Source organism: Rhinopithecus roxellana, chromosome 7 (assembly GCF_007565055.1).
Source record: "Rhinopithecus roxellana isolate Shanxi Qingling chromosome 7, ASM756505v1, whole genome shotgun sequence".
Lineage (NCBI taxonomy): Eukaryota > Metazoa > Chordata > Mammalia > Primates > Cercopithecidae > Rhinopithecus > Rhinopithecus roxellana.
In genome coordinates this window covers 16,255,871-16,327,959 of record NC_044555.1, presented here as the reverse complement: position 1 = coordinate 16,327,959, position 72,089 = coordinate 16,255,871, and the positions used below count along the sequence as shown (strand labels likewise).

Genomic DNA, 72,089 nt, shown 5'->3' with positions numbered 1-72,089 from the left:
GAGTTGACCTAGACTCAAACAACAACTTGGAGCCAAGCCCAGCTCACTCACAGATGGGTAAGGAATAAGTGATTGTGGTTTTAAGTCACTGAGTTTGTTGCAGTTTGTTACCTGGCAAGAGTTAACTGATAAAGAGCCTAAGTGGTCTAAATCTAAGAACCTGTACTATTAATCACTACCAAGGCATCACAATCAGAATTATTCCTAAATCATCATTTTTAAAACAATGGGCTGAGCATGGTAGCTTATGCCTGTAATCCCAGCACTTTGGGAGGTCAAGGCTGGCAGATCATTTGAAGTCAGGAGTTCAAGACAGTCCTGACCAACATGGCAAAACCTGTCTCTACTACAAATACAAAAATTAGCTGGGCATGGTGGCACACGCCTATAATCGTAGCTACTCAGGAGGCCAAGACAGGAGAATTGCTTGAACCTGGGAGGTGGAGGTTGCAGTGAGCTGAGATCGCGTTGCTGCACTCCAGCTTGGACAACGGAGCAAGACTCCATCTCAAACAAAAACAGAAACAAAAACAAAAGCAATGATATCGAGAAATGCCAGTCATCTTAAATAATTAATTCTGTAACAGTATGTGATAGATACAATTATAAAAGTATTTTCCTTGGAGTACACCTATTTTCACACCCTTTTCTTTCATATCTTTAAAAAATTAAGAACACACATACTTAGTTTTGTTTAATGTCCAGTTTGCACAGCTTAAATGTACATGTCTTAGCCTTCAGCTTCCAGATGTAATCCACTTATGAGTTAGGGAACATGTCTGCCACTCTGAAACAATATCTGAGATGGGTAAGTGAACACATTTTGAATGACACAAATGGTTCCCATCCACAGAAAAGCAATGACAGGGAGGGAAATGGAAAACTGGATATTTACAATAAAAATAACAACGCGAAGAGGTTTGTTCTGCACCGATGGGCTAGAGATGTAAAATTTAGATAGAGATGTGGACAATAGCTACCTGAGCAATGACAGACTTTGTTTTTCACCTTTTGAGGTGTGTTGATCTTCTGCATTTAAAACAGGGCTGAGAAACTTGGAAAGCAGGTCAAGGTCTTGGTTTGAGCTTGCCTATGTTCGATCCTTGAAGCTTTAGGGCATAAAATAGCATGGGAGATTATATAGTTTAGAAACACAGAGTGCTTGTTTAGCCTCCTCCTGTGGACTCTACATTTATTTCACATGGTTATAAATATATATATTCTGAGGGTTTGGGATTTTGTGGGTATATACGTTTTGCAAATGTGCGGTACCTCAAAAAATTAATGTTTCTTTATTGCAAGAATTTTCATGGACTTTAATGTACTAAGAAGCATTATTAAATCTTCCAGACAGTGATGGAACATGCACCACTTGTTAGGCTATTTGTCCAGGAACGCTGTTCAAAGAGGAACTCCTGGGGCTAAAGTGATATAGAACATATGTTCAGGATTTTGCTCTAATATGTTTCTCTAATGAAATTGCATTGCTTTAGGGACCCTGGTCTGTTATATTCTCACAGCTTCCAGTGAGGTAAGTAGAAAATAAGCTTTATTGACCAGGTTCTTCTTGGTGCAGAAAGGGAGGCTGCCTGCGTGACAGTAAGTAAGATGTGAGTTCTGGCATCTGACTGTATGGCATCACTTACTAATGGTGTAAGCTTGGGTGTGTATACCTCATCTTTTTCATCTATAAATAGGAATAATAGTTAAAATACCTTATCTTATAAGTTTGTTGTGAGAATTTAATGAGATACTAACTGGAAAACACTTCGCATAGTGCCTGACACATGGTAGGTTCTCAATAAATATTGTCTTAAATGACAATTATCATATATTCAATAAGAGATTTATAGCCAGAATATATAATGAAACATTACGACTTAATAATAAAAAGACAAATAGCCCAATTCCCCAGTTAATAAAAGGGCAAAGGATCTGAACAGACATTTCTCAAAGAACGTATCCGAATGGCCAATAAGCACATAAAAGGATGCTCAGCACCATTAGTCATCAGAGAAAGGCAAATAAAAACCACAATGAGATACCACTTCACCCTCACTAGGATGGCTACAATAAAACGACAGAAAATCCCAAGTACTGGAGAGGATGAAGAGACATTAGAACCTTCACACATTGCTGGTAGGAATGTAAAAAATGACAAAGCTGCTTTGAAAACAGTTTGGCAGCTGCTAAGAAGGTTAAACATAGACTTAAGAGTCAGCAATTCTACTCCTAGGCATATACCCAAGAGAAATAAGAACAAGCATTCACCCAAAAACTTGCACATGAATGGTCATAGCAGCATTATTCATAATTGCCAAAAAGTGAAAACAACCTAAATTTCCATCAACTGATGAATGGATAAAGAAAATGTGGTCTATCCATACAATGGAATTTTATTCAGCAGTGAAAAGAAACGTGGTACTGATACCTGCTACAACATGAACCTTGAAAACGTTATCCTAAGTGAAAGAAGCTAGCTACAGTAGTCCATATGTGATATGATTTCATTTATGTTAAATATCCAGAATAGGAAAATCTATAGAGACAGAAATACATTGATGGTTGCCTAGGGCTGGGGGAAGAAGGAAAGATCTGGGAAGGACTAGGGAGTGACTGCTAATGTATACAGTGTTTTGTTTTGGGGAGGCAAAATTTTCTAATGTTAAATTGTAGTGATCGTTGTATAACCCTATGAATATACTAAAAAACACTGAATTATACACATTTTTTTTTTTTTTTTGAGACAGGGTCTTGCTTTGTCACCCAGGCTGGAGTACAGATGCGTGATCATGGCTTACTGCAGCCTCGACCTCCCTGGCTTAAGCAGTTCTCCCACCTCAGCCTCCCGAGTAGTTGGGACCACAGGCATGTACCATCACACCCAGCTGGTTTTTAAATTTTTGTTTTTTTGTTGGTAGAGATGGAGTCTCCCTATGTTGCCTAGGCTGGTCTCAAACTCCTGGGCTCAAGTCATCCTCTTGCCTTGGCCTCCTAAAGTGTTGGGATTACAGGCATGAGCCACTGTGGCTGGTTGAATTATACACTTTGAGTGAGTGAATTGTATGGTATATGAATTCTATCTCAATAAAGCTGTTAAAAAGTATAATTATTATTACTGAGCAGAATGGCCAGCATTAAGTTTTGGGAATTCTTCCCAATTTATAGAAATGTCTGGTATCAGTTGGACTGTTCCCGCAGCTGCTAATTGTGTTGTGAAACTAAAACATTTCCAGTGGGGTCTGAAAAATGAGTCACAATGGCTGAGAAATTGCTCCCCCTCTCTATGATTATAGTAGAGCTTTGTGCTGAGGCCTCTGTCTGATTACAGTCTTGATGCCTGGTTGCTAAAAGGATGAGGCAAGATGTGAATGAAGCCAAAGTCATAGCCCACCAAGATGATCTTGACTGGGTATCTCTATTTCCCACTCCCTGGCCAGAGAATTCCTTCATGTGCAGACTGGCCTTTGGGGAATTTCTTTTATAGAGTCCACAGCTGGGATGTGATTCTCTCCTTTAGTTTGGTTATAAGGTCCTCTCCCTTTCATGTTTCTGGAAGTGAGCTCATTGTTTCTGTTTTGTAAGACCGAATGTAAAATCACTTCTTTTCAGCCAACTAGCAGGATAGCTGGGCAAAGTGTAGTTTTAAATTTCACATTCAAGATTAAATTGGGAACTTTATCTTTTTTATGTTTCTCTCTCTCTTTCTCCCCCATCCCTTCCTTACCAAATACATTATTATATACAGAACTATTTGAGAGATTGTTGCAGACATCATGAAATTTTAATCCCTGAGTACATTATCCCAAGAACAAGGACAATGTCCTACATAACCACAATATAACTATTACCCCCAGAGATCTAACATTCATAAAACACTATTATCTGATATACAGCACATATTCAAATTTCCCCAGTTATCTTTCTATTTATTCATTTTTGTTTCAACAGCCTTTCTGGAACCTCTTAGTCTTAGTGCTGCCTTTGTGCTTATCATGCAATATTATTATTTTCTATTTGCTTGCAGTCACTCTCCTGGTCTCAGTTTATAGCTTTGCTCACAGTTGAATCCTCAGCACAGACTTGGGTACTACCCACACCTCTGTTCACAGTGCTTGCTAGTGTGCTGCCCCTAGTAGATGCTCAATAAATACTTGAGGAATTGGATTGAACTGAATATGCCAGTTGGGGTCCATGTTGCAGACACACTCCTTGGTACTTCTGAGTGTCTACACTTAAAGCCAACTGTGAGTCATCAGTGACTACCCTTTTCTCCTTTAGATTTCTTGGCATTGCTGTTGGTCTTTTGCACTTGGCATCTCCCTACTACACTCATATTTTCTTTGGTGTAATTTTTGACAGCTCATGAAGTAGTGGGAGTTGAACGGGAATAAGTGTAATGATGTAAGCTGAAGACAATGAAATGCTAGTTTCATTCAGAGGAGGTTGGTACTTATAAGTTGGTATGAACTGTCTTGGCAAAACCACAAAGGCACCAGTGCTTTTGAGCAGTTCAGGTTGTAATTCTTGACCCTGTTTTCGTGTTCTCCTTTCACTGATGTAATGTTATGATGCCAGAATGGTTCCCGGATCAGTTCATAGTGGAAGCAAACGATCCTAAAAGCTTTAAACTTTAGTCTTGTGGGTGGCAAGCAGATTTGTCATGGGTAATTGGCGTGGTTGTCAACTCATCTGTTTTGTCTTGTTAGGAAGTCTGCAGGACTGTGACATTTTAAGGGCTTATCAAGTTTACTAGATCCATGAGCCATAGTTGTGTCGTTTAAATTATGTTTTAAGGACAAAGGTGATGAAGGAGTTCAAGACAAAGAGAAACTTTTCTCAGCACACATTTGGGAGCGCATAGATATCTCATGGAACTTGCTTTGACAGGGCACTCAAGAATAAAATTACAGAAGGGAATGGATGTTAAGTCCAGAAGCTCTGAGGTACCTTAGTCCAGATCAGTAGAAACTACAATCCAGTGTTTTCAAGATACTGGCAACTACTTGGAATAGAGTGAGACCTATTTTATTTACTTCAATGTTTATAAGTGGATACAAAGACTGTGCTGGACACAACTTATTTGCCTTTATCAAGCGATTATGATGTGATAGATTTGTTTCCTATTCATAAACGGAGAACTTGAAGTGTATAGGACGCTAAAGTATGAGAACTGAAATGACCTTTCAGTGTACTGTGGACGCTTATCAGTACTTCCTTAACTCTTTAAAATCTTAAAGCAAGAAACATAGTGAATATAGGGTAAACATTTCTGGTCTTTAGGCATCTGTAGCAGAGAAATCTCCATTGAGTTATGCTAAGTGTTAGTCATTAAAGTAAATCCTGATATTATTGAATGAGTGTGAGGTTCTGCTTTTTCATCTCAGTGACTTCTCTAAAGCCATTGTCTGAATAAAATTCATTCTGAACAGCAAACTAAATTTCCTTCAACAATTGGATCAACTTTTGGATTTTCTGTTTGATTGCATTGGTTGTGCTATTTTTGCATCATAAGCAAACTTTTTAAATTGTAGAAGCCGTGTTGCATGTTTTAATACCTGGTTAGCTGGCATGTCGTCCACCTATTGTTCTATTTTAGAGATTTTCTGGCTTGTTTGTTCTTCCAAATGAATTTTATAATCAATTTGTCAAGTTTCAGAAAAGATCCTGGTGATATTTTTAATGGAGTTGCATGACATTTATAAATTAACTCAGTGAGAACTGACATCTTTATCATGTTGATGTTTCCTAACCTGACATGTTTTTCCATTAATTTTTTCCATTATGTATTTTCACTGTTTTTTATTTGTATATATGAAGGCTATTGATTTTTATATTAATTTTATAACTTTCTACTTTATTACATTGTCCCATTTGTTTATAGTAGTTTTTCCACTGGTTCTTTTGGATTTTCTAAATATATTATCATATCATCTGCAAATAAAAATAGTACTACCTCTTTCTTTCAACATTTCTAATTGATTTCTCTTTTATTCTTGGATTGGTTATTAGCTACAACACAATATTAAATAGTATTGGGAATAATGGGCATTTTTGTCTTATATCTGACTTTAGCAGGAAAGCCTCTAGTGTGTTTTCATTAAATCACATGCTGACTTTTGTACTGGGGTAAATGTATTTTTATAATGTTGGAAAAGTATTCATCAATTCCTATGTTATTGAATAATTTTACATGGGAGAGTATTGAATTTTGTCGAATGCCGTTAACATTAATGGAAATGAGTGTATGATTTTTTTCTAATTAGTTTTATTAACATTTTAGAAAACTTCTCAAAATTTAAGCACCTTGGTACTCTTGGCAAAAGGCTCAACTGGTTGTGATGTATTTTTTTAAGGTACCATTTGATTCTACCTACTAATAATTAATTTATAATTTTTGTATTGAGACTCATAGTGAGGTTTATCTATGTTTTTCTCATACAATATTTGTTAAGTTATAAAAATTTTTGGAATTTTCTTTCCTTTTCTGAAATAATTTAAACAGCATTGGGATTATTTGAGTTTTAAAGTTTTGGAAGAATTAAGCTGAGAATCCACTGGGGCCTGGTGCTTTTTTGTGGGAAAGCTTTTTAACTACTTTCCCTATTTCTCTTATGGTAATTCTTATTTAGATAAGTTGTGCCTTTCTAGGAAATCATCAGATTCAAATATATATGTAGAGATCTGTGCAAGATAGTCTATGAGTTTTAAAATTTTATTTTATTTGATGGTTATTTTCCCTTTGTTGTTTTAAATTCTTTATATTTGTACTTTCTTGTTCTTTTTCTAGCTTTTTGAATCGGTTGTTTATTTTGTTTTCACTTTAATGGATATAGGTATTTAATGACATACATTTTGTCTTTGTAACAGTTTTAATCAATCTGAAAATTTCTTGTTTTCCAGTAGGCAAGTTGATTTACATTTATCGATCCTATATTTGGCTTCAGTTCTCTCATTGTTTTACACACACACACACACACACACACGTTAGTATTTTTAGTATTTGTTCTGTTCTATTGCTTTGGTTTTCTTCTCTGGGAGCTCCTATTTTGACTCATGGTTTACATATGTTTAAATATGCTAGTCTTTTTTTTTTTTGAGATGGAGTCTCGCTATGTTGCCCAGGCTGGAGTGCACTGGCGTGATCTCAGCTCACTGCAAACTCTGCCTCCCAGCTTCAAGCGAATCTCCTGCCTCAGCCTCCCGAGTAGCTGGGATTATAGGCATGTACCACTATGCCCAGCTAATTTTTGTATTACAAGTAGAAATGGGGTTTCACCATGTTGGCCAGGCTGGCCTCGAACTCCTGCCCTCAAGTGATCTGCCTGCCTTGGCTTCCCAAAGTACTGGGATTACAGGTGTGAGCCACTGTGCTTGGCCTAATTCCTGAATCCTTTTAACAATCATTTTATACTTTTTTTTAATCTTTAAATTTTCCTCTTTTCTTTGACTTCTGTTTCTCATGAGGCTTTATTTGCTCTATTCATTCATTCTTGGACTTACTGTAGTTTTGCCATCATCTCTGAAATGATTTTATTTCTAATTTTTTCCTGATTCTGTCACCTCTCTTTCCAAATTTTCCTTTCCTCCAATCTCCTTATTTCTGAATTTTTCCAATTTTGATTTATGCTATCCTTTCATAGCTTCTATTATTTTTTATTTATTTATTTATTTTTTATTTTTTATTTTTTATTTTTTTTTTTGAGGCGGAGTCTTGCTCTGTCACCCAGGCTGGAGTGCAGTGGCCGGATCTCAGCTCACTGCAAGCTCCGCCTCCCGGGTTCCCGCCATTCTCCTGCCTCAGCCTCCCAAGTAGCTGGGACTACAGGCGCCCGCCTCGTCACCCGGCTAGTTTTTTGTATTTTTAGTAGAGACGGGGTTTCACTGTGTTCGCCAGGATGGTCTCGATCTCCTGACCTTGTGATCCGCCCGTCTCGGCCTCCCAAAGTGCTGGGATTACAGGCTTGAGCCACCGCGCCCGGCGCTTCTATTATTTTTTAAAGCTTTTTATTAACCTTGTGTTGAATTATCAGATTACAGTTTTAATCAGTTTTTTGGGCATGACTTTCTGGACTGCCTTCATTGTAGAAACATTATTTATTTCTTATACTCATTTTTGTCACAATAACTCTGTAGAGAGTGAGTCAACGTTGAATGAGTTTTTCTGTAACCTTATAAGGGAGAGAACCAGATATTTTTTCTGGCTTTATAGATTTATCATTTTTTCTTCTGACACTGTTTCAAAACTATAAAGGACATGATCTCATACTTTCTGGTATCTGCTTCCTCTTCTGCCTTCCTCCACTTTTATTTGAACTCATCAACAAAAGCATCCATGTTGTCCCAATCTTGCTCAATTTGAATTTTCCTCTCAGCATTTTATCCTCATTGTGGGGTTTTGTCTTGGGAAGGAGATTTGATTTGTTAGTTTTGAAATCTGTAGGGCACACATTGCTCCAGTCCCATCATACTTTTTTGCATCAAGATTTCCTTGAGAAGGCACTCACCCACAAATTAAGTCAAGCAGAATCCCTTTCCCATTTTGACAGACATTTCTAGTCTGGACTTTTAGGAGTACTTGCTGATTTGAGCGTTCCCTGTTCTCAGAGACATCAGAAGCCCAGTAGCCTTTCTTCTTCTGCTGCTGCTGCTTCTTCTTCTTCTTCTTCTTCTTCTTCTTCTTCTTCTTCTTCTTCTTCTTCTTCTTCTTCTTCGTCTTCGTCTTCTTCTTCTCCTTCTTCTTTCTTCTTCTTCTTCCTTCTTCCTTCTTTCTTCTTCTTTTTTTTTTTTTTTTTTCCTGAGATGGGGGTCACTGTTACCACGCCCAGCTAACTTTTGTATTTTTAGTAGAGACAGGGTTTTGCCATGTTGGCCAGGCTGGTCTCGAACCCCTGACCTCAGGTGATCTGCCTGCCTTGGCCTCCTAAAGCGCTGGGTTTATAGGTATGAGCCACCCTGCCCGGCCAGTTGCCTTCCTTCTGCATCCTCCTACTCAGATGCTGAAGCCACATGGTTTGTGCAGCTCTTGGAGTTGCAACATTCTCTTATTGGTTTTCCTGCCTTCAGTGCTGTCACCCTCTAACACCTGCCAGAAAGTCTATCTAAAATGCAAATTGCTTTATTGTTTTCCCTTGTCTGTAAGACAGAGATATGTTCCCTTGGCTCCTCTGCCTTATCTCTTGCCATTTTCTTTTCTTTTTTTTTTTTTTTTTTTTGAGACGGAGTCTCGCTCTGTCCCCCAGGCTGGAGTGCAGTGGCCGGATCTCAGCTCACTGCAAGCTCCGCCTCCCGGGTTTACGCCATTCTCTCGCCTCAGCCTCCCAAGTAACTGGGACTACAGGCGCCCGCCATCTCGCCCGACTAATTTTTTGTATTTTTTTAGTAGAGACGGGGTTTCACCGTGTTAGCCAGGATGGTCTCGATCTCCTGACCTCGTGATCCACCCGTCTCGGCCTCCCAAAGTGCTGGGATTACAGGCTTGAGCCACCGTGCCCGGCCTCTCTTGCCATTTTCTATGGAGCGCCACTGCTGCCTAGCTAAAATTCTTACTCATGTCATGTTGTTGCCTGCTTCTGGGGCTCCGCTCATGCTGTGGCTTCTGACTAGAATACCTTTCCCACGGCTTTGCTCAACTTATGCCTTTAGCTCAGTCATGGTTTTCTTTTTTCCAAGAGAAAACTCCCAGAACCACCCTCCAGTCAACCTGAGTTAGTTACTCCTCCTTTATGCTTCCATGATGCCCTGTACACCTAGCTTTCATTGTACTTATCACAGCATCTTTAGCTATTTAAGGCCCCTCTTCTCCCCATCATTTAGCTTAGCTCATGACTTGCCTAAATCAGATTTTGTCTTACATTTGTTTCCCTTGTAATTTCCAAAGAATGGTTCCCCATCAATGATTGTAGAATAGATGAATGGATAAGCAAATAAATGAATTATTAGTTGGATATTTTAGCTGAAGTATGAGAGGTAGATACGTACATGAAAAGGATGGGTTTCCAACATATCCCTGGTCATGGTGGGTAGAGGAGTATCTATTCAGTCTACATGTGAGGTTGGCCCTCCTCTGTGAAATGTTGCTTCTCCATAAGAGATTTTGGCAAAGTTCAAACTTTAATTTTATCCAAGTTAACAGGCTCCCAGGAGTGAGATCACATGGCCCTCTTCTGGGTTTATATGGCAAGTGTGTGCATGTTGCAAGGTTGTCTGTTACTTGCCAGTACCAAGGTAAATATAACACATAGAATACAAATGCCCACAGGAAGCCCCCATGTGTATGCCTATGAGTGAGTACATGCATGTCTGTGTGTGTGTATGTGTGTGTGTGTGTATGTGTGTATGTGTGTGTGTGTTATCACAAATGGCTGGTACTGGATAAAGCAATGGTCTAAAACTGGCAAAACTGAGCAGTTCGCAGACAAACATCCACCAATTGTTTGGATGACTGAATTTCTGTTTGTGGAAGTAACACAAGCATGACGCAGACAAGGAAGGAAGAGAGAGACAGGGAAGAACAGGTCCCCTGCTTAACCAACTTTTCCTTCTAAAGAAATGAGAGTAGCTAACACCTGCTCTGGGGGATGAGAGACAGACTGTTGGCACATGGCCTAGTGATATATATGCCAAAGAAGGTAGATCTTCTCTAAAGATCAGACTTCAAGTATAAATGAGCCTGTTGGAAGTTCAGGTCCTTTCTTCCTCACACCATGGATGGGATAGAGCCTCTGAAAGGTAATATCAAACAGGACAAGGAACATCTGAAAGAAGGTGCATAGACTTTGTTGGAATCAGTAAGTGGGCAAATTAATATGCTAGCTACATTCACAACAAATGGAGCTATTATTGTTTTCCCTAGCAAATATTTAGGTAATTATTTGGGAAATACCTTAAGTGTGGAAGGAGAATCCTTGAAAGTGAAGACCCTACTTCTTTTATCTATTATCTACATATCTTTTATCTATACATATCTTTTATCTATTATCTACATCTATTATTTATCTACAAACATATGTCTATAAATGTTAAGAAACAAGAGAGTACAGGACACTAGGGGAATGGCAATTTGTAAGCTGAGACCAGGCTATACTTAAGAAATCATTTATGTAGTTGTCCATCCATCCAACAAGTTATTTATGCATTTAGTGATTACACATTATAAGGAGAAATGTTATAAATGTAACAAATGTGGTCAACTCTATGCAGATTAGGTCTTAGCTACAGCTTGAGCTAGGACCCAATCTGCATGGCTCTCTGCTCCTTTATCCTTTTAACTTTTTCAGCTGATGACTTTTCACCCTAGCCTGTGTGTTCAGCTTTTTACGCTGTGGGACCAAAGGTAACTCTAGGCAGAGAAATTTTTGAGGAATGCTAGTTCAATAGCCATGACCAAGCCTCAGTCTTTCTAGCATAAGCTCTCCTGGATCACTGCTTAATGGAGACCACTGGACTCAAGTTGCCGCATTATACTACTCCAGACTGTGTGAATAACAGCCCTTGGAATTCTGCATGCACAACCCGTGCAGCCTAACATGGCAGCTCTGCATAGGAAGCAATTCTCCTCATTTCCCTTTTTCCTCCCAGGAAATCCACGCTAAAGTATCCTTATTATAAGAGGATAAAAATACAAAGGGATTTAGGCTGATTTCTGGTTTGTTATATCCCAGAGAATTCACAGTTCTATGAGAGACTCTTTGTCTATTAGCTTCTAGAGAACAAGCACTATATCTTGGATAACTTCGAATCTCACTGAAGATGTTGATGGAATTGATCTGGGATCACAACTGAATCATTTAACTTCTGTTCATGCTGTTGCAAACTGGAATTCAAATCTGTCTTTAGAACAGAAATTTCAATGCAATGTTCTGCCTTCTGGGGCAAAACTCAAGTGCCTTAATGGTGGTGGAGAATGTGAATTGAATTTCAGATTATGTACCAAGTGGTGGTGGAAATTGCCATTTTGATTTATTTGGATCCATAGCTTTGGCTCTGTCCACCATGAGTACCAGTGTAGACTCTGCTGGGGACAAAATCTTAAAGGAAAAAGATGTGTATGTGTCACTCTAGCTATCCAAGTTTTCAGTGGCAGTAAAGGGTCAGGTTTAATTTGAGCTGTGGTGCTTCTGAAAGTGTTTCAGCCCAGTGGTAAGATTGCATATTTGGCTAGGCCCTGTGTGTTATTTGCAACAGTAATAAAAACATCACATAAAAGTCATTTAGTCCATGGAAGCTTCCCACAGCTGAGAAGAGCTTAATTTTGATGCTCTGCTGGGGTTGTATGGGGTTGTCAGGCATTGGTATGTATTTTTCCAGTGACCCAGGCCTTTTGCTATGTATTAAAGAGGGCACTAAATCTTCGTGTGTAAACCCACCTGTTTGTACTATCTTTCCATTTAGGTGTCAGCCTATTGGAACTTAGGAACTTCATCTTCTTGCTTAGTTGTACTAGAGAAATATTACATACATATGAGGTGCCCAAGAAATAATATTTCTAAAGATACTAAAAAAAATTGTCCAGGCCAATTTGTATCTTAAAAACAGCATTTCACTTGCCTTAAAGGGGTAAAATAAAATCGCTGAGCTGGTAAAATTGCTTGGACCTGATGCGTTGTGTTTGATGGCCAGAGCAGTAGCAAATCTGCTGACAGGCTTGGACAGAAAACAACAACAACAACAACAACAACAACAACAACAACCACCACGTTGAAATGTCTGTGTAATGCTGCTTCGGGGAAATGCTATTTTTAAAGAAATGAAACACATTATTTAGGGTTTGTGGATGTAATCCAGGCCTTTGAAGTTGGTAAGAAGATCTTAATTAGAAAGAAATGGGAAGATTGAATGCTTTTATGGAGAACCCAACGTTAAGGGGTACGTTTATCATAGATGCAGATGATATATATTGTGCACTGGCTGCATCTCTTCTTTGACAAAACCAAAGCCTTTAAAGTTACTGGAGTGCATCCGTCCCCAGGTTTGTTCGACATCTAATGAGCAGGCATTAATCACATAAAACTTGGAGGCAGTTCATAAAAGGACAATGAAGATGATTTAAAGCTTGGAAAATAAAGCCTGTAAGGAAAGGTTAAAACAATTCACATTATTAGCTTGGTAAAAACGATTTGAGGAGTGAGGATTTCCAGACAATGCAAGGTTATTGTTGGCAAGATGGCATGCTTAATGAGAAACTTTTCCCCAGGAATCCTAACATTTCTCTTTTATTGGTCTTATTACAAAAATATATTCATAAGAAAAGTTAGGAAGCACACATGAGGAAGGAGAAGGAGAATATGTACTAAAACTTTATCACCCAGAAGGGCTCACAAAATTCACTTGAAGAGGATGAGCAGAATGTCTGGGGCGAGGGCTTTCTTATAGGGAAACTGCAACATTCTGTTTTTTGTTTTTTTGTTTTGTTTCGTTTGTTTGTTTGTTTGTTTTGCAGCATTTCTCATGGTTGAAATTAACTAATGGCTTGTATACTTATTTATGTAATATATCTTCCTGGCTAGACTGTAAGCTTCACAAGGGTGGGAATTGTGTTTGTCTTTTCACCATTGTGTTCTCAGAGCCTAACACAGTGTCTAGCATATAAAAGGTGCTTAATATTTTGTGCACACATGAAGAATATATATGCATATAATATTTATACAAAATGGATCACCCTGTATATGCTGTTTTGTAACTCCCCTAATTTTAACAAAACATTATGACAATCTTTTCATGTTATTAATATTCTACACTATCACTTGAGTGGCAGCAAGGTGTTCTGCTGTATGCATGGGACCTCAGGTATTTAACCATTTCTCTACTTGGGGACATTTAAGTTGCTTCTAGTTTTTCCTTTTTCCAATAGTGTAGCAATAGTCATGATCATAACTAAATCCTTCTTCCCAGGAACTTTTTAAGAAGGAGACTGCTACAAGAGATGGCAAGATGTCACTCACTGAAGGTCTTGCCAACATTGCAGATACTGATTTAGCCAGTGTTGCTGCAGTCCTGTGTGGACTTGATGACCTCAGGATCAAATTGGGCTTGAAACCTTGTATGTATATATATGACTTTAAGCTACTTGCACCCTCAAGTTACTCATTGGAGTGATGAGTTTGTAAAAGTTATGGAGGAGGGAAGAAAATTCTTTTGAGATAGGAGAGAAATAATGTGTTTTAAAACAGGGCTCACAATGTCAATCTGCTTTTGTCGTTTATAATTTTTCAGGATCAGTGTGGCTGGCAAATTGAATCATGATACACAAGAAAAGTATCGACTATTTTCTCAAACTTAGCTGAGTTCACTCTTTTTTTTTTTTTTTTGCACCGAAAGACTAAAGCCAAGTTCATATTTTGCTTAAAAACAAAAGTAGGAATTTTTAGAAGTGTTGCTCCTCCTGGGTGCTGACCTGTTTAATTTTCAGGAAACGAGTGATTCACAATGCAAATGTCTGTGTATAGAATTCTGTTTTTCCAGTGACTTTCATGATCATTTTGGAGATGTGTTCTGAAAAAAATCTTATGAATGAATTAAATATGGCTCTCAGAATTCATATGCCAGATGCTGTTTTCTTCAATCCTTACGCTTTTTATATGTCAGGTTGTCCTGTTTTATTTTTTTGCCATTGTGATCTTGGCTAGCTTTGCTGTGATTTGTTATGGACTTACTCACAGAAGTTCTGAGGCTGAGCCCTTCCTATTTGAGGACCATGACTGTACTTTTCAGTTTTTCTCTCATCGGTCTCTAGGTTTTTGGCGGCTGCTTTGGGATGTTGCTCATTGCTCCCCTTATTTGTCTGTTCTGGGTCCTACAAAAGTCATTCTAGGTCGCTTTTCTCAACCTACAAATTAAATAAATGTCATGTGTCCCTGTATGTGATATGACCCCCTTTGAGACTGGGAGTCCAGGTGGGGCATAGGAGATGCTCCCCCTTTCCTTCTGTATTGGCGCTCACTGATCTCGCTGCAAGAAATGATGGAATTCCAAAAGTTAGAGTTTGGCAGAATGAGTTGAATAAGACCGAGTCAACTTAGACAGCTATCAAGGGCCAAGGCAAGCCACAGCGTTGAAGGACACTATCATCCTTCTCAAAGTGTTTGCACTTGTTTCCCCTGACTGGAACACCCTTCGATCAGTTATTTTCATGGCTGTCATGAACTCTAAAGAACCTGAGATTTGACCCTGCTTTCAAGCTAACAAGCTAGCCTGCCACAGTGTCATGGATGCTGGCAGAAGATCTGTGACTCCTGGGTCAGAGATGAGTGACTTTATTATTCACAGCAATAGTAGTATTTGGAATATCAGAATCTTCTTTGGCTGGTTCCCTGAGTCCTTGTTCCCACAAGGAGATACAAAGAGGGCCAGGTGACACCAAAACGTGCAGTGGGTTGTCTTATAGGAGAGGAACCCTGAGATTAGGAAATGTGAGTCACCTAAAATGGGCAGTAAGCATGGCTGTCCTTTCCTCCAGATGGGAGGTACTGTTTTTATTATACTGGACAGTAAGTAAATCTGCTGTTTACTTTGGAGAGAGACATCTCTACTTTCCATGGATGTGTGCTAGATAAACATCCTTGAAAAGCCATTCAGAACAAAGGCAGCTAGTGCCCCCACTCCTAAATTGCACAAAAATGCAAGGGACCTGTAGAGAATTGTATCCTAACAATGACTTTCTCTCTCTCCTTTTGGGTCTTTGTTCAAATGTCACCTTGTTAATGAAGCTTACTTTGAGCTTCTTATATCAAATAGCCACTTATGATCACTTATATAAAATAACTCCTAATCATCACTGGAATACTAAACTGTGTGTACTTAGTTTTTTGTTGCTCTTGTCTGTAAGCTGTAAGCTCTGTGGTAGAGACTTTCTCTGTTGTATTCACTGCTGTATCATGAGAGCCTAAGCACAGTGCCTGGTACACAGTAGACATTAAACATTCGATGAGTAAATGAATGAATCAGTGCCTCACCCCCAGTCAAGAAGATTATTAAAAAGGTCTATTTTCACTTTCCAAAAATAAAATGATATATATTAAGCATGCTTTGCCTCAGTCTGTAATCTGCCTGCCCCAGCTCTGGCTGGGGAGCACTGTTTTAAGCATCCAATTCTGTCTTGACTACTGGCTTTCTGGCCTTCCCCTGGGACTGGGCTGCTCCTCTGTGCATACTCTCTCCTGCGCTCTTGTTAAGCTCCAAATCCTGGCTTCTTCCCTTGCGATCTTTTATCTGTCATTTCCTTATGTCCCAACACAGACCGTAGCAACCCTTTTGAAAATCAGCCAGTGGTGTGCTGGTAAATTAGTTTCCTGAATAAGAGCTCTGATTTGTAGTGTTTGCTGATTTCCATGGTGTAAATTTCCATGGTGTAAAAAGCTTCTCACTGTGGCTGATTTCAAGATACCAATGGTTTAACAACTGGCTTACAAAATTCCTGAGTATTGGCCCTCACAAGCCGGTAGGAGCCGGCTCCAGCACGCCATCATTGTAAGAAAGTAACATAGATGTAGTATCAGGGTTATTTCTTACTTGGCACAATAACATAAAGGTTTAAAGAAAAAACAAAGTTCATGGATCAAGAGAATCTCTTACTCTGAACTGGGTTTCTCATAACTTACTCCTTATTCTCATATCCTCTATTCCAGTGTTTCTCACACTGCAGCAGGCATCAGAATCCCCTGAAGGACTTTTAAAAACAGGTAACTGCCTCCTCCGATCCCAGAATTTCTGGGTAGGTCTAGATGGGTGGGGCCTGAGAATTTGCATCTCCAACAAGTTCCCTGGTGATGCTGCTGCTGTGGATTCTGGGACCACACTTTGAGAGCTACTACCCTCACCTGCAAAACACTTGGCTCGAAGTCTGTTTCCAAGTGCTATGTGGAAGAGGCAAATTTTGTAAACAAACAATATATCTGGACCAAAGAGAGAAAAAGCCACAAATCAAAGAAAAAAAAAAAAAGAAATTAAAAATGTAGTTATAAAAGAACTAACAGATGGGAGTGCTAAGTGACTAAAGCTGATTGCCATAGGTCTTAGAGAGAAAAGTGAGTTTCCGGGTGTGCGTGAAGAAATCATCTTTCGGTTTATAACTCTGCTATACCTAATTTTATAGGATTGGATTTCTGAAAGATGAGGTTGAGCTGGAAATCGTTCTGATGAGGGCACAAATCTTGAGGCTTGCTGGGTATCCTCTCTTTAGATGAAACCGAGCACTAGATCACTTATTTAAGGGCCTGCATCTCAAACAACCTTGAAAAAAAATTATTTACCCATTACCATGTGGTACTCGTGCAAATAAGAGGGCTTGGGCAAAGAGAGAACACTTAACCTTGATTAGATGGGACATATTAGCTTCCTGAAATTTTCTCACCTGTTTAAGCAGCTCTCAATCACAAATCCTGACAGGATAGACACTCATTGTAGGAAGGATTAACAGGGCTCAGCTAAACCCAAGGGGTGTCACACTTATCCTAGATCTCCAAGGCAATGTGTGGTTCTCTGTATTTCTCCAAGATCCACTTGCAAAGGCCCTGTATGGTGGCCTCTCCCTTTGCAATTCTCCAGGCGGATGATACTGTAAGACATACTATTCAGAGCCTGGCATCTTTGCAACCAGTTTAACACCAGGACTGGTTAATTCGTGGACGACAGGGCAAAACAAGATAGGAATGTGATTTGACAGGGGATTCTCATGGAACAGGATGGCAGGAAAAGTCAATTTTTCCAGAGTTCAGCTGTTTCGTTGTTTGTTAGGGACCAAACATATCTTTGGCACTCAAACACACTTTGTTTTGACAAGCTTTATTTGAAAGAGGCAGGGAGGAAAGATAGTTCTTTATCAGACATCTCCTAGGCACAATAGCCTAGAGGAAGAAGAGAGGCCAAACCTCCTCTGGGGTTTCTATGCTCTACTTAGGAAAATCATATAGATTACTCTAGGGATTTCTCCGTATCTGCAATTCAATGAGGCCTCTTTCCTCCTGTTTGCTTAGTGTAATCACCAGCCTTTATCTAGCCCAAAAGGTTTCTTTTCTTTTTTTTTTTTTTTTTTATACTTTAAGTTCTAGGGTACATGTGCATAACGTGCAGGTTTCTTTACTTTTTCTGGAGGAACTGAATACCAGGGGATTGGAGGATGTTGGGCCTCCTGGAGGAAGGCACTTAACTTTCATCTGAGGGATCTGTAGCCTCCATTATGATCTGGACATGTCTCTTTAGGTCAGAGGATGCTCTGGTGCAGGATAGTTTCAGTCACCTTTTAGATTGAACTGTTAGCAATGCAAATGGGGTGTACTTAATGCCGGCCCTAGTAGTCCTCAATGTGTGGTCCTGGGATCACCGGTATCAGCAGCAGCAGCAGCAGCAGCATCCTTGGGAACTTGTTAGAAGTACAAGTTTTTGAGCCCCACCCCAGATCTGCTGGATCAGAAACTCTGGGGCTGTGGCCCAGCAACATGCACTTAAGTCCTCCAGGGGATCCTGATGCATGCCAAAGTTTTTTGAGAACCATAGGCCTTTGTGAACTTTATCTCCTACAGGTTTTCTGTAGCAGCAGACAGCAGTAGCTTGAGGCATCTGGATGAGCTGTTTGTTGGCAGCCATCCTTTACACTCTTTTTGCATTTTAAATAATGCTCATTTCTTCCTTGGCATCTCTGTGTAATGATAAAGTGGCATTCTGGCTGTTTAAAAGGTAAGCGAAACTGTTTCTTGGTAAGTGTAGATGTAAAGGCATGTACAAAAAGGGAGACAAGCTCTTTAGTATCCATCTTTTAGCTATTCTGATTGTGTGGCTGGAGCATTCACTCTGATTAACTCTCCCCTCCTCTCCAAATCAGAACATTTCATGTCTATTATTATACACCCTTTAAATTGGTTTGGAATCCCAGCCTGTGCTTTGCAGAATGTTTTGTGACTGCAACATGGTGGCAGGGCCTTGTTTCTGCTGTGTCCTTTGGATTTGGATTGTCCTATGAACATACGACAAGGAGCATAGGCAGTTACAGTCAAGGGCTCACCAAGCCCCATGTAAAGTTGTTTACTTAAAGGTCAGACCACTGTCCATTTTGTGAACGTTAATACACACTGGAGAAATGCTGGCCTTGGCTGCAGGCCAAGCCATCCTGGCATTTAGGATACATTTGAGGGTATTCATAACTTTTCTTTTTCTTATGAGAATCTAACAGGCCAGACATATACAGATGGTCCCCGACTTAAGATGGTTCCACTTATGGTTTTTCAACTTTATGATGGTGTGAGAATGAGATGCATTCAGCACACTCCTTGACTCATGATGGGGCTACATCTGGATAAACCTGTGGTTAAGTTGAAAATACCATTAAGTCAAAGATGCACTTTCTGCTTGCAATGGGTTTATCAGGACACAACCCCATCATAAAATGAGGAACATTTGTAATTAATGACAATGTTGAAGTACAATTTTCGTGGGCTGGAAAGTGGGCCAGGCTACTAAGGAAAAGAAATGCTTTTTGAAAGAGATGGATGTTGAGACGAAATTTACTTAACCACTATGTGATTGTGAGCAAGTTACTGAACCTCTTTAAGCCTTAGTTTCCTTATCTGAAAAGTGGGTATAATATAGGGATCTACATGTTAGGGTTATTGTGAAAACCAAGTGAAATTATGCATGTAAAGTACTTAGCAGAGTGTCAGCAATCATGAATGTGCTCAGCAATTGGGAGCCACTTAAAATTTATACATGTGGATGTGACTTTACACACACACATGCACACGCATATACATTTGTAAACACTCACATGTATATGCTCTTGCATGTATACATACACACATATATACATGCATATACGTACATATAAAATGGACACATGAACAGACATATATATTAATATATGGCCAAATAACTGGCTATTCCATGTATTGGAATGATCAGGTCAAGGTATACCTCAAACCATTCCTTTCTTTCTCTCATTGCATACACCTTTCCCTATCGTTGTCACATTTGCCTTAAGGCAATCATCCTCATTAAAACACTAATGTCCTTGGGATTGGTCACTCTCTATCCATCTGAGCTTCACTGTGATGTGGGATAGGGGAGTGGGATGGGACATTCAGAGCACCAGGCTCTGAGGGCACAGTGGCTGGAGGAAAGCATTTGAGAACAGGAGTGGGATATGGAAGCAGATTCCAGTTGGTGCTTGCCTCCCTCAAAGTGTGCTCAGGACTGTCACAGAGTGGAGGGGAGGCCACTTTGTCCTGGTGGTACATGTTGACTCTCAGCATGATTATTTCTCTGTCTCTTAGAATCTTGTCCTTCACCACATCTTTGGACATGAGTCTTCAGTTGTCCAAGCAGGGAATTGTACATGGAGTTGGCAGAGACCTCTGATCTAGCCCCTGCTTGCCTCACCAGCTTTGGCCAGTTTCATGCTCCCCTTTGCTCTCTGTGCTCCTACATCATGGGTCTCGTTTCAAGATGGTACATTCTCTGTAAACTCAGAGCCCTTGCACATGCTGTTTTTTTTTTTCTGCTTAGAATACTCTTCTCACACTCCTGGCCTACCTATGTTTTACCCTTCAGGCATTAGCTCAAATATCACTTCCTTAAGGAGACTTCACTGGCCTCTTCCAGATTAGGCTTGTGTCTCTACCATGTGCCCTCTGGTAGTTTGTCCTACATTTTTACCCTTATATCCTCAGAACTTAACACAGTGCTTAGCACACAGGATGTGTTACTATTTGCTGTTGAATAAGGAAGTGTGACGTGGATAGCGAGAGTTGAGAGGAGGGAGAAAGAAACTAACAATGGATTCATTTATTCACCTCTTCTCCATCCTGGTTAAAATTTATTCCTGGACCCCTAGGATAGAAGCCATTTACAGAAAGGAAACTGCTACGGTTAGAAAAAGAAATAAAAATGTATCTTCACAGTTTATGTGAATTTCTTTACTTTCTTTCAAATTCTATGGCATGATAAGAATCTCTTATCCCATCAGCCTCAGGGGCTTAAATTGTTAGTTTGTGGCTCTGTGAAATGTATCTTCCCCATAAGCTCAGTTGCAAAATGGGTACTTTATAAATCTTAGAAATAAACACCCACTTTACCTTTTCTATCTTAGTAGGTGGGAGCACCAAGAGTTTCTGGGAATTTGAACATTTCTTTCACAATACTGTGCAGGAAGTGGTTTATCATTTTACTTTGCATTGATGTTCCTGGTAATAACATTCGCATACTTCAGATGGGTGTAATTGTTTAGCTGTCACCCTCAAACTTAGTCATACCATTGATCTGACATCAGAAAGTACTTATCCTATTGATCTAGTGTCAGATGGGTGGGATAATATTAATAATGGGCTTTGATTGACATCCTGAGTTGACAGATTATCAAGTCACATTTTCCCACAGCCAAACTGCTGACAGGCTTGGAACTTTTCCTTGCCTACACAGATCCCCTTGACCTTTAACTTCTTGTTACATGTGCTAAATCCAGTACTCATTTAATGGCACTGGGAGTTCTCCCAGTTCAGCTTATTTCCAATGCACAGATGGAGAATCTAGATGATCTAAACTTAGCTGAGAGCATCACACATAACAGGTAAACAACAAATATTTGTTGAATGGATGAATAAGTGAATTCAAATTTATGGCTTGTGTACTAAGAAAGGTAGTCAGGGTTGGTCAGGTGACACTGATCATGGGATCTCAGGCATTCAGACGTAGATTGTCACAGCAACTGGGACCAGCCTGCAACAGCCATGACAAATATTCCAGGTCAGCTGGGGCACTCACCAGAATAAGAAGGGTAGACAGGCCCTTATGTGGCTTGAAATCAGAGGTGTCTGGGAGGAATCCATGCTTGAGACTCCACCTTAGCCCTTTAATTCTGTGATTTAAGGACTTGTTCAATGCTGTGTTCCTGGACCAGTAGCATCAGCATTTCCAGGGAGCCTGTGGGAAATGTAAATTTTCTGCCTCCACCCTAGTTCTACTGAATTAGAATCTGCATGTCTAACAAGATCACCAGGTGATTCCCATTAAAGTTCGAGATGCTCTGGTTTAAGAGTTTCATCCCTCCTCTGATGCAAATGGTTTGAAGCAAAATCCTTCCTAGGACTGCAGGAGTTTAGATTCTAGGTCTTCGGTTCTTACCCTCCACATCCGACCTTTAGAAGGTAAGAGTTCTTAGCTGTAAGCAACAGAAACATTCTAATAAGTGATTTATTAGAAAGGCTATTGCATAGTTTCAGAATGACTGAGAAGGATGGGGAACCAGGCTGAGAAACTGAAACAAGGCTGCTAGTTAGCTAGGACCTCAGCCCAAACAACACGATAGAACCGGTTTGGTGGGGACATTGCTGCCACTGTCACTGAGGCCACTGATGTTACCGGGAGGCAGTAGGATGTTGTATTCTGAAGACAGCTTGTGAAGGCCAGTTGCCTGCCTCTCTTCCCATTCTGCATTCACTGATGTGTAGTCCGTTTGGAAGCTTGAAATCAGCTGTGGTGGGAGTTTTTACACCCCGGAAATCAGCAAATGCTACAAATCAGGCTTTGTTTTTGAGAGTTGGTTTATCAGTACACCATTGCACTGAGTCCATTGCTGGTACCGCTGGCCTTGCTTGCCCTGGAAACCGGATGTTGCTGCTATAACTGATGTTAAGATGGATATTTACCTGTCTCCCGCAACCTCTTTGTTTTTGGTATTACTAGCCTGAGGAAACTGTCATGTGATCTGGGTCTAGATCAGTGTTTCCTATCTTTGGCTGCACAATGGAATTACCTGGAGAATTTAAAAAATTACTAATGTTTGGCTTCCAATCCCAGAAATTCAGACTTAATTTGTTTGGTGAAGGATTACTAAAATGCGGTTCCTGGACCAGCAGCATTACTTGGGAACTTGTTAGAAATGTAAATTCTTGGGCCCCACTGCAGGCCTGCTGCATCAGAAACTCAAGAGGTGAGGTCCAGCGATTTGTGGTGTAGTAAGTGCCCCAGCTGGTTCTGATGGAGCTAAAGTCTGAGAACCACCAGTCTGGGGGTGAGGTTTGGGCATTTGGACTTTAAAAAATTCACAGGTCATTGAAAAGTGCAGCCAGCATTGAAAACCAGATGGTTAATACTTTATGAAGGGGCTCTATGTGTCTGCCCTCACTTACAGGGATTGTGGCTGGTTTAAGCCAGTGGGCAGAGGCGTACCCATAGGATGGTAGGCTGGGATTCAACAGGATCTGAGATCTGCATTTGTGGTGAAGATCAGTACATTCCAGTTTGGATTCTCAGAAGTCAAACATGGGCCATCTAATGGAACTCTTGTAGGATTGTCAGTAGAGAACTGCTATTGGCAAGTGTTTCACCTAGTAGTTTCCAAACACTGCGACCCTCAGTTCAGAACCACCTGGGGTACTGGTTAGAATGTAGATTCTCAGGCCCCATTTCATACTGAATCAGATTCTGGGGGATGGGATGGGTAGAGTCTGGACATCTATTAAACAAGTTCCCTACACCACACTTGGCAACACATTTTGAACCACTGAATTAGTCTGGGGAGGAGGAGGGATTGACAATTAATGATTTCAGTAAACCCAAGTGGGGCCTTTTTTGTCAGGGGCTGATTCTGTGGACTGCTCATAAAGTCCTGACAAAAATAAAAGCTGACTAGGTTCTAACTACTGAAAAGAAAGTAGAAAAGTTGGAAATTCTAGATGGATCTTCAACATGTCCCTGGGTTTGAAAACAGTGAAAAGCTATACAAATGGGGAATCTTTTGGATCTCTTTCCTAAGTGCATTTGACCTTGTGTGAAGATAAGAGGGGAGAGAAATGTAAAGAAGCGACCTCATTTTTATTTCAAGTTTTCTTGGGTTCAGTATAATGTGTCATTAATATTTAAATTCTGGCAACTTTTGGATAATAGTTAGAAACTGGTTGCAAGACTCATTGGAGAAGGTTGTATTGGGTAGATCTTATCATTGTTTTAAAATTAGCAATAATACAACTCTAATTTCAAAAGAATTGTGTGCTCTCTGAGAGTTTTGGGAGACAGGTATATTTATCCCCATTTCACAGCTAAGGAAGTCGAGAAATTGAGTAAATTGTCTGTACTTTTAAGTGGTGAACCTGGGATATGAACGTAGGGTTTGTTTGTTTCAAATAAATTTTAAGCTCGGAATTTCCTCTCTATGGGTTTTTGTGGTTGAGAAAAAAATAACATTGGAAGTTTTTTTGTAGCGAGTTGGTGAAAAGCCACTATAGGAAGGAACAAAGGCAGAAGGTAGACAGTAAAGGCAAGCTAGGTGATCAGAAGGCCAAATGAGGTTATTTTGTTCTTAAGTGGTTTAAGCAGAATCAATAAACCATCAGTGGCTGTGAAAGAGACAAGCTGACAGCTGAGGAAATAATCCTGGATGTAGTTTTAATGCTAACTGGCTCCTGGTCCCTGGAGGTGTAAAGTCCAAGAAAGTTTCAGGGTGAGTTAGATTGACTAAGGCCTGGGGAAGGGGATTATGTCTAGATTAAGCAGTGATTGGTCACGCTTGAAAGGTATGAAAAAATGAAGAAATTTAAAAAGCGAGGCTTTAAAGTTTGAAAAGTTTTATTTGACATATTGCTTTCTCTGTGAGGGAAGTAAGACAAGTATGATTTTATTTTATAGAGAGGAAACTGAGGCTTAAGAAAGTTCTGGAATTTACCCAAGATCCTGGAGATGATAGAATAGCAGAGCTGACTAGAATCTTCTGACTCTTTCTCTTATACCACAGTACCTAAATATATGCGGGGATTTGTAAATCATAAAATCTTATTATGAATTATGTATTTCTTTTATATTAATTGGTACTAATAATGGTTGATACTTAGGCTTAGTGATTTAAAGAACTGCTTATTGATGCCTGGGTCCTAGCTAAGAAATCCTGATTTAGTTGATCTGAGATGTGGCCTGGGACTTGGGACTTTTAAAAGGTGATCCTGATGTGCAATAAAGTAAGAACTACTGGACTGGAAAACTCTCCCTCTCTTGCTTTATTATCTTGCCCTTGCTCTCTTTTGGGAACATTTTTGGGAACAGGAGGCCATACACAAAGCACCCTCATTAATCCGTTAGCATAACAGCAGGCCAGGGAGTAGCCTGGCAAACACATGTAAATGGAAAACATAAATTCCACACTCAGTCAAGTTTGGAGGTTAGCATCATCTTTCATCATCCAGAGACCTTCTCGAGCCCGTCCTAGCTAAAGACCTAATGCTGGCTAATTCCCACCATCCTCAAAGGGGCTTTTATTTGTTCTTCTAATGTCGTGACAATTGAGACCTTGTCATGATGAGAGTCCTTAGTGGATAGAATAAGAAATTGTTCTTGAATTTTTATAAATATGTTTGTGCTTCATTCTCAGCACCTGCCAAACGGGATAACAACAACCTCTTAATGCTAGCGGGAAAGTTAGATGGGATAAGTTTTTATATAGCACCTAGAACGCTTCCTGGCACAAAAAGTAGCTCTTTTCTAAGTGCTGGGTATTACAGCTAGTCCCCTTGCTTTATGTTCCTCATTAGACTTGAGGCTCAACTAAGGCATTCAGAAACCGAAACAGCCAGTCAAAACATGAGCTCTTACTCAGACGAGTGGTTAGTGTGCAAAATATAAAGAAATCTCTGGTTTAGCATATATAACATAAATATATATATTAACATATATACTAATTGCTTTTCTTTCCAGGAGAGATATCCAGATATTTGTTGAAATGACATTAGCCAGAGTTTAAGCTTACCTTCACATCCTCAATATGAATTCCACTTGCAGTCCAGATTTATAATAAAAAATATTGGTAGGTAAAATTTTTTATTAATTTAGATTAGAATCAGTCAGGTATTTGAGCTACATAGACATAAATTTAGAAGTGTAATGTTTGTGTTAACTTCTAATCCTTTCCCTTCCAGGATTTTTACTCCTTACTGGAATACCTGCTTACAGATGTCAAGGGATGTTTAGTTTCATTCTACTTTAGGTGCATTATTGTTAATTTTTTGGGGTTTGGGGTGTTCTTTTTTTCTTGGTGAAAGAGGGCTGTTTTAAATGTGTGCTTTGAGTATTAAAATAAAACAGTTTTTATCTCCCAAAAGTAAGGGTAAAGAGAAAGCAAGAAATATTTCTTTTTTGACTTGCATGCTTTTCTCCTGAAACTCCATGCAGTAAATAAAGAACATTGGAACGAAAAAAAAAAAAAAAAAAAAAAAAGGCACCACTGCATCATGTCTTGTCACGTTCTGCTCACCCCTACACCTGATTTCAAATGTAAATTGCACGGCATTTAGCGCTAATGAAAATACTCTAGTGAAGGAAATTGTTAAGATTTTCTGGTGCTCCCCTAGGGGTAATATTAAAAACCCCGTTACTAACATCTCACTCTGAGAAGACAAAAATGTGCACTGAGAATACAAAAGCCCTGTTGGCATCTAAATGTGGGCCAATTAATTTGCTGTTATTGACGTGTGGATTTATGAGGAGATGTAAAAGTAGGACCCAGGAAAGCTATTGAGATTCCCGTATTGCGGGACTTCTTGACCCTGGATTTTCAATGCTTGCCTAATCATGGCATTCTGCTTTCTATTTATTTATACAGTTGCTTCAATGAACAAATTAATAATTATACAGCACATTGACAAACATGCCGGGTAATATTTGCCAGATTTTAAATTAATTTAATTCAAGGGCCACTTCATTTACAGGATTCATCTGCACATCAGGCATCAGCCTTACCTCGTTGCTATTCATGCTATACCAAGATTTTTCATCATTTTCCCCCTTCTTTTCTTCTCGGCAGACAAAGACAGCACAACTTGCCATGCCAAATAAATAGACACTAACAGGCAGGTGGAAGACAGATAGATGACAGACAAATAGGAATATAGATAAATGCACAGATGACATAAATTTAGAAGGAAGGATAATAGCTGTTACTATGATATGTGGAAAACAATTAGATTCCACTAAAATCTTGTATTTGTTTTCTCTTTAGCTCCAATTTGCAATTTATCTTCTCTTGTTTTGCACCCACTAGCCTTCTTCACAATTTACAGACTGGAAATTCAAATGGATAGCTTATAGTTTCAGAAATGATCACTCTTCTTGGAAACAGAAAAACAACATGTACAAATGGAACTTCATGGGCTTGGGAAGCCAGGCAAAATTCTGGGTTGCTTTATATATCAGTGAGGTTTGAGTGAAAGTGAATGACAAGATTGGATTGCATAGAAGGGGTCAGTTACTTTCAGGAAAATCGCAATTGAAACATCGGACATGATTGTACTTGGGTTTGTAAGAAAGAAAAAGAGTTTTAATTTACTTGTATTTTATCATATATACAGTGATGACTAAAGATGAAACTTTGGCCAATTGGAAGGAATAACACGAAGAAAATTAATGAATTAGTTTTCATGTATATATCTTTTTTTTTTCTTTTTTTCTTTTTTTTGAGATGGAGTCTCGCTCTGTCGCCCAGGGTGGAGTGCAGTGGCATGATCTTGGCTCACTGCAACCTCCACCTCCTGGGTTCAAGCAATTCTCATGCCTCAGCCTCCCAAGTAGCTGGGATTACTAGTGCACACCACCATGCCGGCTAATTTTTGTATTTTTAGTAGAGACGAGGTTTCACTACGTTGACCAGGTTGGTCTTGAACTCCTGACCTTAAAGTGATCCACCCGCCTTGGCCTCCCAAAGTGCTGGGATTACAGGCATGAGCCACCGTGCCTGGCCATATATGTGTTCATTACATATGTTGTTACTGATTGAGACAGGGTTTCTGCCATTTAAAGCCTAGACCTCAAATATGTTATCTTATGTTCATGGACAGTAATGAAATCTAATGGAGTATTAAGTTAACTCAAACAAGAGAACCACAAACCAGACTCCAATGAGGAAGTCTGCAAATTATTTTTCATGCTGCTGGCATTGGGCATTAACTGGTCATAGTTGGCCCACAGGCTTTATAAATCAGTTGCCTATTCATTGTTAGGGGGAAACAAACGTTTTCCTACATATTCTTCACAAATTGTTAAATATCCTGGGTATGGATCAATATCTATCACAAGAGTATGCTATGATTGGTAACCGTTTTGAGTAAAACCATCACAGGATATGCTGTTTAATAATCTGCCACTGAAAATACAGACATAGATTAGTGTTGTGTGCATATGTGTGTGTGTACCACAATATCAAGAGATACTTACTTTTTCTCATGAATATGTTTATTCATTACAATTGATTTAGGTTATGTGTGTGAGCAGGGGATGGGAAATCCACGGGGTGATATTGATAATGATACATCTTTTCTCTTGGGGGAGAGAAGTATGAAAGCTAGCATTATATTACAGAATCAGAGAACACTCTGCATATGTGCATAGTGTTTGTCTATCTTGAGTAAATTATTCTTAGAATACCGTATTTCCATTTTCTAAACAGAGAAGGGTATTTAGGCACAATGCTATAAGGTGGCTCTTTTTTTTTTTTTTTAATGGAGCAACCATTTAGAGAAAATCAGGCAAAGACTAGGCAGATATTTTTAGTGCAAGCAGGCTTTTGCTTCAGTACCCGAGATAATTGTCTCAATCTCCTTTTTACTCTGCAGGGTCACAGATGTCAAAAGGCATTCCCATATGCAAGTGGAAATTGTGCAATACATAGTTTAGAAATTATGTGTCTTGTACTAAAAGAAAATCAGGTAGACCTATATGCCATAATAATTATAAAAATTATACTAGCATTTATTTGGTTATATTAATATGTGATTTGTATTAACTAGTTTTACTAATTACCTAATTACTGCCTGCTAGGGTAATTACTTATCTTGATTAGATGAATGTTGAAAGGTGAACTTATAGTTATACATTTGGTAATCATTTTTCTATCAAGAATAATAATACTGAGGGCAGATGCTCAATCCATTTAATACTCTGACTGATTGTCGAGCCAGAAGGACATTACAAGGTGTAGTTCATAAAACTAGTGGAACTAAATAGAAGATTGAAGCAAATAGGTATGCATCAGAAGCACTTAGTGATGTTCCCTTGATAAAAAGGAGCATTAAAATGGATGGCTTGAAAGTCACTTTTAAAAAGGTATAGTGGAAAAGCCAAGATTTTGGCACCAGACGGAGTTGAGTTTGAATCTTAGCTTCCTATAGCTTGAGGAAAGCAACCTGACCTCTTTAAGCCTCATGTTCCTATTCTGTATAGTGCAGATATCGTATTTAATGTCAACTTCTAGTATTGTTGTGAGGAGTGAATTAAACAATGTGTGTAAAGTGTCTGGAACTGAGGAAGCCTCTTTTAAATCTACTGTGTTCTACTCTAAGTAAGATTTGGGTTTCATCATCTTGATATATTGTTTGACTATTGATAATAAATCAAGTTTTGAAATAGAAGTTATTAGAATGACTGGTAATGTGAAGAAGAGAGGATTCTCATTAGAAGTGTGCCTTAACTGCTTACCTCTACTATCACCAACCCTAAAATGTCCTGGTTATAGAAGACAGGCATACACTTCCACATAAGCATCACTTGTGTGAATATAAACATCCTGAAAGTCGAAACTTGGTCCCTTTTAACTCTATATCTTCAGAACTTACACACCCAGTACAGTCTGCTTAAAGAATATTTGTTCATTGGATAAAGGAATTAACAGATGAGTATCTGTCTAGATGTTTATGTAGCAAATGCATCATATCCTTTGTGTTTTCCGTGGCTCTGAAGTTCATTTTGCATTCACAGAGTTCATCTGTGTTCCTGGGATAATAAGGCATTATCTCTGTGGGCATTATCTCTCTGACATTTTGCATGTCAGTGACTGCATGAATTGGTGTGATTTACAGTGAACCATTCTTATCAATGTAACGTTCAATAATGAAATACATCTTGTCTCCCTCCTGTCACCACAGGTATGCAATTTATTTTGCATTCTGGTTCCTTACTGTTCCCAGTCTGCTGCTGCAGGCCGGCATGGCTGATCCTGAGACCAGTCCAGAAACAGGGACCCACTCATCCCAGAGGGGAGGTTGGGTGCATCTTTCTTAGTTTGTGCAAGGGCTCTCTCTTCCCACATTGAAGTGCTAGCTGTGGGGATTCAAAGGAGAGTAAGACAAAATCACTCCTTAAAAGAGTCCAATGGACAAGACAAACAACCAAATGAGTGATTGCAACAATGCAGTAAATGTTCATGAGAACTATTCCAGCACAGAAGAGGACCTTGCCCAACACTTCCTGAGATAACCTATTAGGAGGCATGCAGGCAACCTTTGAATGTCTTGTAAAGTGAAGAGCTTACTGGGTGGACAAGAGGGAAGGGCTAGTCCAACAAGTATCCTTGAGAGAGTCTGTACCATTTAGTACACTCCCTGCCAGCCCTCTCAAACGTGTAGATCACAAGAAAAAGGTAGAGAGTGTGAGCATCAATAACTGCAAGTAACACACGCATGGAGATGGTGTGAAGTTGAGTGTGAATACTACCACCAGTGGTCATGGTGCACTGACAATTGCAGATACCACCATTCACCCTGATGGATGGAAATTGGAATAAAACACAAAGGGCGAGGGGTGATTACTTGGACAATTTGTTTTATGAATGAATTTTTTCTTTTATGAAGCAATTGTTTTATATAGCAAGATGTTCCTTAGTGCATTTGGTGGGAATAGGGTTGCATGTGACATTTCGGTGATGCACTGAGATTCTATAGAGAGGTATGCCTACACAGTTCCTGAATTCTTGTTTCACAAAAGGTCACAGAGGTCCCTCAGTCCATAGGTCAGAAACACTGCTGGCTATTAGTTTCTCACTTAACCTACTGAACTGTACTCAGTCTTTGCTTCCAGCTCTCACACAGACAAACAAATAAATAAACAGAATGGGATCTTGCATTTTATGCAACACAAGCAGAGGGTGAAGAATTATTTTGTTCTTTTTTTTTTTTCAAGAGCTTTTAGGTAAGATTCCAATCATTTCTAATACCATTTAAAAGCCCTTTAAGGAGCAGCCTTCTCTCCCAGTAATTGACAGCCAAGACAACACCATGGGGGAAAGGAGGTGGAGAGGGACTGAGGTGTAGATGTACTTGACTGAAAAGCCTTTAAATTATGTTGTCAAAAAATTACAGCAACACCATTTTAAATGCTTTTCCTCCTATAATGCCCTTTCCTCCAATCCTAATATCTCTACTTTTGTTTGCTTTGTGTGATCCACCTACAAGATAAGGTTATGTTGTGTTTTGGGGGTCAATTCTTACAATGTCAAACAGAGATCCCAACACTCCAGGCAGAGAATATTGGCTGCTAGTATAAGAGATAGTGTGTGGATTCCTGTTAACTATTTACCTGCTTTCAGGAACTCGCCTCTAACTGTACTGAGTTGTTATTGTGTGCTGAAAGTACCTTGAGCTTATAAAGTAGTCCTGATTTGAATTCTCCAGTAATGCTTTCCTTGGGGATTCACTCTGAAAATCTGAGGAAGTAAGAGAAATAGGCAAAGTAAGGCAGGAGGGGCTTCGAAACTCACTGCATTTAGAGACGATCTGACGTAGCTGAAAAGTCAAGGCACTTCTTGGTCTAGAATGAGCATCCCCGTAGGGAGATTTCAAACAGAGGCCATTTACACACTCAGCATGTGAGCAGAAATGTTGCCATCAGTAAGGAGGACCTTCACGTCAAAGCATTAGGAGCAGGAAGGACCTAAAAGGATGCGGATGCTGCCCCCTGGTTTCTCACATCCTTAGAGACCCCGAGATGCAGATTCTCTTAGGGGCTGATGAGTCCTATGGACTTAGTGTCAACCTCAGAGGCTCTCTGCCTAAGGTTGCTGCATTTGTCCATCTGTTCATCCATTTACTCATGAAACTTTGAGTATCTACAATGTATCAGGCTTTGTGCTAGGTACTAAGTGCTCTGTGTTTTAGAGCCTTGTGTTTTATAATCTAGACATTCAAGGGTATCACATACTTGTTTGTTGCCAGTAGAAATTCAGGACTTCCAGTCTCAGTCAATCCCTTAATGCCTCTTGTCATTCCTTTGACTTATTGGTGAACTCTTCTCCGAGAGTTATTTCAACTCTTCTTCACTCTCTTTGAGCCGACTCTTAATCTCTGAGCTTGCACATTTTGGCAAACTATCATAAAATTAATCCTTCCCTCCTATATCCTTGAGAAAATCGAGGCCGAGAGGTTTGTGACAGAAACTAGTTAGTTATTCACCAAAACGTTTCTTGTTTCCTACTGGAAACACTTTTTCAACTTCACTTGCAGTCTGGTGTGGCCATATGACTGAATTCCAGCTAGTGTAATGTGGGCAGAAGTGATGTATTTCATTGCCAACCCTGGTTAATAAAAACCGTTCTAAGCTTGATCCTCCATTCTTTCTCCCATCTTCCAGTGGAATAGAGAGAACTCTTGAGAACTCAGAGAAGGGCAAAGCCATAAAATGGAAAAAGCCTAGGTGCCTGAGTCACTACTTGGAGGAGGGCCGACTGTGTGGACACCTGTACTGGATGTTGTGAAGGGGGAAGTAAACATTGTCTAGCCACTGAAATTTTGGGATTGTTTGTTGCAGCACATATCCTACTCTGACTAACTCAAGATAATGACCTCACTCAACTTTCCCCTACATATCCTACTAGTTCACTTTATTTTTCCTGTCTTTCCCTGCACTAGAATTCAAACTCCACAGGGGCAAAAATTTCTATTTGTTTTGTTCACTGGTATATCACAAGCACTTAAAATGGTGTCTGGCATATAGTGGGTGCCCAATAAGTATTTGCTGAATGAGTGAATACGTTCAAGAATGTGGCTGCTTCTCCGTAAGTCTACTTCTGTCTTCTCTGGGTCTTCCCATTGTCAAATATTCTTTCACTGTGTCATGTTTCTTTTATTTCTCCCTTTCTATTGCCTATATTCCCTCAGCACTTGGTCTGTTCCATCCTAAAAACATTCTTCCTGGACCTCATATCTTTTTCTTAGCAGTTACTCTATGTATCCGTCCCTCCCTCTATATGTGCTAATTTTTAAAAAAGTCTGCAATAGGCTGGAAGTGGTGGCTCACACCCGTAATCCCAGCACTTTGGGAGGCCAAGGTGACCAGATCACCTGAGGTCAGGAGTTTGAGACCAGCCTGGCCAGCATGGTGAAACCCTGTCTCTACTAAAAATACAAAAATTAGCCAGGCGTGGTGGTGAGCACCTGTAATCCCAGCTACTCGGGAGGCTGCGGCAGGAGAATGATTTGAACCGGGGAGGTGGAGGTTGCAGTGAGCCGAGATCACACCACTACACTCCAGTCTAGGTGACAGAGTGAGACCCCATCTCAAAAAAAAAAAAAAAAAAAAAAAAAAAAGAGGCTGCCATAACTGTCTCTACCTCCCCATCTCCTAGTCACTTTGCAAGATACTGCGCTTCACTGAAACTCTTCCTGAGGAGGCCAGACTAGGTCATTTGCTTGTTTGCTCTCAAATCCATTCTTTGCTTTCTCCTGTTCAACTCTATTTTGCAGGGAACACTGCCATTGTCCGCTGGCTTCCAGGTAGGTTCAACTATGGGGTGCACTAGCAGAAGATTGGAGGGGAGGAGGAGGAGAGAAGCTAGGGTATTTCTCCCTTTCTGTCCTACTTTTGTTGTTTTCTTTGGCCATGGCTATGTCTTCTCTTTGGCTATAGCCCCCTCACAAAGCCCTTTCTGTGGTATCAGTTACTATAGGACAATCCCACAGCACTCTAACTTTAGCTGGGGTGACCCCAGATCTGGACCAAGGTAACATCACTCCTCTCATTGTCCTGCAGCCCTAGGGATAATGGTAGCTTCTTGCTGTTAATAATCTCTGGATTGGTTTATCATTCCCTATTTGGCTTTTCAGCTTTTCCATCACTGGTGTAACCACTTCCCTGTGTTGTATTTTCTTTGTTTGAAATACCTGGTACTGTGGACTGAATTGTGTGCCCCCACCCCACATTTATATGTTGAAGTCCTAACCCCCAATGTGATGGTATTTAGAGATGGAGCCTTTGGGAGGTAATTAGGTTAGATGAGGTCATGAGGGTGGGGCCTTCATGAGTAAATTAGTACCCTTATATGAAGAGACACTAGAGAGCTTTCTTCTCTCTCTCTTTTTGCCATGTGAGGACACAATAAGAAGGTGGCCATCTGCAAGTCAGGAATAGAAGCCCTCATGCTGTTACCCTGATCTCAGACTTCTAGCCTTTGGAACTGTGAGAAGATAAATTTCTGTTGTTGAAGCCACCCATTCTGTGGTATTTTGTTATGACAGCCTGAGGTGGCTTCTCTTTTCCTGATTAGACCTTGACTGATATAGTCATCAATAATTTTCAATTCTTACTTACTTTATTTTACTACATTTATCCTTGTTGAAAATTGTTTTTAACCTTAGTAAACTTTCTTTCTCTGGTTTATATGTTGTCACTCTCTCTTGGTTCTTCTCCTACCTGTCGGACAATTCTTTCTCAGTTTTTCTCTAGCTAATTTTCTTTCATCGTCTCTTAAATATTCTTTGGATTTTAACCTTCTCACGTTACATGTTCTCCTTGGGCTACTTCATCAGATTCAATGGTGTTAATCAAGTGATTCTCAAATCTGAGCTTCAGTTCAGATCTCTCTTCTGAGTTCTAGAACTATTTATTCAACTATCTTCTAGATATCTCTGCCTGGATGTTGGATTCAGCATATGAAAAATGCTCATTAATCTGTCCCCCAAACCTTCACTACTTGTGTTTCCTTTCCTTGTGAATGAAGTCTAACAAAAGTCAGGAATCTAAAAGTTGTACGTGGCTCCTGATTCTCCTACCTGACCCAACTGTGTTTTAATGGGTCTTTACTTATAACAGTGTCACTCAAGCCTTTTCCTTGTTCTATATCCCCATCATTAACGATTTAGTTCAAATACACATCTTCTCTTTCATTTACTATGGCACGAAACTCTGTTTTGTTCTCTCTGCTTCTACTTTTGCCTCACCTCTCCATCCATGTTCCATATCGCCACCAGATTGATTTTTTCTTAAAAACAAATCTGATCATGTTATTTCTTTGTACAAAACAATTCAAAGGTTTCCCACTACCTCATGAATAAACTCATGTGTGGCAAACAAAGTTTTTCAGTGCTAGTATTTCTTGGTTACTGGAACTATAAATATCTCCCGCCACCTCCTTTAACGATGAGAGTGTGGAGGGGGCTCTGTGGCATGCATTTAGCTTTTCGCATCTTGTGGATCTGTTTTCCTCTAAGTCCTTGGAGTTTTTTTTTTTTTCTTTTTTTTTTTTGAGACGGAGTCTTGCTGTGTCGCCCGGATTGGAGTGCAGTGGCCGGATCTCAGCTCACTGCAAGCTCCGCCTCCCGGGTTTACACCATTCTCCTGCCTCAGCCTCCGGAGTAGCTGGGACTACAGGCGCCCGCCACCTCGCCCGGCTAGTTTTTTTTTTTTTTTGTATTTTTAGTAGAGACGGGGTTTCACAGTGTTAGCCAGGATGGTCTCGATCTCCTGACCTCGTGATCCACCCGTCTCGGCCTCCCAAAGTGCTGGGATTACAGGCTTGAGCCACCGCGCCCGGCCTGGAGTTTTTTTTCATTCAGCCAAATGATGGATGGGAAAAGAGGGATGAGGGTTGAGCGTGAGAGGGTTTTTAATGGGCCAGGTTTGGAAGTGGTGCACATCACTTCAGCTTGCATTCAGAACTCAGTCATGTGGCAACATCTAACAGCAATCTACAAGAGAAGCTTAACATTTGAGCCTGGCCATGTTCCCCCAAAGAAGAGGAACACTGGTGGTTTCTGCCACAATGAGCAAAAGAGAAACAATCTTTGCCACTTCATCCTTTAAAAACTAGTTCAGGAGTCACTTCTCCCAACCTTTGCAGCTTGAACTTGGAACTCTCATCCTTGTAGCCCCACTATATTTTATTTTCCTCAGTTGTGGTACTTACCATGCTCTGTTTCACTTATTTCTTTACATGAGTGGTAGTGGGGAACTTGAGTGTGTGACCTGAGGATAGGAACGATGTCTTACTCTTTATAGTATCCTTGGCATCTAACACAGTGCCTGGACCATAGTTGATGTTAAAAAAATTGCTTGAATTAATTATTAAATCAATTAATTATAATTTGTTTGAAAATATTTTTGATTTGCTTCAATGGTAGATATCTTTCTTAATGAATGCATCTGGCTAATTTCCATCAAGTCTCTGTTCATTTAATTTTGTTCTCATATTAAGTCCTCCATTGGGGCTTCATAGCCCATCAAGATAATATGATTCTCTGCACCTTAGATCACTCAATAATTAGGTTTTGGGGCTAAAGGGCAAATGCAAACACATTTTATCATTCAGGCAAGGAAACAGCCATTAATAAAGGCAGCTGTTGTCAGTTGAGTAAGGAAGGCACTGGGTTCAAAGGAGGCATCAGCACAAGCGCAGTTCTGAGTGGAGATCAACACTGATGGATCAGGCCTTATCTGGTTCCTGGTTCACACAGCCTGCACAGTGGCCACCATGAGGCCAATGAGGATGGCAGCTGGAGGAAATAATCAGTGATTCTGCCTGGGTCACAAGTACTGTGGGTACTTTGTAAGAGTGATTCATCTAGTGCTCTTCAAAGGACCTTCTCTTGTATTCTGAGCTAGGGGCACATAGCTTAATGTAGAGAATTAAATTGTTCTCTAATTGCTCAGTGTGCATAATCTTTTCCAGGCTGAAAGGTTGGAAGCATGTCTATAAAATGTCTTCATAAAATGTTTGCCTTTTAAAAACTTTGGCCGTTTAGCCTGATAGACACTTAGGGCACAAAGGGACGTTAGAAATAGTTTGGTCCAATGATCTTCAACTTCTGACATCCAGGATCCTGCAGAAGTGTGTTAAGGGGCTGGGATGGCAGGAAGGGAGGGATGGGGATGGTGGTGGTAGGTAGGTCTGGCCTGCCTGTTCAGATTTAGCCATAGCAGCTGCCTCTTGTTCACTTTGCTGTATTAGGGTTTTGGAAACTCTTTTTGGAAAATAAAAGCACTTCATTGCTAAAAGTATGTGAAAACCTACTGATTTTATAATCCCAGATTTTACAGATAAGGAAAGTGAGGATGAATGAGTTAAAGTCACATAGCTAATTAGTGATGGAGTGTGGTGGAAGTCAGATTCTCTATTTCCTCTGACCAGTGACTTTCCACGGAGGTACAATGAGTCTCTATGTCTAACTGACGTTTAGAAGCAAATGAATTTACTTTAGGATGACTGTACTACACATTTGTATACAATATATTCTTTTTTATCACTTGATAAATCATTTATTTGTAAGTCAATACCTGTGTACTCTACAGAATCTAAGAATTTAGACAATTTTAATAACCCATAAGCATGTTGATTCCATTTGCAGATTTAAATTTTGTATAAATAGCAGTCATTGCATACATATCTTAAGTGTACTTTGCTTATAATCACAGTTACGCTACTGATACTCCTAAGAAAAAAACAGATTCTGCTTGGTTTTAGTTGAAGTCTTATCAACTCCAAATAACACTTTGAGGACCTCCAAAGGTAAAGTATGAATCCTATTGGCCATTTGTTTCCTAAGTCAGAGTGTGTGTGTGTGTGTGTGTGTGTGTGTGTGTGTGTGTGTTTTGAAGCAACAATGTAATAATGTACCATGACTAAAGCTGCTGTGCAAAATTATCCCTCAGGCCTATTCTAAGCTTACAGTTCAGTTGATTTTATTGTCCTCACCTAAGTATATACAATTCACAGATGGGAGAAAAACACTAAATCAAGATGATTATTTTCACTATTTTGCTTAAGATTCATATTTAAATATAAATCAAGAAGTTAATCTACACAGTTTGAGAGATACTTTTTATATTAGCAATGTTTTTTAAAATTTTAAACTGATAAAAAATTGTAAATATGGCGTATGTACTGTTTCACGTACAATGTACACAATATTTTCTTATTTCAGATCGTGGGCAAATAACACATGCAATTCTAGAAAAAAGAAAAATTATACGCAATGATGAGCAGAATTTAATTCCTTAGCAGCCATGAGAGGAACATTTGATTTGCTTTTAAATGCCCCTTATAGATTGCATTGAACACCCTAAGCTACAAAACTTGAAGAAGACGATGACTAGAACTTGACGAAGCCCCGCTGCTTCTCTGTCTCCCATTATGGAGAGTATGGCTCTGTTCAATAAATGCCCATTTACTGCGCCCAGAAATCAATTAAGAATAATAAGCAAGTTTGCAGACGCCAGGGACCAAAGGAGGGGGATGTCATTCTGCCTTTGTCCCTTCTGTTGTCAGAAAAGTGTTTCCTTCAGCAATTAGCCACAAGGTGGCCGCAGCTCATCCCTTCACCTGCGCAGAAACGCTTCTGCTGCTCCCCACCCCTTTTGACATGAGGGGAATTTTAAGTACATTAGGCAGTGTTTTTGGAAGACAAGAATACGTATGATTTCATCTTTAATCAGTGAATTTATGTTTTTTTATGAAATTGCTGAATGAAAAGCAACGAATAATATTTTCAGCTAAAAACGGATATAGCAAGACTTGCTTTAAAAAAAAAGCTCACAGGCAGTTTTACTGGCTGTTTTGTTTTTTTAATCTTGAAATGAGAAGAGGAGATGATGCTGATATCTTAAGAGAGATCATATACACTATGAAACGTGTGTTTTTTTCTTTTGGTAAACGGATGCTCCACCATGGTATTTCTCAAGTGGTTGTTCTGAAACTCTAAATCTCTACAGACCTTTATTTCAGTCTGCTTAGGGTAATGGTAGAAATGTAGGCACTGGTATCCAATGGACATAGGTGCAAAATATGGCTCACAAAAACCAGCACTGAAGCGTTACTTAACCTTATTGAGCTGCCTCAGTTTTGTGGTCTGTGAAATGGCATGAGAATTCTTCATTACAGCCTTGTTTTAGTAATAAATTGATGATATATATGAAAGCTTGTAGCATACTGCTTGGCACCTCACAGCCATTTAATAACTGTGAGTTCCTCTTTCTTTTAAGTACACAGCAGCAATTTGAGGTTGAGGTCTGGTTTTTTAACTAAAAGTATGCTCTTTAAGGCCTATATTAAATAAATCACAGTATATATGAAAATAAGACCCAAGAAAGCTGGACCCTTGGGCTTTTCTTTCATGTCTGCTCAGGTATTAAGGCCCTATGTGGATAGCAATATATAACAACTTAATTTCAGCTCCTTCCCATCGGATAAATGAAATTATAGCTAAAGGTGCAAAAAAAGAGTAACAACTGATGTGGAAAAAACTGAATAATTTTTCTACAGAAAGAGCCAACCAAGACTGGGTGTGGGGAATGTGGGTGGGGAAGGAGTGTCTACCAGACAGCAGATGGCCGGGTATCATTGTCACCAAAATTCATTGTTTGGGTGCTGACTGAAGAGTCAACACAAGAAAATGGCTTCTAAAAGTAGGACACATTTTTGTTGAAGGGAATAATGTTAGGTTGAGCCCATGAAATGGCCATTTTGAAGGCCAAAATCCATCAAATGTTGGCAATTTCAAATGATTCAGCCTAACATTTTGTCCATTAGGAAGACAAACATTGGAACAAGTTGCTACAGGGATGCTGTGGGGGCTTTTATTTGTGAATATATTTGATAAGAGTCTATAGAATTATTTGTCCTGGGTGATTTAGACATTGAGTTTCCTGAAAGCAGGGGGTGGGCGAGATAATCCGTCAGGGTTAATTTACCTGTCTCCTTGAGGAGAACAAGCTCTGTTCTTCTAGGATGCTAATGGAAACTGTGGATAGAATCTGGGCCTGATGGAAATCCATCACTATTTTCCTTCTCTGCTGTTTGTTGAGAGGGCATTTCATTGGATCAGGGTTTCTCAATCCTGGTGCTAATGACATGGGGGCTGGATAACTCTTTGTTGGTGGGCTGTCATGTGCATTATAGGATGTTCAACAGCATCCTTGACCTTGACCCACCAGATGCCAGTAGCACTCTTCTGCTGTATTGTAAAACCCAAAAATGTCTCCAAAAATTGCCAGGTGTCCCCTGGGGTGCAAAATCAACCCCAGTTGAGAACCACTGCTCTAGGTAGCAGTCCTGAACATGAGAATTTGTCTAATCAGTTTTGGAAAAACTGTAAGACTTGATATTCCACCTGCCCTATCTCTGTTTCCTGCTCTGGCATCCGCCCCTTGGCTACTTTTGGGCATTTTTATTGAGGCAACATGCTTATAGATTCCAAAATGCTTGGAGGTTCTCCCAGCCTCTTTAAGGAATGCTTGCTTAAGCTTTTTGGAAAACTTAAATTTCCAGTGGTGAATCTGGTTACCATCATTGTCGTCATTATCATCTATTAAATATAGCATCCTGAGGTTCTGGGACAAGGTGTTATTGCTTGTTCCTGCTTTTCATCTGTGCAGTGTGAACCTGCTCAATCAAGTCACTACTGTACCATTTAGTGGTGGAGCATCTCCTTTAGCTGTACTCATAAAGGCCTCATGCACATGCATAGAACTGGGAGGGAATCTGCTTGTATGTTGCATATCACAGATCCTGTGGTGTTCCACACCACACAGATCCTGTGGTACACAGATCCTGTGGTGTTCTTGGACAATTTAAATGTCTAGTTTCTGTCTTGGAAGTTTAAACTTTTCTGAGTGTTCCCTCTCACTCACTGGCCCAAGTGGACTTAGGTTATGTAGACAGTGAAATGACTCTATTGCTGAGCCCTGGGAGGGGGAGGGTCATGTGCTCCCAAGCAATTGAAAGCCTTTTTTTTTTTCCTTTTAAGCCTAGCAAGCAGTTTAGATGGACTACATTCCTCATTCCAGCTGAGGAGAGATCTCCCAAGGAGAAGGGACTGCTAAGGGAGAGCAAGACCCCACAGCCTTCCAAAGATCCCCTATGGCCCAAAGTCTTTTGACCACCTCAGTCAGCTGCTTTGTTTTCTGTTGGGAGTGGAGGGACAAGGTGAGAGGAGCCAGAGGTAGTCATGAACACCAGTGGGTTCTGCCCTGGGTAGCTCCCCACCTTCTTTGAGAGAATACTGTGTCTCAGCTCCAGCAGTCTCAACTGGGAAGACCCAGGGCTCCTGCTCTTTTCTCTAGTCCCTGGAAGATGAGGTCCAGCTAAGGTAGAGTAAGCAGTCAGTGACCAGGCAGTAGGATGGGATCTTGTATTCTTCGAAAGATGGCTGGGAACTTCTTCCCTCCATTACGTAGAATTCTTCCCCTCCTCAGTTGAGGTACCTAGATGTCCCACAATGGGGTCTTAACTCAGGTCCTCAGAGGTACATGCTCAAACAGCGGATGCTCTTCAAAATGAGTGCACATCCAGTCGTGTAGCTCCAGCACATAGGTTATGGTATATACCAGTCCCCCAACTCTCAGCACATAGGCACATTTTGCTAGCAGGGTGGGACTGATGATTCGCCACTTGTGCTTTGTCTGCTTGAAATGTGGGTTGGGGAAGAGGAAGAACATCTTTGTCAGCTGGCCCTTGTAGAAGGTAGGAAGTTGCTTCATGGCATTGCTACAGAGACAGGCAATGTTCTGGAAGCCACCTCCAGGAGCTGCACGTAGGGCCCGAATCCAGTCTTGTACATAGTCTGAGACCTTCACCCAGATCTCCAGACCCAGAATCAGTGTGTCTGGGAACAGCGGTGATAGTTCCACTAACAGGCCACCATAGCCACAGCCTGTGTCTGCAAACTCCACTTGGGCCTGAGCTCTCTTTTCTCTCTTACCCTTTGGGTCATCATGGCTCTGATTTTGAGTGAGTGGAGCGAAGAACTCTGGGTATAGCTCAGACAAGTCCATCTCCTCTGGCTTCACAGGATAGTGCAGTGTGTGGTCCGCCATGGGGTTGGAGCCAGCACATTGCCTGTAGTAGTGCTTCTGGGGCTGCGGGGCCTCTGCTCTGGCCACATTCCAAGTCTTGGCTGCCATGATCCCAGTCCCGGGTTTCTCTACCTGAAAGCCTCTTTTATTGTCCCTCTCAGCTGGAGATCCTCATTCACCTTCCAGGTTCAGGAGAAGATGGTCTCCGAGTAGCTGAGGGACTGTGTGGCTTAGAGTTGTTGAAGGGATATCTAGACCTCTTGGGACATCTGCCTGTGTATACTGGGGCCTGAGGGAGGTCTGTGGGTCAAGTAAGGCAGTGACCCTGTGGTGACTGCTTCTACCATGAATAGAAGAAAGTGCAGCTTCTCTTCCTGTTTCCTAGGGGCACCCCATATACTGAAGGCAGGAAGGGAAAGTGTTGCTTGTACAAAACCATCACAGAAGGTGAGCAGGGACCGTGAAAAGGGTTATTTTTTCTGTGCTGCTGAATAAAAGCAATTTCCATGCCCTGTGCAAAAGCATAGAAGTGTTGACAGCTGAGAATATATGTGTGAATACTTTGAAGGCAGCAGAACACCATATCTGAAGAGTCCAACCTTCTTTTAGAGGTCATTTATGTAGCAGTCTTGAATGTGGTCCTCCCACACTGCTTCACCTTTTACATTAAAGCTTCCTAGTCCTGGCTGCACATTTGAATCGCCTGGAGAACTGGTAAATAATTTAGATGCCTGGTTCCTATCTCACAGTAGTTAAATCTGAATCTCTGGTGATAGACCAGCTTGGGTATTAGTAATTTTAAAGTTCCTCAGCTGATTTTGATGTGCAGCCGGGGTTAAGACCCTTGGGCTTTTCTTTCAAACCATTTCCACAAGATTTCTTCATTTTTCTTGGTCAGTGGTTCTTACATTTGAGCATGTGTCAGAATCCCCTGGGTTTCTTAAGTTGCTGGGCCGCATGATCAAAGTTTCTTATTCAGTAGGTCTAGGGTGAGGCCAGATAATTTACATCTCTAACAAGCTCCCAGGTGACACTGATGCTGCTGTTCCTGGGATCACACTTTGAGAGCCACTGCTCTATGGTTACGTCAACTCTGATGGTTTCTTGCATTAAGAATTTTTCTGACCTTGTCCTGGCTTTTGGTCACTACTGCATTTTTCTCTAATTTTTTGCTCTTTTGCAATGTTAATCCCTTTTAATTCTCATTCATTCATCCATTCAAATGGATTTCAGACAAATCCTGGGCATCTGATATATGCAATGGACAGTCTTCCTTTTTCCATTTAAGCCTTTTCTTTTCAGCCATGGACACCATTGGCAATAGTTGCTTTGCTGCCTGCAATGCTATTTTTGGTTCTGTTTTTGCCCTTGGGGGTTGATTTTAATATTTGCATGCATTTCATAGGCACTTATAGTTACCTACTGAGGTTAGGATTTTCTTATTTCTCTGGAAGCATATTTGGTTCTTTTATCTCTTTTCACTTAAGGGCTGTACATGTGGACTCTTTGCAAGAAAAAAATGGATGTAGAATAATGATCTGTAGTAAACCAACAATGCTGGGGCAGGGAAAACCTTTCTGAAGTAGACATTGTCTCCATTTTTCTAGATCCTTTGCTCTTGGACATGGAAAGGTAGATGGGGGATGGGTGAGAGTGGAAGCACATGTTCTGGTTTGTGATGCTCTTTTTCTTTGTTTATCTACTCACTGATTCTTATGGGTTAGGGATCCATTTAGCAGAGGCTTTTATTTCATTGTCGATTCTTCATGGCTGTCTTAGTTTTCTATTGCTGCATAACAAATTACCACAAACGTAGAGGCTTAAAATAAAAGCCATTTATTATCTTACAGTTTCTGTAGGTCAGAAGTCTGTCACAGTTTAGCTGAGTTCTCTGCTCTGGGTCTTACAAGCCTGAAATCAAGGTGTTGGCTAGGTTGAGTTCTCATCTGGATACTCCCTTAGGGAAGGATTCACTTCCAAGCTCACGTGGTTGTTGGCAGAATTCATTTCCTTGAGGCTGTAGAATTAATAGAAGCTCGCATTTCAAAGTCAGCAATGGAGACAGAGAGTCTCTGCTGCTTCAAGTCTCTGACCTCTTAGACCCTTTTTTAAACACATCGCCTGATTAGGTTAGGCTTATTCAGTGTGATCTTTTTTGATTAATAAAGTCAACTGATTAGGCAATTTAATTACATCTGCAAAATCCCTCCATCTTTGCCATATGCTATTGGTTAGATGCAATTTACAGATTCTGCCTATGCTCAGGGAGAAGGGATTATAATAGGGTATAGGCCATTGGGAGTCATCTTAGAATTTTGCCTACTGCAAAGGCTATAGTGAAATGCTTGTCAATAGCTGTAGAATTCTGTAAGTGCTCCATAACTACACTCAGATAAATGCCTTATGGATAAAGCTTCTTGAACACAGCAAGGAAGGCAGTGTCTATCCTCAGGAAGCAGTCCTAGAAGCAATGGACAGTAATGGATTTGGAAAGAGCATTGTTTTTCCCTCTACAATAAAACTGACTCTTGATGTATTCTTCTATGCTGTATTCCATTTTTTGTTTCCAGTATGTTTTTTAAATAAACCAATTATAAGTTATATTCTTGTCACCAAAGACAAAAAAAGTGAACTAACCCTTACCCATTTACTCCAAAATAAATGGGGTCTTTAATTAGAAATAACAAAGCTAGCCCTACTGAAACTCATCATAAGTCACATTTCTTTGGGTGTGTGTAACTAGCAGGGTAAGCTATTATGTTAAAAACCAGTCCACAAATTCCAGTCAAGGGGAAGTACAAGAGCAACCTTACCTATACCAACTGGAAGAGCATTAGCAGCCCTGGATTTTGCCATTCTCTAGCAGCTTGGGAATCTCCTGTCATGTAGTAGACCCAAGTGTGACTTGACCAAGGTGAAATGCTGTTGGTACCGAGGAAAACATCTTTCTTTGGTTTGTTCAAGAAAAGTTATCAGAAGGGCTAAGAGTCGAATGGTGATGGGGAAAACGGAGGTGAGGAGGAGTCATGGTGGGCAGATAGGCAGGGCAGTGTGGAGGAGTAGGGTAGAGATGTGGTTGGCAAAGGTGGGGTCAGTGAGCTCCATTCTCATTCCAGCTTTCCAGTGACCTACTTGAGATTTCCAGGCAGCCTACTTTTCAAGAGGCAGTTCTAAGGGGAGTAGCTTGAGTGCCTTTTGTCCCAGAGAATCCAACCAGTGGGCCAGCCATTTCAAATTACCTCGCTCCTGGACTTAGAAGCATTTTGTTTTTACTGTGTATTTTTAAACTGCAGCCTGAAAGCCAAGGTCCTATTGCGTCACGCGACTCAGTAATATGAGCTACATTTAGTAATGTTTCTCACGAGTTTCTGGACAAAATGTTCTTCCAAATACTATTGGAAAAAGTGGGAAGACCAGTAATGCAAGATGTTGTCCTAAAACACACATAAAATAGATTCTGACTCTTAGATAAAAAGATAATTGCAATGAAATCCTATCAAAGGACACTGGAGTCTTGCGTATAGGTATGCTGTACTTTAAGAAAGCTTGATGAGCCTCCAATCTAATGATTATTTATTAATCTTACCAAAGAATCCTTTGTTGTTCAAAAGGATTCACTCAAGGGTTCCTTTAAATAGTGCCTTTAAATGTTTGTTTATAAACTATTAACTACTTGACAGAGAAGCAGGGAAACTTAAACTGTTGGGAGCCATCGCCAGTTGAAGATTAATCCAAAATGTAGATAAAGCCACTCTCTGATTATAATGTAAGTCAATGAGAAAATATAATCAAATTTATAAAAATTTAATCACCACAGAACTCTTCAGGAGCATATCTTTTGCAAGAAAGGAGGTACACCTGTGGAGTGTCTCTCTATTGGGCCTGCAAATCCTTCTTAAAGTCATCGTCCCACAAATCTCTACTCAGCCCACACAGTTCTCATGAGCCTTGCTCACATCTGCCAAGACTTCACTGCTTTGCATTTTGCTTCCCTCACAGTGCCTGGCAGGCCGCCTGGATCACAACAGGCTTTCTGGTAGGTATTTGCTGATATGATGTGAGTTGTTCCTTCAACTCCAAGATATGGACATCACACATATGGCTTGTGGAGAGTTGTAGTAAGTCCTGCTATGATTTCCAAAGTCATTTCTGAAGCATTGATGAGGATTTACACCTCTGGGCTGAGGGAACATAAACATCGACCCGAACTCAATAAATTCAAAGTTCTCCTCTCAAGGACAGTTCCCACAGAACTTCAGCTCAACTGAAGTAGAAGGGAAGGCAGATTATTCTGTTTATTTATTATAGTTTTCACTTATTTATGTGTTTTTTCTACTGGAAAAAGAAACAGAGAACAGGATAAAATGAACATAAAACTTAATGAATTATTTTAAGGTAAACACCCTTTTAAACACCACCCAAGTCAAGAAGTTAAGAAATAGAATCTCATGTCACCTAGGAAGCCCCAAGGCCAACCAAGTGTCGCATTCCAACTTCAACCACCTCCCTTCTCCCTATTGGACTTTTGCAGCGATCACTTTCTTCCATTTCTTTGTAATTTTATCACCCAACTGTGTACCTGTAAACCCTATAGTTTAGTTTTGCCTGGTTAAAAAAAAAGTCTTCTCTATATATTTTGATCCAAAGATTCCCCTTCTCCCCTGCCTCTTTTCCTGGAAATTTGTTTGTTGAAGAAACTGGGTCATTTGATGTGTGACATTTCCCACAGTCTGTATTTTGCTGATTGTATACATGTAGTTTAGTTTAACATGTTCCTCTGTTTTACCTGTGGAATGCTAGTTGTGACTAGAGGAGTGGTTTTCAACCAGGGGTGATTTGCAGGGGACATTTGGCAGTGTTTGGAGACATTTTTGATTTTTGAAAAGGAGTAGGTGGTGCCACTGGCATCTAGTGGGTAGAGGGCAGGGATCGTGTTAAACATCCTACGATGTACAGGACAGCTCCCCCCACAGAAAATCAGTAGTCCCCTCTCAATGTCATTAGTGCTGAGGTTGAAAAATCCCCAATCTAGAGGTTTGTTCAGATTCAGATTCAGTATTTTTTTTGACAAGACTGAGGATGGTATGATTCATCAGCAAGCACATATGTCTGGATGTCTCTATTTTTGTGACGTTAGCAGCCTTTGATGCTCAATGCTTAGAGTAGTGACTGCAGACTAGTTATGTTCTAATTCTCTAATTTCTACTTCATTTGTTAGTTGGAATACTTCAATAAATGACCCTTCCCTTCATCTACATTTGGTTACTCAGTGACACAGTTCACATAAGAAAGGCAGGATAAATACTTGATTCTTCAGTGTCATGAGAAAAAGGACAGGCTTTGAAAGTTGGTGTGGGGGTCAAATTTTGATTCTTGTATTTGCTAGATTTATGATATTGGACAAATTATTCAAGCTATTTGAACTTCACTTTCTGCATCAGTAAAGTAGGGATAATAATACATGCCTTATAGGGTGTAAGTGAAGATAAAATGAGGTAAACATTTATTCCTTCATGCATTCAACAAGTATTTACTGTCTATTCTGTAATGGATGCTGTTCTGGGCTCTGGATAAATATCAATAAATAGTTCAAATGCTCTGTCTTCATGGAGTTTTCATTCTGGTTGAGGTAGAAAGACAAACAAATGCATATATAAAATAAATAGTATGTCTGATGGTGAAAATGCTCTGGCGAAAAGTAAAACAGTGTAGGGTAAAAGGGCATGCCAGAATTTTTTCAGAATTCATTGAGAAGACAACATTTGAGCAAAGACCTTACAAGGGTAAAGAGGCAAAGAGTGGATATCTGTATAAAGAGCATTCTAGGGCCGGGCCCAGTGGCTCACGCCTGTAATCCCAGCACTTTGGGAGACTGAGGTGGGTGAATCATGAGGTCAGGAGTTCGAACCAGCCTGGCCAATGTGGTGAAACCCCATCTCTACTAAAAATACACACACACACACACACACACACACACACACACACACACACACAAAATTAGCTGGGCGTGGTGGCATGTGCCTGTAATCCCAGCTACTCGGGAGGCTGAGGCTGAAGAATCACTTGAACCCGGGAGGTGGAGGTTGCAGTGAGCCAAGATCGCACCACTGCGCTCCAACCTGGGCGACAGAGTGAGACTCTGTCTCCCCCCCCAAAAAAATAAATATGAAAAATATAAAAAGCATTCCAGGAAGAGGGAATAATAGCACGTGCAAAGGCCTTGAGGTGGAAGGATGAGTGCTGTGTTCAAAGAACAATGAAGCTAATGTGATTCAAGTGGAGTGAGTGGGGGAATCATGAGAGCTGAAGTCAGAGAGGTGTCTACAGGAAGTGTAGATGTAGATGTAGACCTACAGTAAGGTCTTGGCTTCCAAAAGAGCTTTGGCTTTTCTTCTGAGTGAGACAGGAAGCCATTGGAGGGTCTCAAGCAGAAGAATGATGTGACTTGACTTACTCTTTAAAAAAGATCTCTGTGGCTGCTACGTTGAGAACAACTGTAGTGGGACAAGAGCCCATCAAGGAGACCCGACAAGAGATAATGGTAGCTTGGCCCATGAAGTGGTGAGAAGTGGTCAGATGCAGAGTGGTCAGATTTACAAGTAGAGTCAAGAGGATTTGCTGATGGATTGGATATGAGGGGCTAGAGAGGAGAGGGTTCAAGGATGATCCCAACCCCAAGTTTGCCTTTTTTTGGAATGTGCAGTTGGATTGATGGAAGCCATTATTTACTGAGATAGGGAAGACTATGGGATAAGTGTTTTTTGGGGGGAATATTAGGAGTTTAGTTTTGAGCATGAAAAGTTTGTAATGCATATTTGATATTTCAATGCAGTTACTGGATTGGCTGTTGAACGAATAATCTGAAGTTCAAGAGGTCTGGGTTGGAGATCGTATTCAGAAATCATTAATGTAAAGATAGCATTTGAAGCCATGAGACTAAATAAGATGATCAAAGGAGTGTTTAGATTGAGAATAGATGAGGCACTGGAGCACTCGAATGTTTAGAGATTAGGGAGGTGAGAAGATACCAGCAAAGGATATTGAGAAATTGTGGTTGGTGAGTTAGGAAAAAAACTCAGGAGTGTTTGGTATTCTGGAAGCCGATGAAGATAATTTTTCTTTTCAAAGAGGAGGACTCCCAACTGTGTTAAATGCTATTGATGAGTTGAGAGAGATGAGTTCTGAGAATCAATCATTGGATTTAGCAATAAAAGGGTCATTTGTGACCTGGACAAGGACACTTTCACTGGTATATGTAGAGTGGGGACGAGGAGCAAAGCCTGATTAAGGCAGATTCAAGAAGGACAGGCAAGAAAAATGGAAAGTAAGAAAATTTTCAATGAATTTTGCTATAAAATGGAGCAGAAAAACGGGGCAGCACTTGGAAGGGTATGGGTTCAAGACAAGATTTTAAGATTTTTATTTTACAGAATGTTTGAATGTAGGTGGGAATGATTTGAAAAATAGATGATGCCAGGATGTGGGGAGGGGGAGAATTGCTCCAGAGATGTTCTTGATTAAAAAAGAGAGGTGAGATTTGGTGTGCAAGTGGAGGACTTGGGTTTTGATCAGAGCAATGACAGCTTATCCATGGCATTAAAAGAGAGAGTAGAGCATACAGAACTAGCTGCAGTTAGGTGGGTTGATGGGGTAGTTAGAGCCTATGAGAATTCTCTTCTGATTTTTTCTATGCTTCCCATGAGGCAAGAAACAAGCTCATCAGTGGAGAATGAGTAAAGGAGGAAGAGATATTGAGAGAGGAGAAGAGAGGAGGCGAGAGAGAAGAGAGAGGAGGAGGTATGAGATAGATGTCTAGCAGGAGAGTGAGTGGAAGAAGGAAATACAGTGAGGCTGCCAGCCTTACCAAGGACCTGCTTGAGGTAATTATACATTTAGAATGAGACCAGTCATTATGGTTGTGAATTTTTCTCTGACAGTGTTTAGGTTACATGGATGCAGTTCTGGAGTCAGCAGAGATCTGGATTTAACAAAGTGTGTGATTTTGCTAGGCAATTATGATGAAGAGAAAAAGGTACAATAGAGTTGACGATGGTTCAGGGAGTGATTTATAATGGCCTATGGAGTTTATGATGGGTAAGGAGGAAAGTGAGGACATGGTGGGAAGATGAGGAACAGTGAAAAGGTGGTGGGACCCAGGGGTTGGACATGTCAGTGGAGTAGAGAAGTTATTGGAAGACTGAGTACTTGAGGGTATAAGCCAGAAAGATAGGAAGTGGTATTTGGGGAGTAGAATGATTAAAATTAAGATAATGGAGGAGGGCTGTTATTAGTAATAACAAAAACCTTAGATATGGCCATGGGAGTGTGTGGTTAAGGTAAGGCAACAAATTTAGTGCTTGGCACATAGTAGGCTGTCAATATATGTTCAGTTTCTTTCATATTCCTTTATTGCTATTAAATTAGAGCATCATAAATCTGGGTTACCTCAGCAATGTATTCTCTCTCTTAAAATGAACCAAACAATCCAGTAACACCTTTGAAATCCCTGACCCACTCCTCTCATTTCAAATTGAGAGTTTGTATTTTACTTCTAAATTATGGTAGTTACCACAAATTCTTGGTGCTGGTATTTCTTCTCCCACATGCATTGTTGATATGGCTAATTGATGTAAGCATATTTTCTCTTGGATATGGCCTCAGAATCATTCCCAACACAGCATCCAGGTCTTTACTACTAACCAGTAGGAGTTGGCATGTGTGATTAAACCTATTTGCCATCCTTGAGCTACTGATAAGGACAGTTAGAAATTGTTTTAGTTTATTGATTTGGTGAAACTCAATTATTTCTAAATAAAGGTCTTGAACTATATTTAGTCTTCCAGTAGGTGAATAAATGCTTTCTTAGGTGAGAAAGGAGAATGACTTTCAATTTTGAATAACAATATTTTTAGGTGTATAGTTTCTATAATGCTGTGCTTCCTCTAGGACAGCCCATGGAAGAATGCTCTTTTTTTTCAGATTAGCTTAATAAAAAGAAAATGGTAGGAAATTAGTTTCTGCAGGATACTTTTATACCAGATCATTATTATTAGTTAGAGTTTGTCCTAAAGAGTAGCACTAATTTGAAATGCTAGGTTTTGAGTGTATATTTTAAATCTTTAAATTATAACCATTCAGATGATTGTATTGGATTATTTTAGTTTTATCAGAGAAAGCAAAGTGAGTAATGCTTTAAAAACTATTCGTGTTTCAGAGTTACTTTGGATTGTAAGTGACAAAAAACATGAACTGTGTCTGAGTCACTTTGCTTAAACTGTATTTTGGGGGTTGCTTGATTTATTTGATTGCCTTGAGCAGAACACATTTGTGTCCTAGCGATGGCTCACTCTTCCCCTGCCTTCATGGGGGTGGAGCACTTTGGAGATGCAAAGTGATTATTTTTGGTTTCATCAGTCAAAAGGAATAGAATGAGATAAAAAGCATTAGCTTCTTTTTTCTAAACTTAAATTTCCAGCAATCTCAAAAGATGACTGCTTCTTAGCAAAGAACGTTGGTAGAGTTTATTTGATTGCAAAACGATCAGAATAGTTGTTTTGAACGTTATTTCTTTGCTGAAGGTCCAATTAAATCTTACTTAATGAGTGGGGAATAGTGCTAAGTACTGTGGGGATTATAGAGAAGTATTATTTACAGTTCTTATATTCAATGTTTTACAGTCTAGTTGGGAAGACGTGCTGTACTAACATGAAAATGCAACAAACATGCAAAACTGTAAATGTTTGATCTTAGATATGCATGACTGATGGTAAGAACTATAGGACTTCAAAAGATGGTACCATTGTGACTTGAGTAGATAGAGACCATATATGTAGCAATGAAGACCTAGAGCCAGAGGGCTCTGGAATCAGTTCCCTACTCTTTATCCTAAAAGCTGTGAGAGCTTGTGCAAGCTATTTAAGCTCTCTGGGTCTTGCTTCTTCTCTTCTATAAAAGGGGACAATAGAAGTACTTATCCCATAAAGCAACTGTAAGGATTAAATAAATTAATACAAATATTTCACGATGTGCATTGACTCATTTACCAGTGCCTGACACATGAAAAGCAGTCAGTAGATTATTGTTAAGGAATACAATTTCTAGAGTTGTGTTTTGAAATATTAACTGCATTTTAAAAAATTGGTAAAATAGCTTGCTATAATCCAATAATTTTGAGGAAACCATAGTTCACTGCCCTCTGTGCATTTTCCTCTTTCTTTCCTACTACGTTTCTTGGCCTTCATCAATTTGCTTCTCTGGATTTGGTCTGTTTTTGTATAGCTTTCCTTGATACTTCTCCTCCTATCTCCATCTAATATTTAATATTTTATAAGACACCAGCCAACATTCAATAAGCATCCATTCAACTGAGTTTTGGCATCTATGGGAATACTCAAGGTCAGTCAAAGTATTCCTGAAAGGGTAACTGTGATCCATTGGCCAGTCGTCAGGCTGGCTGCTCCTAACACTGCCCTCTTGTCATTGACTGTAGGCTTCCAGAGGTCTGGAGGCAGGATCAGCCAGCAGAGACAGCTCACTCTAGTGTTCTTTGAGAAATTTATGCTGATACTTATAGATTCAAGTTCATCAAGAAATATTACAAGGGCTTCAAAGATTTACTGTGTGAATACATTAATATGACATTGATAATGACAAGATTTATTTAAGATGGGGAAGATCCTTCTGCCCATTTGCCAGAGTGATACCGAAGTAGGGATTCCTTTGCATATTTTTTCTTTCTATGTATGTAATTTTCCACACTGCTCTTTTCATTGGTATGATTCCTTATTATTAAAGATAACCTCTAAATATAGTTTAACTTTGTTGTATGATGCTCCATCGTTTTAGTGTTCCACAATAATATATTTTTTTCCTACTGTTGGTCCTTTAAGTGACTTTTTGAGATTTTCACTCTAAACAAGACTGTAATTACAGTTTTGTGAATATATCTTTGGCCAAATATCAGATTTTTGCTTTAGGATTGATTCCTAGAAGCTGAATTACTGATTTAAAGAGTGAGAACATTTTTAAAGCTTTTGATATGTGTTACCCAATTACCTTCTGGAAAGTTGAAACGATATGTAGTTCCTTACCAGCTCTGAGTACTATGCAACCCCTGCTAATTTCATCAACTGTTGCTAATTTGATAGGTTAAAATGGTATCTCATCATTATTATAAATTATAAAAATTATCTTTGGTTACTAGTGAGACTGAACATTGAAATTTTTCTAGTAAAATAAATCCTTCGAACCCTTACTATTAGGTTGATGCAGAAGTAATTGCGGTTTTTGCCACTGAAAGTAATGGCAAAAACTGCAATTACTTTTGTACCAACCTAATAAATTGTTGTGTATCATCCTTTAAAAGTAGCAATTTTAATTTTAGTTTTTCCAGTTTTTTTGAGGTATAATTGACATAAAATAATGTAAATTTAAAGTATATGATATGATGGCTTTATAAGTATCATTTCACAAAAATATTTTTGGTATTTTAACTTATTTTAGAAACATACAAAAATCAAATAAGCTTTGTATTTATCTTTTCTTCCATCTCCTGATGTTTATGATGCCTAAATATTGACATGTTTCTGTTGCTCCTACACTTAAACATTTAATTATATGCAAACTGATCATTTATGAAACTGTCTTTAACAAAGGGTATAAGATGGAGAACCTTATTCTTACTATGAAGGAATAGATGGAGGCTGTTGCTAAGCCTTTTCCCTATCTAATATGTTCTAGTAATGGGTGAAGGACCTTAAAAAGTTGGTTTTCTGAATCCTGAAGGGATGATTCACCCCTTTTAGGCTCAGCCACATTTTTCCAACCTTTGTATCCTCAGGCAGAAAACTGGGGTTTAAACATGGCATCCCAATGAGTCAGGAAATGACTTCATTTCTTACTGAACTGCTTTTCTCTCTAATGGGAAGCCCTGAAATAGATGTGCCTTGCATCCCTGCTGCAAGCCTTTGCTGTCATTTAGAGGAGCTATTGCTCTATCAGAACTCACACTGAAGCCTATTATTCCAGGGAGACAATTTTGTTATAAAGAAGTGATTTGTTATTTTAGGACTTGGCAAACAAGCATATGAGGGGGAAAAAGTTCATTTGGAGAGATGGCAATAACTCTTGGCGAGGTGTGCTTCTACCTTACTTTGTTTTGTTTTACAAAAAGGGCCAGGATTTGGCACAAGCTAAAATTCTGTAAAACAAATTTATCAGGCTCAGTCAGCTTCTGCTCATTGCCCTTGAAAATAAACTGCCATGTCTTTTATACACCTACATGTGATACACCTTCTGTTGCTTAAGTGGGACACAGTTGGAAGAAATACCCAACAAAGTGGTACAAATGCCTTGTGATCATAATCAGGAATTGGTGGAAATTGACACATAACAAAATAATTTGTACTAAGTTTTCCATAGCCGTGCTATGCCTCCACCAGTGATTGCCTGTGCTGACTTATCATTTATTCAAAGTCTCATTGGAAGCAATTATAGACATTTTAGAATAGGCAGTCAAAATAACAAGTCATTCAGACCGGCAATTATGCATTATATGTAGTTGTCCTTTCTATTAGAAGATGACACTATTGATGCCACAACCTCCCCATGTAAAAAACAAATGTAGCTGAAAGACTGAAGTGTGACTGTCAGATTCTTCCCCTTGGATCACGCACACTGCCTGTCATTTTGCTGTGAACTCGAGGGGCAGCCTGCAGGCGTCCTGGCTTTTCTTTTCCACCTCTTAGCCTCATGGTCAGGGCCTAATTAGGCATTACGAGCAGGCAAAGAACATTTTTACAAAGTCCTTTCATGTGGGAAATTGTTTAGAGGCCTCAGTGAGGGTTATAGGCTCCTGGATGATTCTTGAGCTTTGACCCTCTGGGTGCATTTGACTTGGCTGCATTTCCTTTAGAGTGACAAAATAGGGATGCTTTTTTGCCAAGCCTGGTGTCCTTCAGAACTTCAGAATGATCCATGTCTTAGCAGAGGCTGTGAAAACACGGAATTTATCTGTCAAATTTATATTTATGGAATGTGGCGGTCTAACTGTGCTTAGTGTGTTTGGTTGATTTGCAAAATGGGCTGTCTCCTTAAAAAAGTCAAATTGTAAAAGGCTGTATCTTTCACTGAGAGGCTGAGTTAATAAGGAACAGCTGGGGCCGAGTGATGTCATGTGCCACCTGCATGAAAGGCCGCCCAGAGGCTCACACCAAAAGAGAGTGCTCCAGAGAAGTGGGTTTCAAACCTATTATTATTATTTTTTTTGTGATTTTTTTTTTTTTTGCAGAGGAACATTTTTTCCCATTGAAATCATTTTCAAAACCCCAAAATATATCACAAAGATGCAAGCTGACTTGCTGTGTGTAAAGCTACAATGAGGAGTCCAGGACTCATTCTGCTTTCCTATCATAACCAACAGTCCTTGAAGCTCTTTCTTGGAATTTTGGGTAGCAAGGATATACAAGAGTGTTTTCGGTAGTGGGATGTGTGTACCCTGGAGAGCTGACAAGATCATTCATTTGGGTGTTGGAAGAAAATGTCAGTAATTGTATTTATATTTATTTTTCTTTCATCTTAAAAATTCCTATGTTTATATGCATGATAATATAATAGTCCAGTGATATATGGGCAAACATAATTTATAAACAACATATTGGGGGAGCATGCTTAATTTCTTTTTTATAAGGTACATTTTAAATTTTAATAGTTGTTTCCAAACAATTTATTTTCTGATAAAAACATACTATCAAGAGTATTTGGATACTACTGGCCTAGGAGTTGGGAAAGATGATTCATGGTGTAGCACTATTCACAGCAGCAAAGACATCTAATCAACCTAGGTGCCCATTAATGGTGGATTGGATAAAGAAAATGTGGTACATATACACCATGGAATACTATGCAGCCATGACAAAGAATGAAATCGTGTCCTTTGCAGCAACATGGATGCAGCTGGAGATCATTATCCTAAGAAAATTAATGCAGGAACAGAAAACTAAATACTGCAGGTTCTCACTTACAAGTGGGTGCTAAATATTGGGTACTCATGGACATAAAGATGGAAACAATAGACACTATAGATGAATAGTGGAAGGAGAGGGAGAAAAGGGTTGAAATACTGTTGGGCACTATGCTCAGTACCTGGGTGATGTGATCAATCATATCCCAAACCTCAGCATCATGCAATATACCCATGTAACTTGCACGTGTACCCCTTGAATCTAAAGTAAAAGTTGAAATTATAAAAAAAAATGATTCATGGGTACAGTGTAGATGATTCATGGATAGATTGTAAGAAAACTGGCTCTGTTGTTCTTGGCAGCGTGAATAGCAAGAACGTACCACAAGGGGATGGGGTGGAATTTAATATTTGGACCTTATAGTGGGCTGAATGGTGGCCCCAAAGATATCAGGTCCTAATTTCTGGAACCCATTGGAAAAAGGGTCTTTGAAGATGTGTTTACATTAAGGATCTTAAGATGAGAAAATCATGGATCATCTGTGTTGTCCCAAAATGCCATCCCAAGTGTCCTCTTAGGAGATAATTGGGGGAGATTTGACACACACACAGAGGAGAAGGTGATGTGAAGACAGAGGCAGAGATTGGAGTGATCCAGTTACAAGCCAAGGAATGCTGGCAGCCACCAGAACCTGGAAGAAGCAAGGAACAGACTCTCCCCTAAAGCCCCTGGAGTAGGGGGCAGTCCTGCTGACACCTTGATTTTAGTACAATGATGCTAGTTGCAGACTCCTGGCCTCCAGAACTATCAGTGAATGAGCAGATTTCTGTTGCATAAAGCCACCAAGTTTGTGACAATATGTTACAGCAGGTACAGGAAACAAATAAGTCCCCATCCCAGTATTTTTGTTTGTTTGTTTGTTTTGTTTTTTTTTTTTGAGACAGTCTCGCTCTGTCAGCCAGGCTCAAGTGCAGTGGCGTGATCTTGGCTCACTGCAACCTCTGCCTCCCAGCTTCAAGCGATTCTCCTGCCTCAGCCTCCCAAGCAGCTGGGACTACAGGTGCATGCCACCATGCCTGGCTAATTTTTGTATTTTTAGTAGAGACGGGATTTCAGCATACTGGCTAGGCTGGTCTCAAACTCCTGACCTTGTGATCCACCCACCTCAGCCTCCCAAAGTCCTGGGATTACAGGCATGAGCCACCGCACCCGGCCCCCCCACCGTTTTTTTTTTCTCAGTAGAAGATAAGCTAGATCAACAGCCCCTAAAGTGGTTTGCAAATTCAGATGCCAAAGGGGCCAAGAAGGCATACACTGTTGATTCATATTATAGAGGAGGATAGTTCAAATTGGGAATTCAAGAGGCTGAGCTTTGGTTAAAGGCAATAAAATTCAATTGCTTGTAATATTCTATGCTGACCAAACTAAATATGTCCACAGACTGCTTTGGTTAATTTCTGCAACCTTTCAGTCTTAGTGGAAAAAATTTGGGGAAGCAATAGCTAAGGTCAAGTAAGTGGAATCTAGCCAATCTATTGGATGGGCACCTTTAAGCTAGAGGCTAATATGAAGAGGCAGAGGTAGTTTGACACACAGATTTTAGCAGATTCTATGGGCCACATTTCATAGCCACAACTTGGAGTCAGGCAATGTACCAGGGCCAGCCTGACTCTGATAGAAAAAATTTCAACAAAGTTTTTATCAACCCCAACTTTATATTTTACACATACACACACACACACACACACACACACACACACAAAATCCCAGCTGTTTATATATATAATATAAAAATTATATATATGATATGTAAATATATATATAAAGTGAGCAGATTTCTGTTGCATAAAGCCACCACTTTATATATATATATGCACTTTATATATATCCACTATATATATATCTACTATATATACACACATATATAATTCCAAGTTTACAATATTAATAAATAAACAAATCTCCAAATCTCTTACTTCCATCACTGTGGCCACCCACATAATACAAAAGGGATTGGGCCTTATCATGCCTGTGATATTCAAAATAGCTTATGGCCAGATTTTCTGGCACGTCAGGCCATAGGTAAAAGATTCTAAAATTGGAAATTTAATCTATCAGGGTCCATTTGCTTATTGTACCCAGGAAACTAGGACTACGCAAAGGTGAGTTCAGACTTTAGCTGAAATGTTCTAAAGCAAGAAATTAGCAATTGCAAGAACAATGGCAAAGGCTTCTTTGAGGAGATAAAGATTAAAGAGCAGTAATGGGGAGAGGTGCTGAATACAGTTTTTAGCCCACTTAGGTTCATATCACTTGTGTTTGGATTAATTTTATATTTAACATTAGGCCTCTGGGGCATCAGGTCCCTAAATTTAAATGGTTAATTTTTGCCAGCATATAGGACCTTTTGTAGTTTTAAAAAATCGTTTTAGAGAAATTATGTACAGGTTATGCTTTTCTAGATATATTTTTGTATTTATACTTTAAAAAAGCAAACACCCATGTTAATTGTCACCTACACAAAGAAAGAAAACATTATCAGTACCCTAGAAACCTCCCAAATGTCCTTTCCATCAATCATTTCATCTCTCTCCCTACCAGATGTAATCACTATCCTGCTTTTTTATAGGAATAACTTTCTTGATTTTATGATTTTATTATCTGTGTACATGTCCCTAAACCATATTTTACCTGTTTTTGAACTTTATTTTAATGAAATCATACTCTATGTATTTTTTTCTGTCTTGCTTTCTCTGTTCAACATTGTGTTTCTAAGCTTCATGTTCTTGTGTGGTAACTAATTTGTGAATTGCTATTGCTGTGTAACATTCCATTGTATGACTATACCACAATTTATCCATTCTGCTGTTGGTGGACAGTTATTTCTAGTTTGGGGCAATTATGAACAATGAACATTCTTGTGTATATATCCTGATTAAAGAAGCATGCATTTCTTCATGTTACTATTAATAGATGATGCTAAACTGTTTTCCAAAGTGGTTGAACCAATTTATACTTTCACCAGCAGGGTGTAAGAGTTCTTGTTAATCTACATCCTTGCAACACTTGGTATTCTAGTGCTTAAAATTTTTTGTCAAACTGATGTGATATCTCAGTATGGCTTTAATTTGCATTTTCTTGAATTACTGGTGACTTTAACCACATTTTCATTGAAATATAAAGTATGTGTATATCTGTATATGTAAAAATATATTACACATGTATACATACACATGCATATACATGCATTCTTTGGCCATTTCAGTTCCTCTTCTTTGAAGTGGTTGTTTAAGCCCATTTAAAACATTATAATTTTAATTTTAGATTTAGGAGGTACATGTAGGCACATGTTTGTTGCATGAGTACATTGTATACTGGTGGGGATTGAGCTTCTAATGTACCCATTACCCAAATAGTGAACACTGTGCCTGATAATTTTTCAATCCTTGCCCCACCTACCCACCCCGCTTTTGGAGTTCCCAGTATCTATTATTTCCATCTTTATGTCCATATGTACCCATAGTTTAGCTCCTACTTATAAGTGAGAATATGCAGTATTTGATTTTCTGTTTCTAATTTAGTTCACTTAGGATAATGGCCTCCAGAAACATCCATGTTGCAGCAAAGGACTTGATTTCATTCTTTTTAATGAGAGCTCATTTTTTTCTGTTGGTTTGTTTGCCTTTTCCTTATTGTTTTGTGGGAGTTCCTATTATGTGTGTTGTAAAAATATTGTCTTTCATTTTGTGGCTAACCTTTGTACTGTTTTAATTATGTCTCTGATGAACAGACGTTCTTATTTTTAATGTCATCAAGTTTATTAATCTTTTGCTTTATAGTCAGTTTTTTTTGTCTTCTTGTTTCCAAAGTTATACGTGTTTATCACAGAAACTTTAGAAATACAGAAAGAATGAATATCACATAATTCTACCACCCAAAGACAACCATGGTTAGCACATCGTTTGGTCATTTTTAAATGGCATATATATGTGGCATGACATTTCCTTTATGAATGAAGGATCGTAGTTGCACACACACAAATATTTAGTGACACAGAGTTGAACACATGTTCTCTATTGTTAGGGAGTTTGTGGCTTATTAAGTCAGAAACATGCAAGTTTATAAATATGTACAATACAGTGTTATAGGTCTGTTGATAGAAGAGTGCACAGGATACAGTAGAGGCCAAAGGAGGAGTGGTCATTTTTACCTGGGTGGGCCAGGAAATGCATCATCAAGGAGATGCCATGAGCTAAGCAGGCAGGAAGGAGAGAATGGGCTCATTCAAAGGCTCCAGAGGCACCATAATTTGTGGTGGTCAGATAACTGAAAATTGTTTAATGCGGTTAGAATGTGGGTTGGTGGCAGGGGAAAGGTGAAGTACAGCAAGAGAAAAGCCATGAAGCTGAGAGATAAACTATCTTACAGTTTGAGGCTAGCCTCTTTTCCTAAATTTTAGTCTCTGCCTTTCCCCAGCCATTTCTGTCTTCACAGTGTTGTCCTGTAGCAATACTATCTGCCAGGGCAGATGGAACTCTTGGGGAAATACAAACAAAACCTAACACTTTGACAGTCTTTCTTCATTATGGGATAATGAGTTATTATTTTGTTTCCTTAACATTTGGCTGAAAAATTTTCTCCTGCTAAACTTTAGACTTCCACCAGGAAGAAATTACAGGATTTTAGTAAGAAAAATGGACCCAAATAAGCTGCTAGATGAAGAGATGGAGTTGTGCCCCTGAGAGCCAGAATTGCCTGGTGGTTAAGGGCACAGACTTTAGAGACAGACAGATCTGAATTTCAATCTTGGCTCTACCATTTCACATGGCAGTTTCACAGTGATGGACAAGTCGTTTAACCTGCATTTTCAGCTTCCTCCTATGTTGGTAGGAAATGATAATATTTACCTATAGAGTTATTATGAGGGTTCTATGTAATAATTTATGCAAATCATCTAGGAGAATGGGAAATACTTTATACCTCATAACTACTCTGCTACTATTGCCTGTCCAAACCAAAACCAAAACCAAACCAAAACAAAACAAAACAACCAAACAAACCCCCAAAACCTTAGAAGTTAATCTGTTCTGGGACATACAGAGTATCATTTTTTTCTTTCTTAAGGAACTAAATTGAAATGAAACATGTTTTTTTTTCCCTCTGTTACAATTATTTTAAAATTAAATTTCTGTTTGTATCAATGTACATAGTTTAAAAAGCAAAAGATATTAAAAGATTTATAATAAAAAAGTACTAGCCTACTTTACCCTTTCTCTCCTCATAGGCCTGATAGTCAGACAATCACTTTCAACAATTATGGCTGTTTCTGATATGCCTCCATATTTCTAAGTGATATACTTAGAGATATTTTTGATTCATTAATTTTATAAGTCTGTTGACTTCCTGCTATGGTAGATGAGAATTTTGTTATATTATTCATACACATATACATGCTGTATATACTTCCCCTCCTTCATTTATCATACAGTTTTGTCACGTTTTTATAACTTGAGTCAATATTTATAATATTATGATTATATAAGTATTATTTACTGCTGAGTCAGATTTTTGTCTGTGATTACCTTTCTTTTTTGTATAACTTGTTTATCTTGAGGTCAATAATTTATTCATTTTTATTACCTTATCTTTAAACATAATTTTTTTCTGCATGCTCCATCAGATCTGTTACATACCTATCAAAATTGTATTCCAAATGAAAAACTAAACTATTGAATTTTTTCTCCTGGGGATCTCATTCTTGGAGGCCTCCATCCTCTTCTAGTTGATGAAATTTTAGGCTACTGGCACAATTGTCCTCTTGAGTCTTCCTTTGCTATGTCCCTGTGTTGCAGCTTTTGTTTCGTGGATCCCATGCAATTTTCTTAGTTTAATCCCTTTTTTGTTAGAACACATTTTTCCCCTGTAACTTTCTAAGAAAGGATCCATGATAGATAAATGTCTGAAAATATCTACAATTCTAACCACACACTGAATTTTTAATTTGTCTGGGTTTAGAATTCTACTTTAGAAGTCATTTTTCCTAATTGTGAAGGTATCGCTCCATTGTCTTCTAGAATCCCCTGTTAAGAAATATTATGCTATTCTGGGCTGGGCATGGTGGCTCACGCCTGTAATCCCAGCACTTTGGGAGGCCAAGGCGGGTGTTATCACAAGGTCAAGAGATCGAGACCATCCTGGCCAACGTGGTGAAACCCTGTCACTGCTAAAAATACAAAAATTAGCCGGGCGTGGTGGCGGGCACCTGTAGTCTCAGCTACTCTGGAGACTGAGGCAGGAGAATTGCTTGAACCTGGGAGGCAGAGGTTACAGTGAGCCAAGATTGGGCCACTGCACTCTAGCCTGGCGACAGAGCAAGACTCCGTCTCAAAACAAAAAACAAACAAACAAAAAAGATTATGCTGTTCTAATTCTAATCCTGTTAGAATCTTGTCTTTTTCCTGTTGTTCTGAATTTTTATATAATAAACCTTAGTATGTGTCTTTTTGAAAATTGTTGTACTGAATTCTTAGAGGCCTCTTTTATTCTAGAGACTTATGTGCCCTTTCTGGGATGATTGCTTATATGAGTACTTTGATAATTTCTCCTCCTCTAATTTTGTTCTCTTTTTCTGAAATCACAGTTGATTTCAGAATATTGGGTCTTCTGGATTGATTCTCTTAGGTTTCTCAGTCTTTTCTCTACTATTTTCCATCTCTTTGTAAGTTCTACTTTCTGGGGAGATTGTCCTTACTTTATCTTCTAAACCATTTGACTTTTAAAACTGTAGATATGCAATTTTAACTTCTAAGAGGTTTATTCTTGCTGGCTGTTATTTTAAAATGCCATTCTCTTCTTGTTTTGTGGTTGTACAGCTTCTCTTATCTCTCTGAGGATGTTAATTACATCTGTTTGAGATTTTCTTCTGTTCTTTTCACTGTCTTTATTTCCTCTGGATTCTATTTTTCCCTTTGGCTGAATGGCTTTCTCTTTCTTCCTTCTTTCCTTTTCTTCCCTTCCCTCCATCTCTCCCTTCCTTCCTTCTCCTCTTTTCTTCCCTCCCTTCTCTTTTTCTTCCCTTCCTCCTTCTCCCCACTTTCTCCTCCCAGTCTTGGGAGCCAGGGGTTGATTTTGGATCTGAGTGTGTAACCTTTTGTGATCATAGCTTAATATGTGGAGACTGTACTATAAAGCTTCTCACTCTTGGCCGACCATGGGCCTTGATTTTTATCCCCTCTCAATCAATATCCAAGTATGGCATAAGCAAATGCCTTCTGGGCATAAGTGGCTTTGGTGCTCTATTAGTACTTTTTTTTTTTTTAAGAGGAAGTTTTGCTCTCTTGCCCAGGCTAGAGTGCACGATCTCGGCTCATTGCAACCTCCACCTCCCGGGTTCAAGCGATTCCCCTGCCTCAGCCTCCTGAGTAGCTGTAACTACAGGTGTGCACCACCACGCCTGGCTAATTTTTCTATTTTTAGTAGAGACAGGGTGTCCTCTTGTTGGCCAGGCTGGTCCCAAACTCCTGACCTCAAGTGATCTGCCTGCCTTGGCCTCCCAAAGTGCTGGGTTTACAGGAGTGAGCCACTGTGCCCAGCCTAGTAATACTCTTATCTCTCTGGATCTTTCACCTAAAATTTAGTCTTTGAGTTTAGCTATTTTGATGCATTTAAGGTGATTAAAACAATTTTATCCAGGGTTTTAATTTCTGTTTTCAAAGGATAGTTTTATCTGAATAACCGTATACACCATTACTGAAAACATGAAGCCCTACTTTGATATTTATATTCTCTTTGAGTATAAAGTATTGGTGATTATACTAAGGAATATATATTTAATTTCTAAGACTTTGTTATACATAATTCTTTAACCCTTGGTGAGTTCAATTAACCCAAGTTCTTTTCAGTTCTCGTTTCCCCATGTTCAAAGAAACTCTTACCTACTGGGCATGTTATCTCTTATTAAGAGGTACTAACACCCTCTCTGCCTGCTTCTAGGGTTTCACTATTTTCATCTTAATATGAATAATGTACATGATAATTTTAGTGTGTCAACATGACTGGGCTAAGGGATGCCTGGATAGCTGGTAAAACATGATTTCTGTGTGGGTCTGTGAGGGTGTTTCTGGAAGAGATTAGCATTTGAATCAGTAGACTAAGTAAAGAAGCTCCATCCTCAACAATGTGGGTAGCATCATCCAGGCCACTGAGGGCTCAGATAAATGAAAAAGACACAGAAAAGTCAAATTATCTCTCTTTGTGAGCTGGAACATCCATATTTTCCTGCCTTTGGACATTAGAGCTCCTGATTCTCAGGCCTTCAGCCTCAGACTGGGAGTCCCCTGGTTCTCAGGTCTTCAGACTTGGATTGAATTACACCGTGATATGGTTAGGATCTGTGTACTCACCCACATCTCATGTTGAATTGTAATCCCCAGTGTTGGAGGTGTGCCCTGGTGGGAGGTGATTGGATCATGGGGGCAGATTTCCCCCTTGGTGGTGTTCTCATGATAGTGAGTGAGATCTTCTGAGATCTGGTCATTTGAAAGTGTGTGGCACCTCTTTCTTCTGCTCTAGCCTTGTGAAGTGCTGGCTCTCCCTTCACCCTCTGACATGATTGTAAGTTTCCAGAGGCCTCCCCCAAAGCCAAATAAATGCCAGCATCATGCTTCCTGTGCAGCTTGTGGAACCATGAGTGAATTAAACCTTTTTTCTTTATAAACTACCCAGTCTCAGGTATTTCTTTATAGCAATGTGAGAATAGACCAATATACACCACTAGCTTTTCTGTGTCTTCAGCTTGTAGATGGCATATCGTGGAACTTTTCGTCTTCCATAATTGCAGGCCAATTCCCATAATAAATCTTCTCTTATATATTTATATAGTTGACCCTCCATATCCGAAGGTTTCACCTTCATGGATTCAACCAACTGTGGGTCAAAAATATTTGTGGAAAAACCATAAAAATAGCAATGCAACAATAAAAAATAATACAAATTTTAAGACAGTATAAAAACCATTTAGATAGCATTTACATTGTATTAGGTATTATACTTAACCCGGAGATGGTTTAAAGTATACGGGAGGATGTGCTTAGATTATATGCAAATACCATGGCATCTGATATAAGGGACTTGAACATTTGTGGATTTTGGTATCTGTAGGGGATGGAGGGGGTCTTGGAACTAATCGCTTGCAGATACTGAGGGACACCTGTATATATACTGTTGGTACTGTTTCTCTGAATAACCATAATACAATTTATCAGATTAACTTGGTGGTACTTTGGAAAGCAAAGACCCTGCTTTCAATAAATGGTATATAAGCCAGGTAAGTTTCAGTTGGATTGGAAATGAGAAAGTAGTGGTCCTAGTAGTAGTCCCTTCTAGATGTTCTAGCAATAAGGACAGTTACTGGAAGAGATAGATGTGGAGAACAAAATGAGCTGATAGGTTTGGGGAGGGAAAACAAAATGCACTTGGGAATGTAAACTAACACTCATTTAGTACTTGCTAGGTGCCACGCCAATGCTAGAGACTTTGCATAGGCTACTTCTTTTAATGAGGTACTAGAGGGAAAGAATACAAAAGCCACTTGTCTTAAGATACTTAGTAATTTTATCTTGCTGGTGTTAGCTCATACTTTAATGCTTGGCCCTAAAACCATTTCCAAAAGCTAAGGGTCAAGGGGAAGTGAAATGTAAAATTGCCGCATCTGACTTTTGGTGATAACAGTCATGTCTCCATTAATAAATGGAGCAAAGAAGAACTCAAGAAATGACCCCTATTAAAAACCTCTTTGGAGCTGCTAATAAATAGCAGAATGTATTCACTCAAATTTCATATTTTTTGGCTAATGCATAACCTCTGTGAAGCCTTGCAAAACTATTAAAGGGCCAAAAGTGAGCAGTGAGGATGCTTGAATCATCAGATTGGATAATCAAGTTATTGTTAGTTTATGGAATTCATTTTCATGGTGGCAAAAGTGGGAGCTGTAGTTTATTTTATTTTATTTTATTTTTTTTTATTATACTTTAAGTTCTAGGGTACATGTGCATAACATGTAGGTTTGTTACATATGTATACTTGTGCCATGTTGGTGTGCTGCACCCATCAACTCGTCAGCACCCATCAATTCATCATTTATATCAGGTATAACTCCCAGTGCAATCCCTCCCCCCTCCCCTCTCCCCATGATAGGCCCCGGTGTGTGATGTTCCCCTTCCCGAGTCCAAGTGATCTCATTGTTCAGTTCCCACCTATGAGTGAGAACATGCAGTGTTTGGTTTTCTGTTCTTGTGATAGTTTGCTAAGAATGATGGTTTCCAGCTGCATCCATATCCCTACAAAGGACGCAAACTCATCCTTTTTTATGGCTGCATAGTATTCCATGGTGTATATGTGCCACATTTTCTTTTTTCTTTTTTTTTTTCTTTTTTTTTTTTTTTTATACTTTAAGTTCTAGGGTACATGTGCATAACGTGCAGGTTTGTTACATATGTATACTTATGCCATGTTGGTGTGCTGCACCCATCAACTCGTCAGCACCCATCAATTCATCATTTATATCTTGTATAACTCCCCAATGCAAGCCCTCCCTCCTCCCCCCTCCCCCCTCCCCATGATAGGCCCCAGTGCGTGATGTTCCCCTTCCCGAGTCCAAGTGATCTCATTGTTCAGTTCCCACCTATGAGTGAGAACATGCGGTGTTTGGTTTTCTGTTCTTGTGATAGTTTGCTAAGAATGATGGTTTCCAGCTGCATCCATGTCCCTACAAAGGACGCAAACTCATCCTTTTTTATGGCTGCATAGTATTCCATGGTGTATATGTGCCACATTTTCTTAATCCAGTCTGTCACAGATGGACATTTGGGTTGATTCCAAGTCTTTGCTATTGTGAATAGTGCCGCAATAAACATACGTGTACATGTGTCTTTGTAGTAGAATAATTTATAATCCTTTGGGTATATACCCAGTAGTGGGATGGCTGGGTCATATGGTACATCTAGTTCTAGATCCTTGAGGAATTGCCATACTGTTTTCCATAATGGTTGAACTAGTTTACAATCCCACCAACAGTGTAAAAGTGTTCCTATTTCTCCACATCCTCTCCAACACCTGTTGTTTCCTGACTTCTTAATGATTGCCATTCTAACTGGTATGAGATGGTATCTCATTGTGGTTTTGATTTGCATTTCTCTGATGGCGAGTGACGATGAGCATTTTTTCATGTGTCTGTTGGCTGTATGAATATCTTCTTTTGAGAAATGTCTGTTCATATCCTTTCCCCACTTTTTGATGGGGTTGTTTGTTTTTTTCTCGTATATTTGTTTGAGTTCTTTGTAGATTCTGGATATTAGCCCTTTGTCAGATGAGTAGGTTGCAAAAATGTTCTCCCATTCTGTAGGTTGCCTGTTCACTCTGATGGTAGTTTCTTTTGCTGTGCAAAAGCTCTTTAGTTTAATTAGATCCCATTTGTCAATTTTTGCTTTTGCTGCCATTGCTTTTGGTGTTTTAGACATGAAGTCCTTGCCCATGCCTATGTCCTGAATGGTACTACCTAGATTTTCTTGTAGGGTTTTTATGGTATTAGGTCTAACATTTAAGTCTCTAATCCATCTTGAATTAATCTTCATATAAGGGGTAAGGAAAGGATCCAGTTCCAGCTTTCTACTTATGGCTAGCCAATTTTCCCAGCACCATTTATTAAATAGGGAATCCTTTCCCCATTTCTTGTTTCTCTCAGGTTTGTCAAAGATCAGATGGCTGTAGATGTGTGGTCTTATTTCTGAGGACTCTGTTCTGTTCCATTGATCTATATCTCTGTTTTGGTACCAGTACCATGCTGTTTTGGTGACTGTAGCCTTGTAGTATAGTTTGAAGTCAGGTAGCGTGACGCCTCCAGCTTTGTCCTTTTGACTTAGGATTGTCTTGGCAATGCGGGCCCTTTTTTGGTTCCATATGAACTTTAAAGCAGTTTTTTCCAATTCTGTGAAGAAACTCATTGGTAGCTTGATGGGGATGGCATTGAATCTATAAATAACCTTGGGGAGTATGGCCATTTTCACGATATTGATTCTTCCTATCCATGAGCATGGTATGTTCTTCCATTTGTTTGTGTCCTCTTTTATTTCGCTGAGCAGTGGTTTGTAGTTCTCCTTGAAGAGGTCCTTTACATCCCTTGTAAGCTGGATTCCTAGGTATTTTATTCTCTTTGAAGCAATTGTGAATGGAAGTTCATTCCTGATTTGGCTCTCTGCTTGTCTGTTACTGGTGTATAAGAATGCTTGTGATTTTTGCACATTAATTTTGTATCCTGAGACTTTGCTGAAGTTGCTTATCAGCTTAAGGAGATTTTGGGCTGAGACGATGGGGTTTTCTAAATATACAATCATGTCATCTGCAAACAGGGACAATTTGACTTCTTCTTTTCCTAACTGGATACCCTTGATTTCTTTCTCTTGCCTGATTGCCCTAGCCAGAACTTCCAACACTATGTTGAATAGGAGTGGTGAGATAGGGCATCCCTGTCTTGTGCCAGTTTTCAAAGGGAATTTTTCCAGTTTTTGCCCATTCAGTATGATATTAGCTGTGGGTTTGTCATAAATAGCTCTTATTATTTTGAGGTACGTTCCATCAATACCGAATTTATTGAGCGTTTTTAGCATGAAGGGCTGTTGAATTTTGTCAAAAGCCTTTTCTGCATCTATTGAGACAATCATGTGGTTCTTGTCTTTGGTTCTGTTTATATGCTGGGTTACGTTTATTGATTTGCGAATGTTGAACCAGCCTTGCATCCCAGGGATGAAGCCCACTTGATCATGGTGGATAAGTTTTTGATGTGCTGCTGAATCCGGTTTGCCAGTATTTTATTGAGAATTTTTGCATCAATGTTCATCAGGGATATTGGTCTAAAATTCTCTTTTTTTGTTGTGTCTCTGCCAGGCTTTGGTATCAGGATGATGTTGGCCTCATAAAATGAGTTAGGGAGGATTCCCTCTTTTTCTATTGATTGGAATAGTTTCAGAAGGAATGGTACCAGCTCCTCCTTGTACCTCTGGTAGAATTCAGCTGTGAATCCATCTGGTCCTGGACTTTTTTTGGTGGGTAGGCTATTAATTGTTGCCTCAATTTCAGAGCCTACTATTGGTCTATTCAGGGATTCAACTTCTTCCTGGTTTAGCCTTGGGAGAGTGTAAGTGTCCAGGAATTTATCCATTTCTTCTAGATTTTCTAGTTGATTTGCGTAGAGGCGTTTATAGTATTCTCTGATGGTAGTTTGTATTTCTGTGGGGTCAGTGGTGATATCCCCTTTATCATTTTTTATTGCATCTATTTGATTCCTCTCTCTTTTCTTCTTTATTAGCCTTGCTAGCGGTCTGTCAATTTTGTTGATCTTTTCAAAAAACCACCTCCTGGATTCATTGATTTTTTGGAGGGTTTTTTGTGTCTCTATCTCCTTCAGTTCGGCTCTGATCTTAGTTATTTCTTGCCTTCTGCTAGCTTTTGTATGTGTTTGCTCTTGCCTCTCTAGTTCTTTTAATTGTGATGTTAGAGTGTCAATTTTAGATCTTTCCTGCTTTCTCTTGTGGGCATTTAGTGCTATAAATTTCCCTCTACACACTGCTTTAAATGTGTCCCAGAGATTCTGGTATGTTGTATCTTTGTTCTCATTGGTTTCAAAGAACATCTTTATTTCCGCTTTCATTTCGTTATGTACCCAGTAGTCATTCAGGAGCAGGTTGTTCAGTTTCCATGTAGTTGAGCGGTTTTGATTGAGTTTCTTAGTCCTGAGTTCTAGTTTGATTGCACTGTGGTCTGAGAGACAGTTTGTTATAATTTCTGTTCTTTTACATTTGCTGAGGAGTGCTTTACTTCCAATTATGTGGTCAATTTTGGAAGAAGTGCGATGTGGTGCTGAGAAGAATGTATATTCTGTTGATTTGGGGTGGAGAGTTCTATAGATGTCTATTAGGTCCGCTTGGTGCAGAGATGAGTTCAATTCCTGGATATCCTTGTTAACTTTCTGTCTCGTTGATCTGTCTAATGTTGACAGCGGAGTGTTGAAGTCTCCCATTATTATTGTATGGGAGTCTAAGTCTCTTTGTAAGTCTCTAAGGACTTGCTTGATGAATCTGGGTGCTCCTGTATTGGGTGCATATATATTTAGGAGAGTTAGCTCTTCCTGTTGAATTGATCCCTTTACCATTATGTAATGGCCTTCTTTGTCTCTTTTGATCTTTGATGGTTTAAAGTCTGTTTTATCAGAGACAAGGATTGCAACCCCTGCTTTTTTTGTTCTCCATTTGCTTGGTAGATCTTCCTCCATCCCTTTATTTTGAGCCTATGTATGTCTCTGCATGTGAGATGGGTCTCCTGAATACAGCAGACTGATGGGTCTTGACTCTTTATCCAGTTTGCCAGTCTGTGTCTTTTAATTGGAGCATTTAGTCCATTAACATTTAAGGTTAATATTGTTATGTGTGAACTTGATCCTGCCATTATGATATTAACTGGTTATTTTGCTCGTTAGTCGATGCAGTTTCTTCCTAGCCTCGATGGTCTTTACATTTTGGCATGTTTTTGTGATGGCTGGTACCGGTTGTTCCTTTCCATGTTTAGGGCTTCCTTCAGGGTCTCTTGTAAGGCAGGCCTGGTGGTGACAAAATCTCTAAGCATTTGCTTATCTGTAAAGGATTTTATTTCTCCTTCACTTATGAAACTTAGTTTGGCTGGATAGGAAATTCTGGGTTTAAAATTCTTTTCTTTAAGAACGTTGAATATTGGCCCCCACTCTCTTCTGGTTTGTAGAGTTTCTGCCGAGAGATCTGCTGTTAGTCTGATGGGCTTCCCTTTGTGGGTAACCCGACCTTTCTCTCTGGCTGCCCTTAAGATTTTTTCCTTCATTTCAACTTTGGTGAATCTGGCAATGATGTGTCTTGGAGTTGCTCTTCTGGAGGAGTATCTTTGTGGCGTTCTCTGTATTTCCTGAATTTGAATGTTGGTCTGCCCTACTAGGTTGGGGAAGTTCTCCTGGATGATATCCTGAAGAGTGTTTTCCAACTTGGTTCCATTTTCCCCCTCACTTTCGGGCACCCCAATCAGACGTAGATTTGGTCTTTTTACGTAATCCCATACTTCTTGCAGGCTTTGCTCATTTCTTTTTCTTCTTTTTTCTTTTGGTTTCTCTTCTCGCTTCATTTCATTCATTTGATCTTCAATCGCTGATACTCTTTCTTCCAGTTGATCGAGTCGGTTACTGAAGCTTGTGCATTTGTCACGTATTTCTCGTGTCATGGTTTTCATCTCTGTCATTTCGTTTATGATCTTCTCTGCATTAATTAGTCTAGCTGTCAATTCTTCCACTCTTTTTTCAAGATTTTTAGTTTCTTTGCGCTGGGTACGTAATTCCTCCTTTAGCTCTGAGAAGTTTGATGGACTGAAGCCTTCTTCTCTCCTCTCGTCCAAGTCATTCTCTGACCAGCTTTGATCCGTTGCTGGCGATGGGCTGCGCTCCTTCGCATGGGGAGATGCGCTCTTATTTTTTGAATTTCCAGCTTTTCTGCCCTGCTTCTTCCCCATCTTTGTGGTTTTATCTGTCTCTGGTCTTTGATGGTGGTGACGTACTGATGGGGTTTTGGTATAGGTGTCCTTCCTGTTTGATAGTTTTCCTTCTGACAGTCAGAAGGACTGTCTGTTGGTCTGTTGGAGATTGCTTGAGGTCCACTCCAGACCCTGTTTGCCTGGGTATCAGCAGCAGAGGTTGCCGAAGATAGAATATTGCTGAACAGCGAGTGTACCTGTCTGATTCTTCCTTTGGAAGTTTCCTCTTAGGGGTGTACTCCACCCTGTGAGGTGTGGGGTGTCAGACTGCCCCTAGTGGGGGATTTCTCCCAGCTAGGCTACTCAGGGGTCAGAGACACACCTGAGCAGGCAGTCTGTCCGTTCTCAGATCTCAACCTCCGCGTTGGGAGATCCACGGCTCTCCCCAAAGCTGTCAGACAGAGTCGTCCGCGTCTGCACCGGCTCCCGCTACTTCCCCTGTTGGTCTTCAGCTGTGCGCTGTCCCCAGAGGTGGAGACTACAGAGACAGGCAGGCTTCCTTGAGCTGCTGTGAGCTCCACCCAGTTCGAGCTTCCCAGCGGCTTTGTTTACCTAGTTAAGCCTCAGCAATGGCGGGCGCCCCTCCCCCAGCCTCGCTGCTGCCTTGTGGATAGATCGCGGCAGACTGCTGTGTTAGCAGTGAGGGAGGCTTCGTGGGCGTGGGACCCTCCCGGCCAGGATTGGGATATATTCTCCTGGTGTGCCTGTATGCTTACAGCGCAGTATTGGGGTGGG

General features: G+C 39.7%; 1 protein-coding gene across 2 annotated transcripts; it reads right to left on the bottom strand.

Moving 5' to 3' along the window:
• Positions 1-40,748: 40,748 nt before the first annotated feature.
• Positions 40,749-41,933, bottom strand: LOC104654155 (tRNA (guanine-N(7)-)-methyltransferase-like). Of its 2 annotated transcripts, XM_010353228.2 has the most exons (3): positions 41,636-41,904; positions 41,560-41,564; positions 40,749-41,448 (listed from the first exon to the last, which is right to left on the bottom strand). In XM_010353228.2, exons 1-3 carry the CDS (start codon positions 41,902-41,904, stop codon positions 41,273-41,275), a joined length of 450 nt encoding a protein of 149 aa, XP_010351530.1. In that variant the 3' UTR covers positions 40,749-41,272. The 2 variants fall into 2 exon arrangements, with proteins under 2 accessions (XP_010351530.1, XP_030790041.1); XM_030934181.1 differs by having other exon boundaries at positions 40,749-41,933.
• Between the last annotated feature and the right edge of the window lie 30,156 nt (positions 41,934-72,089).

Excerpts from the sequence above, each read along its gene's own strand:
- LOC104654155 (XM_030934181.1), bottom strand. The coding sequence starts at position 41,904 with ATGGCAGCCAAGACTTGGAATGTGGCCAGAGCAGAGGCCCCGCAGCCC.